This window comes from Glycine max, chromosome 18 (assembly GCF_000004515.6).
Source record: "Glycine max cultivar Williams 82 chromosome 18, Glycine_max_v4.0, whole genome shotgun sequence".
In the NCBI taxonomy this organism is placed as follows: Eukaryota; Viridiplantae; Streptophyta; class Magnoliopsida; order Fabales; family Fabaceae; genus Glycine; species Glycine max.
Genome location: NC_038254.2, coordinates 16,141,930 through 16,214,018, shown reverse-complemented (window position 1 = coordinate 16,214,018; position 72,089 = coordinate 16,141,930). Strand labels below are relative to the sequence as shown.

General features: G+C 33.4%; 4 protein-coding genes across 7 annotated transcripts; 2 read left to right on the top strand and 2 right to left on the bottom strand.

Annotated features, from left to right (window-relative positions):
* Positions 1–14,273: 14,273 nt before the first annotated feature.
* LOC102666229 (WRKY transcription factor 72A) lies at positions 14,274–19,302 on the top strand. The gene is made up of 4 exons (XM_014770787.3): positions 14,274–14,383; positions 16,972–17,412; positions 17,588–17,701; positions 18,144–19,302. The coding sequence occupies exons 1-4, from the start codon at positions 14,303–14,305 to the stop codon at positions 19,095–19,097; spliced, it is 1,590 nt and encodes a 529-aa protein (XP_014626273.2). The 5' UTR covers positions 14,274–14,302; the 3' UTR covers positions 19,098–19,302.
* A 21,443-nt stretch (positions 19,303–40,745) lies between these two features.
* LOC100803594 (ubiquitin-conjugating enzyme E2 2) lies at positions 40,746–46,599 on the top strand. Of its 3 annotated transcripts, none has more exons than XM_006602257.3 (6): positions 40,746–41,009; positions 41,654–41,787; positions 41,917–41,942; positions 42,525–42,614; positions 43,491–43,579; positions 46,309–46,599. In XM_006602257.3, exons 2-6 carry the CDS (start codon positions 41,663–41,665, stop codon positions 46,435–46,437), a joined length of 459 nt encoding a protein of 152 aa, XP_006602320.1. In that variant the 5' UTR covers positions 40,746–41,009; positions 41,654–41,662; the 3' UTR covers positions 46,438–46,599. The 3 variants fall into 3 exon arrangements, with proteins under 3 accessions (XP_006602320.1, XP_006602321.1, XP_040868198.1); XM_006602258.3 differs by having other exon boundaries at positions 41,648–41,787; XM_041012264.1 differs by lacking the exon at positions 42,525–42,614.
* Positions 46,600–47,723: 1,124 nt separating this feature from the next.
* LOC100803061 (probable LRR receptor-like serine/threonine-protein kinase At1g14390) lies at positions 47,724–52,208 on the bottom strand. The gene is made up of 7 exons (XM_014770855.3): positions 50,102–52,208; positions 49,831–49,964; positions 49,481–49,724; positions 49,200–49,393; positions 49,070–49,110; positions 48,874–48,985; positions 47,724–48,142 (listed from the first exon to the last, which is right to left on the bottom strand). The coding sequence occupies exons 1-7, from the start codon at positions 51,354–51,356 to the stop codon at positions 47,909–47,911; spliced, it is 2,214 nt and encodes a 737-aa protein (XP_014626341.1). The 5' UTR covers positions 51,357–52,208; the 3' UTR covers positions 47,724–47,908.
* A 13,747-nt stretch (positions 52,209–65,955) lies between these two features.
* Positions 65,956–67,501, bottom strand: LOC100795301 (uncharacterized). Of its 2 annotated transcripts, XM_041012263.1 has the most exons (4): positions 67,376–67,499; positions 67,111–67,232; positions 66,857–66,984; positions 65,956–66,759 (listed from the first exon to the last, which is right to left on the bottom strand). In XM_041012263.1, exons 1-4 carry the CDS (start codon positions 67,422–67,424, stop codon positions 66,663–66,665), a joined length of 396 nt encoding a protein of 131 aa, XP_040868197.1. In that variant the 5' UTR covers positions 67,425–67,499; the 3' UTR covers positions 65,956–66,662. The 2 variants fall into 2 exon arrangements, 1 of the variants encoding a protein (XP_040868197.1); XR_003265412.2 differs by having other exon boundaries at positions 65,956–66,991; positions 67,111–67,229; positions 67,373–67,501.
* Positions 67,502–72,089: the final 4,588 nt, after the last annotated feature.

The following is a 72,089-nucleotide window of genomic DNA, read 5'->3' as shown; positions in this document are numbered from 1 at the left end:
TCAATCACCTGTAGAAATATAATAACTATAATGGATATTTCTTACTCTAATTAAGTTGTTAGCTAATGGAACCAAATAAAGCATGCATTACAATTATATTATTAATAATTAATAATGATTATTTTTGGTTTTGTTTTCATATTTTAATTAGAAATGTAAATATTTTCATTAATGGTTTTTATCTGTCGGCCACACATTAATTTTATCCATTCTCTCTCTATAAATCTACTTTATAATTCAACTTAAAATTTTGTTCCCAAATATGATTAGCTATTTAGCTAGGGTTAGACATGGTCTTCATAGTTGGATTGAAGCCTATTCTCTATACGTCCTCATTACAAGAAGCCGGATGTTGAGGAAACTAGTTTTTGTTTGTTTTTTTTTTTTTTTTTTACTTCACTGAGGAAACTGTTATTAATCGTGAATTAACACAAGCGAGAACTATATTTAGTGAGGCATTAAGTTAATTTACAATGACCAAATAATGATAAAATATTAAATATTAATTAAGATTTAAATATGATTTTAGTTTCTATAAAACGAATGAGTTTTAGTCTTGGTCATTGTAAATTTTTTGTTTTGATTTTCATCTTAAAAAAATATGAAATAATTATTTTTTATTTCTATTGTCATGTTTCACTTGTTAACTTATGAATTTAACGTATGATCAAACGAGTATCTCAAATAACATCCACTGACATTTGCAATACCATGTTAACATATGATTTCTTTAAATATTTTTTTTATATATAAATCCTTGACATGAATCATATTTATTTACTTTTAAAATAAATATTAGAGAAAAAAAATTGACATTTCAAAATTTGAAAGGATGATATTAAAGGATCAAAACTACGATACATGTAGTTTACAAATATCAGTTGTTATTTCAATTTTTAGAGAGATGAAAAACTAAGAAAATTTGTTATAATGACAAAAATTAAACTCCTCATTTTTTAGAATATATTTAAATCTATTAATTAAGTCTCTGGTCTTCCCAAGAAAAAAAATATTAATTAAAATCACATCTTTTTACAAAATAACTTGATAGTAACTTTTTTCTTATTCTCACATATATAGGGATTTGTTAACATATATACACTTGTTTTTTATAGTACAAGTGCATTAACAAGTTACACATATTGATGTATTTTAAGACAATCTTTAGTTATAGTTTATTGACACATGCTCAAAACTTTTGTCATCATAAAAAAAAGGAAGAGAATGTTGAAACAAAACCTTTTAAGAGATGAATATTTTGATGACAATAAACTTTTAAGATGCATATTTTAAGTTTGTTAGACTTTTAGCCTACGACCTTGGTTTCCCAAATTTAAAGCTTGTCCAACTTCAAAAGCAAGAAACCAGAAGGCAAAAGGACAATCATGAGTTTTATGCCAAAGTACATATATCAAAAAAGAGTTTAAGTAAAGGGGTAGACATCAAAAGTTACACACAACTTAAGGATCACTATAGGATGAATTGCTAAAGACAATAGTGATGATGATAGATGTGTCTACACAATCGAGAAGCACACACCAAAAGTTGTAAAGACAAATGTCATGCAACAATGCATTGTCTCGATGAAGCTCTCTTGATCCAATCGGTCTATTTGAAAGAGAAGAGAAAGCTAAGTTCTACTTTGCAAGACAACCATGAAGAAGAAAAGTAGTCTTTCACAATTTGCAACGATCAAGAAAATATCAATGCCATTATGCGGAAGACTCACTTTTATGAAGAAGTAGCAAGCCTCATGATTAGGTTGGAAAAAAGGAAAAGTCATGAGTTTTGAGCAAACAGGCACCAATAGACAAATTTCAAATTCAAAGTTGGGTGTAAGTTGTTCTAGCTAAGGAAGGAGGAGGAACCAATTGTGTGATGAAGACAACTCAAAATAGATCTCCTTGGCCTTCAAGCCTCTCAAGATAAGGAGTAACAAATATCCTTGGCCTTCAAGACAAGGTGCATTAGTCATCTTGAAGAAAGTATATATAAGGACATTAAAGGGCAACTGAAGTTCTTTGCTAGGAAGGAAAACAATATAGAGAATACATGGGTTAGAAGCCGTATAAATTGTGTGTATATATCATTAGCTTCTGACACTAGACTTCTTTAGCCTAGAGTCTCTTGATTTGTAAGCCAAATCTATCTATCCATTGAGACTCTATAAACATCTTCTCAAGAGGAGCTTATTGATGAGTTTTCCCTTGTAAGGATGTATTAGGTACCTGTCCAAGTAGAACTCTTTTAGGATAGGGAACCTTAAAAGAGTAATCTTGGATTACTGCTTTTGAAGGTTGAGAGTGACCATAACTTGTTGTGTGGATCAAGTAAAGAGACTTATCAAAAGAATACTTGGATAAATAGCCTGCAAAGGCTTAGAGGATAATGGGGTGAAGCTTACATAGACTTTTTAAAAGAATACTTAGGGGATTATATAGATGCTTAGAGAATACTAAGGTGTAGGAGCATGAGGAAGCTTCATGAAATAAAGAATATCACGAGTAGTGCTTGTATTAGTGGAAAGCTTACAAATGTAGGGACTGGACATAGCCCAAGTAGGGTGAACCATGATAATTCCTTAATGTGCTTTGTCCTTTTTAGTGCTTTTAATTTGTGCATTTCTGAATTATTACCTCGAGCATGTTCATTTTAATGTTTATATTTTTTATATAAATTTTTTTTTAAGCTTGCTCAAATTGTTGTACATGATCAAAAGCAAATACCTACTCATTGATTTGAATCGAAAAAAATAGATTCTGCCTACCCTAAATTTGATATTTTATGAGAAGCTTTTGAAGCAATACATGACAGAATCTTTGTAATAGAAAACTATTTCATACAAAGTACTATTAGGATAATGACTACTCCTAGTGCTCCTAGAAAATCTTCTTAAAGTTCTATCTCTAATATATTTGTAGAACTTCAGAAGTTGGGTGCTCTTTTGCAGAGAAAGTCATAGTTGGTTAAGTGTCACTATTCAACTCCCATTTCTAGTGACCTTTTTATCCACTTTAACTTCTTGGCATGGTAGGTGAGGTTGCTGTCAACTTAGAGCTAGTTGCCGATGATGGAGGGAGATGATGTGATCCTTATTAAGAGCGGATCGCTTGATACAAGTTATAAAGTTTTAAATAGAACTTCATTTTGGCAACTCATATCAACTTCTATGATGATTTTTATAAATGTATAAAGGATAAAGATGCATGGACACTCATTCTATTTGATACCTTGAGAGAAAAAGAAATAGAAGTGTAGGTATGACATGTGAAATGATTTATGCTTGATAGGATCAAAGAGAAAAAGAGAAAGAATGAGGGTCAAATAAGTGTTTGTGATATATGGGTGTCCATATATCATTCCTCATATGTGAATTACTTAAACGAGTAATGATACTTGAACACCCTATTATATTAAATACCTCGCCAACACCTCTTATATCTCTTTCTTCCTATCACATTGTATTACTTATCATACTGATAATTTTGGGGTAAATCGTTGTTTTGGTCCTTGAAAGTGTAATTCAATGTCATATAGGTCTTTGAAAGTACTAAAATTTCAAAAAGGCCCTTGCAAATGCAATTTGTTTGTCACTTTAGTTTTTTTGTTAAAAGACTTTGATTAAAGTTAATGTTTGTTCCTATGTGACATGTTATTTTCATGTGGTAGTTGATGTTGCACACAAATGAATAACACTCACAATCAGTTACATACCTAACAATTGATAATGCACACTTGGATTATAAGTGACAGTAGAGTTACGATCATTTTGGTCCCTAATTGGACTGTCATGTGTATGTTCTCAACTATCATGTATGCATTCAACTGTCTAGTATCATTCACATGTATACCATAAATTGCCATGTGTAGGCAGATAGCATGCTACACATGCCCATGTATTAACTTTAACAAAAATCTTTTAACCATATACCTAAAGTGACAAACAAATTAATCTTTTAGGGATCTTTTTAAAATTTTAATACTTTCATGGACATAAGTAAGTAAATTACACTTTTTAAGTACCAAATTAAGTGATAATTCACCTTATTTTGTTCTCTTCGTTCTCTTTCACTAGTTGTTGAATAGCATTGTGGGTGTCTATTTATTATTTCCCTACCTAAATAAAAGAATAAATTACACTCCCTTAGAGATGCTAATATTACATTATCCTATCCTATTATGTTAAAATATATAATTTAGTCAATTAACTTAATATCGTTAAAGTCAATTAGTTTCCTCTTCCCCGAGAGATACAAGTATTAGAGTGTCCTTTCCCTCTTATGTCAAATTATAGAGTATATTATATTTCTCTCCTTCAAGAGATGCGGTATTATAGTCCCCCTTATGTTAAAATACACAATTTAGTCTATTTAACTAAATATCGTAAAAGAATATTTATCATACGATTTTAATTAAAGTATATGGTAACATATTTTTAATTTACTAAATTATCATTCTCTCACTCGATAAATATTTATAAATTATATAATTAAGTTTAAAATAAATTATTAAATTGATAATTAAAAAAAAGTTATGAGATAAATTTTATATATATATATATATATATATATATATATATATATATATATATCAAATTGTACATATTATATGAACTTTTGCAATAATTATACTTTATTTAATAATAAATATTTGATATAAACAGATTCATTTAAAAAAGTTATACGTTTTGATATACATATGTTAGCATTATATTTATCAAATTCAATAAATATATTATATTTTATAAATATAATATACAGTAATATTATTAAAATTAATTATATATTATGTAGTTAATAGATATAATAATTAATACTATGTAATTAAGAAACATACCAATTCATTTAAATGTTTATAAAAATGTATTTTATTTTTTCTTTATTAAATTTATTCATTTTAAAATTTGTTATTAATCAATAAAATAAATTAAATAGTACTTTAATACTTGTGTTTAATTTTATTTTACTTATATATATTGTTTTAAATTTTTTTAAAATATTTTTTGTCAAAAAAAATATTTTTTAAATATATATTTAAATTTAGCTTAACTCATAATAATTTTTTTAAATAATAATTAGAGGTAAAATTAAGAGATAAATTGTAAGTTATAGAGAGGATAGAGAGTCTAATATATTTTTAAAATAATTAATAAGGGATGAAAGTGTTATTTTTCATAAAGAGGGGAGTGTTGTGATATTTGCATCTTTTAGGGGGTGATACTGATAGTATAAAGAATGTTTTAGAAATATATGTTTTTAACGGAAGTTGAACGGAAAGTTTAAAAAATGAGTAAAGTATCACGTATTTGAACTTATCAAGGGAGGACAAGCTTAATTTTTAACTTAAGAGTGGAAGGCAGTGTAATATATTCATATAATGTAATTTACTCTAAATAAAATTCCAATAATTTTTTATTAGAGAAGAATACTAAATCACATTATATTGTGGGCACGTTTTTTCTATTAGAACCATATATGCCTATATTCCTAATCAATAATGACAGGGCTTTGGTACATGAGTATTGGCCTTCATTTAAAATTACATTATAGTTGTCAAGCTAACTATACCGTTGGACTACGTTGAAGGTTCATGGACCTAAAATATTTTCACACACACAGCTTAAGGTTATTAGACACAGGTAATTAACAAAACTGAATACCAATTAGAATCTATCAGATATAGTAGTCAATAATTAATATATTATGCGTGTGAAATTGCCGGCCCTTGAAGTTCTCACAAAACGTGTCTAGTTGGTGAATGAAAGCTGGACTTTTTACTGCATATAGCTGCTGCCTGCAGAAATATTGACTCTTCAAAGGTAGGAATAGCCTTGAAAATGGACTTGTGTTGTGCTTGTAACTAAGGCCTCGATCGTTGAAATAAAGTAATATTAATGTTGCTGCTCATGCCATGTGGAGCTAGATATAATGAAAACGTTGATCATTGTAGTTCAAAGGAGACAAAACAAATAATAAATACGCACAACAGTAACGTGTAGGTTGGATGACTTGGGTCATTAGACCTACACAATGGATGTACAATCTGCAGACAGACTCTTAAATCCTAATCAATCCATTTTCACTCAATCCTAATTTAAGAAACATTTACAACCAAAACAGGAGTAATTTACTAAGGTTAAAAACGGTCTCTGACTGCAATTTTGGTGTGACATCAAGTGTTTTTTTTAGTACAAATTTTGAAATAGATACAACCATGAACACAGATATTCTAACACAATTAATGTTTTTTTTTTTCAAAAACTTAAGAAGAGATTGATGAAGTGAAGAAGAACCTCAACTAGGTTGATGTCCTTCCGTGGACCCCAACAGCAATTACTCTTCCGATATCAGAAATCAGAAAAGAAACCAAGAAAAAGTACAGAATGGGGGGACTAAGCCAAAACCCATGGAAAAGCTAACAGAGTCTATAGGAAGGAAGAGAACTTCTATTCCTAAGAACATCAATCCTAGCAAAAGAGGGATAGAATTACACCAAGTATCGTTAGCTCGGGATAAGGCACCAAAATTAGCCAACTTGTCCCGCGCAAAAATTACCTTCCCTATATATATATATATGTACCGTTTAACCACTTTCTAGGCATGATTTTACAATGCCAAACAAGTTTTAAAAATTTTGATACATGTGACATTTGTATTATATGTTTTTAGACTAGACATGATGTTTGATATAGTTGTAGTTTTTCTTATATTCATGTTTAGTATGATTCAAATATATTAGACATGCAAGTGGATTAATTGATCTCTAAGTTTCTTAAAAGCACTAAGTTTAACATTGTGTAATTGATTACAAATTTTTGTAATCCATTACAAAGTGTTAGAACAAACAACAAAATCATCTTCTACTTGAAATTTGGCTTGAAGCATCAAAATTATCGATTACCAGATTTGTAATCGATTATATGAGTCAGTTTCAGAATAAGAAAGACTCTCTAGCTCAAAATAATTTATTATCATTGTAATCGATTAAATGTGTCTGAAAACTTAAGGAGCCCATTGTGTGGTTGAAATAATTAATTACTACATTGATAATCAATTATTCTAGAAAGCTCATCAGTATGAGAAACTCTTTGTTTGAAACGAGATAATTAATTATCATTTTCTATAATCAATTACTACATTTCAGGAAATTGAAAACAAGAGGATTTTTATGAATTAATCGATTACCCAGTTTAATAATCGATTAAACTAGTTTTGTTTGTTAAATTATAAATACCCTCACTTAGTATTTTCATTAGTGACTCTTGAGAGTCAACTAATGGATTATCATTGAGAAAATACTTCGAGAGGGTCAACTAATGGATTATCATTGCATTTCTTTTGGAGATTCAAGTTGATCAAGATTCATTTATTTTTCATCATGATTTGATCATTCTTTGAAGAAGAGCTTGAAGATGTTGATCTACACATGAAGGTGTACCAACCCAATTCTGATTTTTTTATCTTCATTAGGGTTACCTAGGGTTTGTGTGAGTTGATAAGGTTTCAACTCCTATTCTTTCTCTTGTGGGGTTACATGGAAGAGTGGAATTAGGGAATTGTATGTGCAAAATGTTTGTACTTGATTATCTATTAGTGAAAGTTCTAAGGGGTCTTAGAACAACTAGATGTAAGTCTTTTTCAGGACTAGTGAACCAGTATACATTCTACATGTGATTCTCTCTTTCTCTAACTCTTAGTCTTGCATTTCAATTTTAGTAATGGAATCGATCTTAAAGGGCCATAAACTCTGTATTTCATATGATATTGATTTCATTATTTTCTTGGTTATGATAATATTTTTGTGAGAAGCTTTTGAGAAAACTTTGATTAATCAAAATAGGTCATTTTAATTGAATTAAGAAATTAAGCGATAAAGGAATCTATTCAACCCCTTTTAGATTCCTAGCTAACCCAATACCAGACCCTAAAACCCATCCAGAGTTCTCCAAAACCAGTTGGAAATTCTTCTTGAAGGCTGGCCAAAGAGAAGATTTTTTTATAGATCCCCATTTGAAAAACATTCTGAAGAAGACTCATACGAAGAAATCTAGCCCAAAGATCATCCGAGAAAGTAAAAAGCCAACAAAATTTAAAAGAAACAACACCATTGATCCGAGAAACTGGGAAAAGATCTAAGCCTTCTTCCATAAGAGGTGCACAAAGCTTTTGCCAATTGACAATAACAAACTTCCTAGTGTGAATATCATAGCCCATACGAATTTCCTTATCTAAGTTTCTATCTCCTTCAAGAGAGATCTGGGCCATGAATAAACATGAAAAAAGAACAACACCATATCATTGATAATGGATTTGACCAATTGGACCATTCCTATAATAGATAGGAATGAGCATTTCTAGGAATGCAACTAAACTTTTATCTTATCCACAATTGGCTAAAGACGGGAGGATCTAGGCTTGCCAACAAACAAGGGGATGCCCAGGTAAGTAAAAGAAAGGAAGTCTCTGGAGAATCCAAGCAAAGCTTTAACTTGACCAATCCACTTGTTAGCATAGCACCCGGAATAAACAAACATTTTTCAAGATTAACAATTTGACCCGAAGCTTGACCATATTTGTGAAAAGCTTCATTAGAGCAATGAGATTCTTTTTAGTACCTCTGCAAAAAATTGAAGATATCATCAACATATAAAATGTGGGAGAGGGTGTTAAAATTCCTAGGACAGGCCATAGGAGTTAACAAGTTCGATTCCACCAGCTAACTAATTCCCCTGCTAAGAACTTCTTTAGCCAATCAAAAAAGTAGAGGGGAGAGAGGGTCCCCCTACCTAACCCCTCTCTTACATGAAATGTAGCCATAAAGAGACCCATTAACTAAGAAAGAAAGGCAAGTTGATTTTAAAATGGTCTAAAGCCCCGAGCAAAAAATAGGACAAAATCCAAAACCTTTAAGAACCTGGAGGAGAAAATTCCAGTCCAAGGTGTCAAAGGCTTTTTTGCTATCAAATTTGATAGCCATATTACCACAAAAGATTTTTTTTATCCAGTAAATTAAAAGCTTCTAAGGCAACACAAACACATTCTAGAATGCTTCTCCCTTGGATGAAACCTCGTTGATGAGGGGAGATGATTTTAGGGGCGATTTGATCTAACCTATCAACCAAGAATTTGCTGATAATTTTGTATTGGAAGTTGGCCATAGCTATAGGTTTGAATTGGTCAATAAAGTTCTTAGAGAGCTTCTTTGGGATGAGGGCAACAATGCTATAGAACACAATTAATGTTGAAATTATAGAATACTGAGGCAGTACATAATAGAGAAATACAACAATAAAGTTTTATCCTATTAAGTGAGATCAACTACATGGATCACTTGCATGATGTTACTTGATATAGTTAAAAATCTAAAGTTTAAAAAATATTATTTAGCTTGAGATTTTTCTTAACTATTTCATCTAATGTTTTTTCTTGGGTATTCTGCTTTCTTTTTTACAGGACTATAAATTATGCAATTTACTTTTTTAATTGACAACTCTTATGACCCTTTTTATACATGTTCAAACTATCTTAACTGATTTTTAGTCATCTTTTTTGTACATGTTCAAACTACCTTAACTAATTTGTAGTCATATTTTTTTAATTTCACACCAATTTTTATTTGTATATTGTTATTCCATATTTTGTTCTTTCATGTATGATCACACATTCATCTTAATATTTTCATTTCTACTACTTCTACTTTTCTCCCATGTTGTCTGTTTAAAGCCCAACATTCATTACCATATAGTATAGTTGGTTGTATAGTTATGCAATAAAACTTAGTTTTGAGTTTGGTAGGTAGGTTACGATCACAAATAACACTCGGTGTTTTACTCCATTTAAGTCATCCCGCTAGTATCCTATGTGTTACATCCTTATTAATTTCTCAATCTATTATTTTGTTACTCTTTTCCGGAGTTTCTCTCTCACTATGTCTCTTTATATCTACACAATAAAGAGATAGTGAGAGATCTCTAATAAAAAGAGAGTAACATATTAAAAGATTTAAGACTTAAATTCACATCTGATTCTATAGTTTTATTATTGTGCAGTTTTAGTTTCTCAAAAAATGATTATTGTACATTTAATCCTCTATATTATTAAAAGTTAACAATTTTAGTCTAGTATTAGTTTGCTATCAATTTTTCTTTAAAAAAATATTGATGTGACTCCTAAGTAATGATGTGAGACACTGACATACTTATATAATAAATTATGTGACAATCTAACATGCATGTTGACATGACATTAGTAGTTCAAATTTTGGTTCTTACTGCCACATTAACACATAACATAATATGTAGAAATCATACATAAGTCACAAATCTTGGATTTTACATAACAAAACATATCATAACAATCATTTCACAATAATCGCTAGTTCATCAACCATCACATCAAGATTCAATCATCATACACCATGATCATCATTATCAATCAATGGTCATCACCATGATTCATCCATCAAACATCATCATCAATCCATCAATCATCGACAACAAAGATAGACTCAACTCTATAGAGATTTACTCTACATGAGCGATTATCTTGAGTACATCCTTTACTCTGTGATCTGAACATTCAGGGAGACCCAGATTAATCCTTCGAAAAAAGTGTGATTTTATCGAAAATGGATGAGTATGGGTAGTGGCTTACTTCAATAAGGCTTGCAAAGACCTTAACCTATTTAGGGATTTGTCTACCCATCCATTTTATAGGTATTCATGTTAGGCACCACCGACAACCTCCAACACTAAGTTAAGGGCCTTCTTAGCACCCATAACTTACATGCCTACTCATAACACCAATAACTAAACTCAGCCTTAAGATTTAAGATACGACGCCTTTGTATCCACCATCTCACTCTTGGTCAGTCTCAAGGATCTATGTTTCACCATCAACCACAATCTATCCCATATACACTAAAAAGTCACTAAACCTCTTGGGAAGTAGTTCTCACCACTTTGACAGGCTATTTGAAGTCAAAACCTAGGGGTGGTACTTGGGAAGATACCTCTTAATAAGACCCCCGGATCGCTTTACTGAGGCAGAGTTCTGGCGTTGAACTCACCCTCCTATGTATACCATTTTCATTTCAACAAAACCTTTCCCAAAGGCCATAACTAACTCTTACAACACATATGGGTGGCTTGACAAGATTTTATCAATTATCATCAATTTTATCAAGATCACCACATTCACCTCATCAAATGATGTTCGCATCATCATCAAGAAATCAACCAATACAACTTAAGACATTATCATTCAATATAATTATCTCATCATCAATATAATTCATTTCATCAACAATAAGAGCATAGATCAATCAAATCATATAATTATGCATCATTATAACATTATAATAACTTTATACTTCATGTTTAAGGTTATCAAAACATCTCATAAGTTTTGGGTTACTATCTCCTTCATTTTCTATTATGCACTTATGACCTTCATATATTGAAAACATGATAAATAAATATATACTAACTCAATCAAGTTGGCTCTTGTCTCATTTGAAAGATAAGAAGATTATCTTCAACTTTTATGCTTACCGAAAGACCTAGTTTGGAAGCATAGTATGCCTAAAATTACTATCTATATGAAACTTTTACTTATTATCGATAACTTGACCTTTGTCTACTAATTTAATCTTTTATAGAGCTATACACAATATTTTTAAGTGAAATAAAAGCCATTAGTTATCTAACATCTAGGTTTACAACTTTCTTGAAGACTACTTTTCCAAATTAAGTCTCTATAACTCCGTTTTGGACTCTTCAAGGCTGCACTTAAGAGAAGGGCAATGCATACTTAAGCACCAATCCCTTTCTGACTACCTGCGCTTAAGTGAGGCCAAGTGCGTGCTTAAGCAAGATCCTTTTTCTACCTTTCTTTCAACTTGTGCTTAAACACGACCAAGAATGCACTTAATGACTAGTTACAGTGACCAACTCTCTGGTCACACTTAAGCACAACTCTAGGTGCGCTTAAGCGCAACTGACCTACAAATTCATGTTTTTACTATCAAATCTCCTCCAATGGATCCCAATATGAATTTCAACTCAAATATTTCAATGTTTAATAATAAACACCGAAGAAAACACACTTTAATGGCTCAAAACAACAATGATGAAACAAAGATTTTGAAGATGGGTTAAGCCTCACTTACCCATTAAATTCAAGGATCTAACTTTGAGAAGGAGAAATGAAGAAAGGAGGAGACTTTAGGTCTAAGATGAAAACTTTATCCCACTCACACAACAGCTCCACACCACCCAAACTTCAAAAACCAACAAAAACCACATCAAAACCATGGAAATGAATACTTTTATGAACAATCAATAATTCTCATGGAGAGAAAATAAAAATGGAAGATGAAAGGGGGAGAATGAGTGTTCCTTACCACTAAACTAGCCCTCAAACTTGACTAAAGCACAGGTCTCTCAAGTAAAGGAATTAAAGATGTCAAACTCTCCAATGTAGGGTTGTCTTGCAGAGGAAAGAAGGAGTGAAATGAGAGTGTTTTGAGTGTTGTGATTCAACTTTGAATCAATAGTACTAAGTTTATGACTCTCTCTCTTATTTCTATTTTCACCCGCACCACTTCTTAAGCCCACCAAGTTCTCATCACTCAAGGTCCACTCATCTCAGTTCAAACACTCTAAAACTTACTATCCCCACCTAAAGCAAGGTTTTTGCATTTGTAATTTTATATATATATATATATATATATATATATATATATATATATATATATATATATATATATATATATCACAAACCATCACCTGGTAATTAATTTAATTAATTAATTACAAACACTTTAATTAAATTTAATTGTTCTTACAATTTAATTACAATCACTAAATCAGGCATTATGAAATCACAATATTACATTATCTATCATGCTAGCATGTCAATGTCATATCATGACATAGATGTCATGTCTATAATTTTCATTTAAAAGTTGACAATAGACTAGCTGAACTAAAGTTACTAAAACTTAAAAATATAAAAACTAAATGTACTATAAAAAATTTTTGTGGACCAAAATCCACAATCATAAAACTATAAGAGACAAAAGTGGATTTAAGTTGTGATTTAAATTGATGCTTATAAAAGAATAAAAATTTAAATTAATAATCAAGATTTACATATTTACCTTTTTCTCTTTTCTTTTATTGATCAGATATAATCATTTTTTTTCTTATGAGGAGTTTCATAAAAGAATATTATGAGATACTATTTTAATTTTTACAAAAGAAAAAACTTATTCTCTTCATAGACTTCACAAGAAAAAGAGGAAAATAGATTATTTTTATAATATATATTTGGTAATTTTCTAAAAAATAAAAGTATTTTTAAAATTATATATTAGTATGTATCCATCCTTATGGACGTGTGAGCTCAAGTAATTGAATTTACAGAAGTGTTGACTTAAGTGTCTAGGCCGACAGATAACAAAATTCTTTAAATAAGTGGGAAAAAACTATGAAAATCAATGGGAAAATGAATAAAAAAAGATAATACAAATGGATGGGAAAAAAGGAACAAGAATAATAATTCCAACTAGAGAAGAAAAAAAAAACTATGCAAATAGGAAAACATGAAAATGGGTTGGGAAACGTCAGTTAACTTGGCAGAAAAATATATATGTTAGGAAAAAAAACTATGCAAAGGGCCAGGTAAAAGAATTATGGGAAAATAACAGGTGGTAAGATAATGCCTCACTTATTATATACTAGCATATATAATAACGAAAAAAGTTTCTTTCGTGCCTTTTCTTTATTAAAAATTATAAATAAATAAATACACCCTTGCGATGGGGAATTTGTCGGAAATTTATTGCCTTACAGTGATAAAAGGAAGGGAGTTCTAAATATAAAAACAAAAATGGCACCGAAATTGAGGACCCACATACATATATTCACCATAATCAAGGTTAATGAGAAACACGGCAGGTGAACTTTGACTGAAGTCGGCATTTTTGCGACGTTTAACACATAAATCTTCAACTCGATCTACTGTTATTTGAGGTCTAAAATAATTACATAGCCATTAGCCAATGTGTGTAGAGTTGAAATGCTGAATTATATATTGCTCATAATTTTAATTTGATTATATAATAAATCAACTAATACACATATAAAAATAATCACTGTGCCTTCTTGGAGTTTATACACGCTCTTGACGTGAGGCTGACAACACCTCTGAATTTTAGCTTATATTATTGAAGTCAAAACTGTTGGTTTCAGTATATAAAGAAGCCAGACTCATATGATGATGATAAGAAGAAAACATTGATGCCAAAAAGAAATTGTATCTATTTTTGGAAAGAATACTCTATGGAAGCTAAGCAGAGTGAAGAAATTAATGGCAACAAGGTGATTTTCTTTATTTTGTGCCTTTTTGAGTGCTTCAGTTTCTTTTTTGAAGAGATCTTTAGCATTTTAGAAATTTACCTATCCCTTGGGTATTCATTTTGGTCTTCTTGATGTGTATAATTAGCAGTTTGAAGCTAAGCCTAGGAATTGTTACTATTGCAATTTTACTCCATTAAGCGTTAGAAGTCAATGAAAATACATATCGAATTATAGGGATACGGTGCATGCATGCTAGCTTTAGTTCATAAAAGTTGATGTCTATGAATGTTAAGTTTAATAATCAAAAGAGAAAAGTTAATTGAGAGATACTTCACTTTTTTTTTTTTCATTTGAAAAAGAATGGTCTTATTTCCCATGTTTGAGTCAATTATCTCATGCTCCTTAAGATGTAGTATTAATGAAAGGCCAGGTCATGTGATAAGTATCAAGCCAGTACTCAAGAAGATTATTGAACATAAACATGAATGATAGTATAGAACTAGTTTGAGTCGTAAAGTAGCGTGATTTGGGCGAGGAAATATATTCAGTTATCTCCAGTCGTCTAGTGCTTCTTACAAATAATCTTCCAGATTTTGCAAGAATATGTTGATATATTAGCCCTTTGATGAGCGAGTCACTATTAAGAAAAAAATAATACAAACTTATCATACGTCACAGTATCTAATTGAATGAGTTATACAGTATAAGTTAATATATATTTGAAAATAAGAACTTAAGGTTAAGGAAGAAAAGAAAGAAAAAAAGATTATTAGTTCAAATTTTCTCTTGATATTTTAACAAAAACTAATAATTAATATTAATAGAAAAAAATAGTCTGATGTTGAATAATAGGACATATATAACAGTTATATATATATATATATATATATATATATATATATATATATATATATATATATTTTATATTGTAAAATAATTTTATATTATCGTCTAATTATAAATTATTATATATGATTTTAATATCTTAAAAACATTAAACTGTGCGGATGGATAAACAGATATAGGAAAAAAAATTCCAAGACAAAGCAATATGTTGTATTGTCTTGCTTTGTATGTGTCTGCTTTTGCTTTCCTTAAATTGAGGGAGGCGAAGAAATATTTTGATTACCTATTAAATCTCGGATGAAGCTCCAATTATCCAAATGTTGTGTTTGTGAGTGCCTGTGACTAACCTCATTAGAACGAAGGGAAATTTAAATGTTGCTCAACCAAAAATGTTAGTGGCACTCATGATCTATTTTGAGAGGGAATAATGATGACGTCGGAAGTTTCTTTAGTTTAAAGATATATTGCATTTTGCCCTTTTATAGTTTCATAAATTATTTTATACTTAGCTTCAAAAAGAAAAAAATTATTTTATACTTTTGATCATTAAACTCCTTAAATTTGTTTGGTGTAGTAAACCCTTAAATTTATTTCTTCTGTACGAGTAAATTACTAAATTATCTGTCGTTTATTTTTGTTTAAAATAGCTACTATATTATATATTTATTTGTCAACATTTTAACCATCCTTATAACATTTTTTTATTTCAATATAAATTTCAAATTCAGAAATAAAAAAATATAAAAAAGTTATGTTCAAAAAGTATAAAATTAAAAAAAAAATAATTAATTTAAGCACGGCTTTAAATAGAAATTCAGGTACACAGAATTTGCAACCATATAGTGACTAGCTATAGGGGTTTCTTGAGTGACTTATTGCTATGGTGCGTGAATATCAACCCATAGTATCTAAGTTTGAAACTTTGCACGTACATCTTACATCAAAACCATATAAGGACTATAATTATAAAATTTTTACTTTTAATTTCTTTCTAATTTTTTAATATTTTAAAATTTACAAAGCAACTCTGATTGCAGTCATAGTTTCAAATCTTTAGATTATGTATTATTGTATAATGTTTTTTTATATATGCGAATTAATCATGATTCAGTACCATGAATTTCAAGCTGAGAGGTCAGAGTCAATGTACTAACATTCCTACGCAATCCCACGTGAAAAACAATAATACCATAGCCTTTTCAAGTTCAATGGTTTTCTTACGCCCTAATCATCTGCCATTGGTGAATTTCAGCTCTTTCTTCTTTTCTCCTACATGTGTCCACAAAAGAACTAGTACTTGAGTAGATAAAGAAAAACTGCATTGGAAAAATAGAATATGTTATAGAACTTTGTCAAGCCTAAAAACTGTTGTTTTATGCTTCTATGGCACTTAGCCTATTTTTTTCGACATATATTATTTGGCTTTGTATGGTTTGCGATGCATTAACCGTGGAAAAAAGATTGATATATTTACGTTGACTAACATAGCATATTAATTATGACAAATCCTGACACGTAAAGTAAACAGTTACACAAGAATGAACATTGCCACGAACGAGAGTGGATCGACAATAATAACTTCTTCCATAATTTTCAACATTCAAGAATATTATATTACGTAATCCATTGCATCATTAACTTCCATCATTTGTATTTAAGTTTCAATATGCCTAGCTAGTTCTCCTATATCAATAACCATACTCAGAAATTTTCATTATACTAGATAACTTTGCCTTCTGTTTTTTATGTGTTACAATATTTAGGATCATAATAAGCTTAAAAGGGAAATGGGAGAGGTTGGAGAAGGAAACGATAACTTGAAACTTTCATTGGCAAAGCTTGTAAAGGATTCAACTAGCGATGAAGAAAGTGAACTTGTTTCCCTTTCTCTTGGAATTTCATCCACAGGCCAACATGAGATGAAGAAAAAGAAGAATAGAAATGAAAAGATGAGAGAAAATGAGGATTTGAAAGATATACTTGCACTTGGATTAGATATCAGATTTGACTCTTCAGCTATAAAAAATCTAAGCACTGAAAGTAGTTGTGATGGGGAAAGGAAGGATGAGGAACTTTCAGAGACATGGCCACCAAGTAAAGTTGTCAAGACAATTATGAGAACTAGAGATAAAAGTGAAGTTTCTCAACATGCTGAACTCAAGAAGGCCAGGGTTTGTATCAGAGCGAGATGTGATACCCTAACGGTTAGTATAAACTTACTACACTGAACATAATACTTGAAATGAACTACATCTAAATTTTGTTCTATTATATAAATATAAATTTCAATATTGATGTTTTTCCTTTTTTTCAAATTCTTTCATAGCTGAACTTAGAGCTTAATTGAGTTTTTATATATATGTATATATATATATATAGATGAATGATGGGTGCCAATGGAGAAAATATGGACAGAAAATGGCAAAAGGGAATCCGTGCCCTCGAGCATACTATCGATGCACTGTTTCTCCATCTTGTCCTGTGAGAAAACAGGTATACATATAGAATTTTCCAGTGCATTCTCTAAGGTAACACAAGAGATTATAGGTCACATATATAAAAGGAGAGGATGAAATGTTTGCATACATACATATATATATATATGCATTACCAAATTTCATTTCTTTCATTTTCATTACCTCCACTTTTAATGTTTCTAAAACAAATACTGAATATATATTTGCTTTGCCAACATGTGTTGAATTTCCTGTTTTCAAAAGTTTTCGAATTTTTATTTTAACAAATAGGGATTAACCCGTGATTGGGTGAAGAAATTAGCTTAGGTAGAGTTATGTAGCTGGGTTGAATTAATAAATTATTTGTATAAACAACTTTTCCCTTTTTTATTGATTTAATGATTAAACAATTGAAATTGGACAGCGGAAAAGATTACAGCTAATACCAATTATTAATCTTTTTGTTTCAAAATTTTCAGGTTCAAAGATGTGCTGAAGACATGTCAATCTTGATTACCACCTATGAAGGAACTCACAACCACCCACTTCCTACTTCAGCCACTACCATAGCCTACACAACTTCTGCAGCAGCTTCCATGCTTCAGTCTCCTTCATTGAGCTCACAACTAGGACCAGCCAATTCAGATACGGTCCCTCTCATCAATTCTAGCGTTGCTTATAACCTTAATGCCCTAAACTTCACATCATCAAGCTATGATCAGCAGTTTTCAAAATCATCACAACACTTGTACTTCCACAACTCATCTATTTCAACCTCTAATTCTCACCCCACAATCACTCTTGACCTCACCTCACCTCAAACTTCACCTCATGTTGGAAAGTTCACCCCAGGCTTGTCTTTCATACCAAAACATTCATCAACAAATCTTCATTTTTCCTCAAGTACTTTCTCTCCTTTGCAATCAAGCATGCTACAGTCACCTTGGAGTCCTTATGGTGATTGCTTCAACTATGAGGGATTGATCACCCAAAATAGTAACCAAAATGGTTTCCTTACTAAGACTGGAAAACAACCATTTCAGGGGCATCTTTATCAACCCAATTACATTAGCAACCGTGTCATTTCTCAACAACCTTTACCTGATTCTGTTGTAGCTGCAACCAAGGCAATCACGGCTACCCCAAAATTTCAATCTGCAATAGCAGCTGCACTCACAGCATATGTTGGTAATGGGGTTAGAGAAAATCATGTTGGGGCTGAAAGTGCAGGTTTGGACTTAAATCTAGGTGGAGATATGCCATACACAACGAAGAAGGCAGATTACACTTCTAATGCATCAAGGTACAAGAGAATGTCATCTTCTGCTCCTACTGCTCCAAAAAGAAATTTGGTCATATCTCAACCATTACAAGCATCTAAAAGCTCCTTTGGATCGTCGTCTCTTAAAAGTAACCAATTCATAGACCAATAGAAGTGAAACAAAGCGTTAATAATACATTATTCCATACACACTCTCTTATTGGTTAAAATGTATTGAAAATAACAAACTCAAGCGAGTTATTAAATAAGATGTGAGATTCACCAAATTTTGTAATTTCTAAAAAATTTCAACCAATAAAAAATATATTAATTCTAAAGAGTGTGTTGCTAACTTTTACATCTCAAATTAGAGCTTCAATATAGCTCATGAAAGTTACATAAATTTTTTTCATGTTGTTTTTTAAGGAATAGCAAGGGTGATTGTTGTTTGCTTTGCAAAATTTCATAAAGAATGTTTCTGTTTGGTAGTTAATTAATTATAATTAGATTACATATATTTATTTACTAACAAGTCATTGATTTGAGCGGTATTGAATTCAGTTCTTTTAAACAAGATCTCGGGTTTGACCCTTGTAGATAAAAATGTGATTGAGAAGAAAAATTCCACTAAAGGTAGTTAGCAAGGTTCTTCGATGGAGATTAATCATTAGATAAAATTGGTGAATATATCCTACCAACATCATGATGGTGACAAAAAAAATTACATATTTTCATTCACCAAATTTGCCAAGTTTTACTTGTGTTTTCTCCTCTAATGGTTTCAACTGAGTGGGTGTGGAAGCAATGTTTTCCAAGTTTATTTTGATGATGCCAAAGACTCAAGTCAAGAATCAAGAGTCAAACAAATTTCAAGAATCAAAGATTCGTTCAATCAAAGCAAGTTTCAAGAATCAAAGAGTCATTCAATCAAAACAAATTTCAAGAATCAAGATTAAAGTGAAGATTCAAGAGAAGACTCAATTAAGATAAGTATTAAAAGAGTTTTTCAAAATATTGAATAGCACAATTTTGATCAAGAGAATTTTTCAAAAAGAAAAATCTTTTACCAAAGATTTTTACTCTCTAGTAATCGATTACCATAAGGCAGTAATCGATTACCAGTAGTCAACATTATTTTCAAACTGATTTACAAAGCTATAATCGATTACCATAATCATGTAATTGATTACCAATGTTTTAAAACGTTAGATTTCAAATTTCAAGAGTCACAACTTGTGATAAAACATTTTCAAATCATTTCAAACTTGTGTAATCGATTATACAATACTTGTAATTCATTACCAGTATTTCTAAATGTTTTGATTTTCAAATTTAAACATGAAGAGACACATTTGTTGATGTGTAATAGATTACACTATGATGGTAATCGATTACCAGTGACTTATTTTGAAAAATAAATTACCAAAAGTCACAATTCTTAAAGTGACTTGTTTCTGAAGATTTTTTTCAAAAGTCACAACCTTTAAGTGGCTAGTTTTCAAAAGAGTCACAACTTTTAAAAAGTTACTAGTTTTGAAGAAATTGCCAAGAGTCGCAATTTTTAACTTGTTTTTTCAAGAGCCATCAAATGACTATAAATATGTGACCATGGCATGAATTTTAAAGAGAGAATTTTCAGATTTCTGTCATTCATTCAAAGCATTATTCTAAGAGTTTTTGTTCAATACATTCTTTATTCAAGAAAAGTTCATTGGCCAAAAACTTGTGGTATTCTTTTTCTTCATTCCTTCTCCCTCTTGCCAAAAGATTCAAAGGACTAACCGCCTAAGAATTCTTTTGATTCTTCTCCTTCCCTTTAAACAAAAGATTTCAAAGGACTAACCGCCTGAGATATCTTTTGTTTTCCCTTACAAAGATTCAAGGGACTAACCGCCTAAGAATTCTTTGTCTTAACACATTGGAGGGTACATCCTTTGTGGTACAAGTAGAGCGTACATCTACTTGGGTTGTAATACTGAGAACAAAAGAGGGTACATCTCTTGTGGATCAATTCAAGTTAAGGGTACATTCACTTGGTTGTTCAAAGAGAACAAGGGAGGGTACATCCCTTGTGGATCTTTGCTTGTAAAGGATTTTACAAGGTTATTAGAAATCTCAAGAACCGGTGGTTGCTTGGGGACTGAATGTAGGCACGGGTTGTTGCCGAACCAGTATAAAATCTTGTGTTTGTTTTCTTCTTCCCTACACTCGTTACTTTTCCGTTGTGTACTTTTTATTTCCGCTTTACTTTTGGCTAAGTTATTGTTTCTGTTCTTTACTTTCTCATAACTTAGTAGTATAGCCTAATTGAATTTAGTAACATTAAGAAGGATAAATTTTTTAATTAGTCAAGACATGTTCATAATTAATTCAACCCCCCTCCCCTTCTTAATTATTCCGAGGCCACTTGATCCAACAAGTGGTATCAGAGCAGGTTTCTTGAGAGAAGTTTGACAACTTCAAGATAAATGGCCTCCTCAAATTCTCTATTTCCCGAAGGAAACTCCATCCCTAGGCCACCTATCTTTAATGGTGAGGGTTACCACTACTGGAAAACCCGAATGCAAATCTTTATTGAAGTCATAGACTATAACATTTGGGAAGCTATAGAAATAAGACCTTACGTGATGGAAGCTTGCTTGTGCAGCTTCTATGGAGGCTGGATCTTTGAGCTTCAATGAGGTCCTTTAATGGTGATTTTCCACCATGCAGATGAAGTGGAAGACAAAGGAGAAGAGGTAAGAGGCGGCGCCATCCACTAGAGAATAAGCCATGGAAGAAGGAGCTTCACCACCAAGATGAGCCTTAGATAAGAAGCTTGGAGAGGATGCTTCAATGGAGGAAAAGAAAGAGGGAGAGAAAGAGAGAGGGTGAGCACGAAATTGAAGGAATAAAAAGGGAGAGAAGTTGAACTTTGAGTTGTGTCTCACAAGACTCTCATTCATCAAAGTTACAACAAGTGTTACACATGTTTCTATTTATAGACTAGGTAGCTTCCTTGAGAAGCTTTCTTGAGAAAACTTCCTTGAGAAGCTTCTTTGAGAAAACTTCCTTGAGAAGCTAGAGCTTAGCTACACACACCCCTCTAATAACAAAGCTCACCTCCTTGAGAAGCTTCCTTGAAAAGATTCCTAAAGAAGCTAGAGCTTAGCTACACACACCTCTCTAATAGCTAAGCTCACCTCCTTGAGATGAGAAGCTAAAACTTAGCTACACACCCCTTATAATAGCTAAGCTCACCCCCATGACAAAATACATGAAAATACAAAAAAAAAGTCCCTACTACAAATACTACTCAAAATGCCTCGAAATACAAGGCTAAAACCCTATACTACTAGAATGGCCAAAATACAAGGCCTAAACGAAGGAAAAAACCTATTCTAATATTTACAAAGATAAGTGGGCTCATACTTAGCCCATGGGCTCAAAATCTACCCTAAGGCTCATGAGAACCCTAGGACCTTCCCTTGGATCTCTAGCCCAATCTACTTGGAGTCTTCTATCCAATGCCCTTGCGGGGTAGGATTGCATCATTCCCTCCACCTTGGAAAGGATTTGACCTCAAATCCCGAGGTTCTTCATACTCTGGGCTCCTTCCCTCGACACCTGTAAAAAGAACAAAAACATATGTATTAGTGGTGTTTGGTATGTTGAAGTAAGGTAAGGTTTGAAAACCCATTTCCTGGGCATCTTCGCATGAAGGAACATGGTTCTTCACCAACTCAATGAGTGGTGCTACAAGTATAGAAAAATATGGGACAAACCTTTAGTAAAAGTTTGTTAAGTCATGGAAGCCCCAAATTTTTCTTATACTTGGTGGAGTGGGCCACTCAGGAATGACCTTTATTCTCTAAGGGTTCATGGGAACCCCTTGATCACTATTTGAAAAATTAAGAAAAGTAACGCAATAAAACATACCTTTTTCTGTATTTTCATATTGATTATTCCTACCAAAAAGTATGACAAACCTAAGGTGTCCCATATGAGTACCTAAGTTTGTATTGAAACTAAAAATAAGAACAAACCTACCTAATGGGTCACTATGTACACACACCATGAAGATGTTAGATGTACGAATGATTTTACAAAAGAAGGTTGCACCACTCAAAACATTCATCATACCACCTATTTTAGGGACTTGGTGTCTAATAGTACTTATTTTGGGCACCAACAAAGCACAAGGATTTAAGCTCTTGCGAACCAAACCCTCATCCAACAACTTCTTTACTTGAGGAATAAACTCAAGCCCAAGAGGTGTGGCAATGCTAGCAAGTGTCTTTTTACAAAAGAGAAAATGTGGAGGTTGTCTAAGAGGGAAAGCTTCTTTAATGTTTGTCTTTATTGTAAAATGAGTTTCCTTCTTAGCTAAACTCTTGGAGGAGACACTTACCTCCTTACACTTCTCTTTAACCACTAATGGTTGTCCTTCTTCTTGGGGGTAGATTCTTCCCCTTTTGCTTCTTCACTTTCACTAGAGGAAGGTGAAGTAGTAGCCTCATCTTGGCTACTATAAATGTCTTGGCCCCTCATAATCATGGTTTTTGTGGTGGGGCATTGAGAAGTAATGTGTCCTCTTCCAAGACATTTAAAGCACTTTATAGAGCTAGTTTTCTCTTGCATACTAGCCTTAGGGGTTTGCTTTTCTATTGTCTTCCCCTTATCATCTTTGGGCTTAGAAGGTGTCACCCCTAAGATGCCTTGACCTTGGTCTTTCTTTGGATAAGAGTGAGAGCCATAAGATTTTGAAGTAGATTTCTTTTTAAGTTCTTGCTCTACCCTTATTTCCCAATCTAAGTTAGCCTTTACATTGTCCTTCCCATGGAAGTATGAGAGGTTAATGTTAGCCTCTTAAAGCTTTCTTTCCTTTTCTCTTCTATGGGAGTGAGGTCTAAGATGTGACCTATGCCTTCCTTCGTAATAGTCACAAAGTTCTTCACTTAGGCTCTTGCAAGAGTTATGACTACTATAGAAGGCATGTTTTTCTTTTTTCATTTCTTTCATTATTTTTCTTCTTTCTTCCTCTCTTATTTTTTTCTTTCATCTTGACTTATTTCTTCCATTCTCTTTTTTCCTTTTTCTTTTCTCTCTTGTTTTTCTTTCCATAACTTGAGGGAACTCAGCTCATCTAAGATTCTAGATAAAGGGTCTTTATGACTAGTACACTCGCCATTAACACTAGATGAATGATGACTCATGTTAGTTCCTAAGTTGTGGTTCTTTCTTGTTGGAGGTTTGAAAACAAAAGGTAAAAGAAACTATGGTTGAAACTAGCCAAAATAAACACTAAAAGAGGTGTGAAATATAAGGTAAAAAAACTAATTGGTAAAAGGAAAGCTATCTAGGCTGTTTAACAATGGAAGGTAAAGGAAATAAGCTATGAAAGTAAGCAAGAAATGTAAACTAGGCGAATCCTAAGAGTGTTTGGATGACCACATTCAAGGTTCCCAACAAAACACTCACTATCCTTAAGGAAAAAATGCCTAAAATTATTACACATAAATGGAAGTTTGGTAACCTATTGGAGGCTCCCAACACACTTCCAATGAAAGGCCTTTTTGTTACAAAACTTGAAAGCAATGAAGGTAAGTAAATTGCAAATTACAAAATTACAAAATGGTCCTCAATTTTGGTGGTTGTTCTCTCTTTAGTGATTCACTCAATTTGGAGTGCTTCTTAGTCCAATAGCTCTTAAGGTTGTTGGCCCCTTTCTTCTTGACTCAAATTCTTCAAGGGATGGCACCAATCCTCCTTCCAATTCCCTATATGGCAACCCCCAAACAAGGAAACAAAGAGACAAGCAATAATCAAAGACAAAGAAAAATGAAATGAAAGCTAAACCAATGGAGTTTTAACAAGAAAATTTTTCAAGGATTACTCAATAATTAAAGCAATGAAAAGGACATAGAAGCAAGCTAGGACTCAAAGAGAAACTTAGAATGGCTATAGAATAGAGTAAAAAAAACTATAAAAAAAATACTCAACAAACCTCTAGCTTTCGCACTTGTTTTCACAGTAATTTTCAATTGAAATTTCGGAACTAAGATTGGTATAACATAGGAACCAATTATAGAATAAATTTTGAGCCAAAACAACAAGCACACTTCCCTTTCACTTTTTTTCTGGATACTGATTTTTCTGTCAAATTCTGTGATTTTTCTTATTTTTTCATTTTATCCAAATCACTTGGTTCTTTTTGTATAACTTTTTTTAAGATGTCTAGAAAATTCAGTAAAACTTTCAGCTCAAAATTCGAAGTAACCAATTCTCAATAATTTTTACAAGTTTGTATGTCCAAGCTGCCAGCACCAGCGATTTTTTTTTAAGCATGGTATATTGATTGCCTTGGGCTTACTTTCAACCTTCCTATGTATGTTGAACTCACTAGTATTGTTTACCACAGTTTTAGGAGTTCAATATTCACTTAGGATCAACATTTCAGCCAGCAATTCAATCACCAAAACTCAAATTCACAATAGACACAATCATAAGGAAACCTAAAAGTTCAAGAAAAGGTTCACAATTAAAGACTCTCTAAGAATTTTGCATGAACATGTTAAGGACTGATTAACATGAAAGATTTGACTCAAATCAAATAATAGGCTAAAAGAATTTCATACACTCATGAACAAATGATTAGACAAAGAAACAAGAAAATAAAATTCAGCACAACATAAGAAATCTTATGTGACAAGTTTCATGACTAGACATGACTTCTATGACAAAACTACAATACGTGAACAAGTCACTCTAGATTTTTGAGGTTTTCTTCTACTTTAATATTTTTGTAAGAATTTTATGGTTTAGGTTTCAGCCACAAAAATAACAAGACAAAACTCAAAGGAACCTAAACTCAACACAATTCATGGTTCAAGAACAAGAACAAGAAATTTGAACCATAGAAAATCAAATCTAGCTTCTATAGCAAGTTTAATTGGTGGAAACTCTAAAGAATCATGTTAACAACATTTAGCACAAGACATGTGAGGAGATACATGGAGAAAAATGAAGAAACAACAATAGAAGAGAAGGTAAAGCAAAAAATTAATGGAGGTTTAAGGAGCACTTACTTGAAGCTCTGGTGCTCTGATTACCACTTGATGGAAGCTTGCTTGTGGAGCTTCTATGGAGGCTGGATCTTTGAGCTTCAATGAGGTCCTTTAATGGTGATTTTCCACCATGGAGATGCAGCGAAAGACAAAGGAGAAGAGGTAAGAGGCGGCGCCATCCACTAAGGAATAAGCCATGGAAGAAGGAGCTTCACCACCAAGATGAGCCTTAGATAAGAAGCTTGGAGAGGATGCTTCAATGGAGGAAAAGAAAGAGGGAGAGAAAGAGAGAGGGGGAGCACGAAATTGAAGGAATAAAAAGGGAGAGAAGTTGAACTTTGAGTTGTGTCTCACAAGACTCTCATTCATCAAAGTTACAACAAGTGTTACACATGTTTCTATTTATAGACTAGGTAGCTTCCTTGAGAAGCTTTCTTGAGAAAACTTCTTTGAGAAGCTTCTTTGAGAAAAATTCCTTGAGAAGCTAGAGCTTAGCTACACACACCCCTCTAATAACTAAGTTCACCTCCTTGAAAAGCTTCCTTGAAAAGATTCCTAAAAAAGTTAGAGCTTAGCTACACACACCTCTCTAATAGCTAAGCTCACCTCCTTGAGATGAGAAGCTAGAACTTAGCTACACACCCCCTATAATAGCTAAGCTCACCCCCATGACAAAATACATGAAAATACAAAAAAAAAGTCCCTACTACAAATACTACTCAAAATGCCTCGAAATACAAGGCTAAAACCCTATACTACTAGAATGGCCAAAATACAAGGCCTAAACGAAGGAAAAAACCTATTCTAATATTTACAAAGATAAGCGGGTTCATACTTAGCCCATGGGCTCAAAATCTACCCTAAGGCTCATGAGAACCCTAGTGCCTTCCCTTCGATCTCTGGCCCAATCTACTTGGAGTCTTCTATCCAATGTCCTTGCGGGGTAGGATTGCATCATTACGTTCCCTCTATAGTAGATGGAAGCATATCAACAGACACAACAATAGAAAAACCTAGAGATAAATGGTCTGAAGAAGACAGAAGAAGAGTTCAATACAATCTTAAAGCCAAAAATATTATTACCTCAGCCCTAGGAATAGATGAATATTTTAGAATCTCAAACTGCACAAGTGCCAAGGAGATGTGGGACACTCTTCAACTCACACATGAAGGCACAACTGATGTTAAGAGATCTAGGATTAATACATTGACCCATGAATATGAACTCTTTAGGATGATCACAAATGAGAACATCCAAAGCATACAGAAAAGATTCACACACATAGTTAGTCACCTTGCCTCCTTAGGAAAAACCTTTCCTAATGAAGATTTAATTAATAAAGTTTTGAGATGCTTAAGTAGGGAATGACAGTCCAAGGTAATTGCCATTTCTGAAAGTAAAGATCTTTCTTCTATGTCTCTTGCCACTCTTTTTGGCAAACTGTAGGAACATGAAATGGAACTTCAACGTCTCAACCAAAATGAAGATACCAACAAAAGGAAAAGAAGCATAGCACTCAAAGCCTCCTCCTCAATACAAGAAGAAGAAGAAGAAGAAGAAGAAGAAGAAGAAGAAGAAGAATCTGATGATGAAGAGGACTTCTCACTCTTTGTGAAGAAGTTTCATAAATTCGTCAAAAATAGAAGAATGGAGAGACGCCATAACTTCAACAATGGGAAGAGATCTCAAGAAGGTTCCCCAACACTTAAATTCCATAAGTGTAATCAACCCGGTCACATAAAGGCACACTGCCCCATAAATGAGTCATGACTCGAGAAGAATGAGAAGAAAAGTCATGAAGAAAGAAGATCCAAGAAGCCATATATTGCATGGGATGACAATGACTCATCCGATGGTTCAAAGAAGGAGATCAACCTTCTATCCAAGGACTATGAGAGAGATGAGAACATCTCTCAAGAAGATTAAGCAAAAAGCAAAAGTCTGACTTCCATCTTTGAAGATCTAGGCACTTAAATCATGAAAAAGATAACATCAAAACCATTCTCTTTTAAATTAAGATGGTTGAAACTTTCCTTTCAATTAACTTGTTATATGATGACTAACAAAATTTTATTTGTTTGTCTTGGTTAATTGCTATTGTGAGTATGTGCTTATATGTTTGATTGAGTTATTTTTCCTTTCTCAAAGCATGAAGTTTATTCTTAAAACAAATATTTGATGATGCCTATGATTCTTGCATAATTTTTAATATGATATGTGAATTACTTGCTTAAGGTTCATTCATAAAGTTTTTCAAAAATCCATTATGTTATATATATTTATTTTTATATAAGAGTTTTCAGATATAAAGTATTTTTTGGTTCTGAAAAATGTGTTATCAAGCATCAGCATGATAAAGATATTGAGCATATAGGTTTGAGAGAAAATAATGTTTACATGATTGATTGAGTTCTTTGAACTTTCCAAGTTTTTAAATTACCTTTAACAAATTTGAATGTTTGATGATGCTTGTGATCTATATCCTTCAATCCTTGTGTGATACTTGTTTGATGTGTTTGAATTACTTGATTGATTGCTTCGACCTTCCACCACCATCTTCATAGATTTTGATTATTATTATTATATTTTATTTTAAGTCGTGTATTTGGCTATATTTTATGACATTATTCTTTGAACATTGGTTATGTTTACATATTTGGCACTTAGTTAACTATGACTGAACTTGGTGATTTTATTTACTTATTTGCATTTAGTTGTTTATGTTATGTGTTTAAACTTGGTTATTTTGATGATATATGACTAATGTTATGTGTTTAAACTTTGTGTTATTCAAAGTTATGCTTTATGTATGTTTTAAAATTGTTTATGTATGATTTTATTTTACGCACTTTGGCTTTTCAATGTTGCCAAAGGGGGGAGAGAAAATGGGTATTTTAGAAATCAAGATATTATGTTTTCAAAGTTTTAAAATTAAGAATGAATTCAAAAAGAAATGGGGAGAAAGAGATGAGTGAACGATAGAACAAAACTTGCATGTATTCTCTTGATTTCAGGATTGTCATCATCAAAACGGGGGAGATTATGGAAGTAATGCTTTCCAAGTGTATTTTGATGATGTCAAAGACTCAAGTCAAGAATCAATAGTTAAACAAATTTCAAGAATCAAAGATTCGTTCAATCAAAGCAAGTTTCAAGAATCAAAGAGTCGTTCAATCAAAGCAAGTTTCAAGAATCAAGATTAAAGAGAAGATTCAAGAGAAGACTCAATTAAGATAAGTATTAAAAGAGTTTTTCAAAATATTGAATATCACAATTTTGATCAAGAGAATTTTTCAAAAAGAAAAATCTTTTACCAAAGAGTTTTACTCTCTAGTAATCGATTACCAGTAGTAGAGCATACATCTACTTGGGTTGTAATACTGAGAACAAGAGAGAGTACATCTCTTGTGGATCAGTTCAAGTGAAGGGTACATCCACTTGGTTGTTCAAAGAGAACAAGGGAGGGTACATCCCTTTTGGATCTTTGCTTGTAAAGGATTTTACAAGGTTATTGGAAATCTCATGAACCAGTGGTTGCTTGGGGACTGGATGTAGGCACGGGTTGTTGCCGAACCAGTATAAAATCTTGTGTTTGTTTTCTTCTTTCCTACACTCTTTACTTTTCCGCTGTGTACTTTTTATTTCCGCTTTACTTTTGTCTAAGTTATGGTTTCTATTCTTTACTTTCTCATAACTTAGTAGTAAAGCCTAATTGAATCTAGTAACATTAAGAAGGATAAATTTTTTAATTAGTCAAGACACGTTCATAATTAATTCAACCCCCTCCCCCTTCTTAATTATTTCGAGGCCACTTGATCCAACAATGGGTTGTGTGAATTGAATTGCCTTACATGAAAAATCACATAACTAAGTATATTAGTTGACATAATTAAATAAAAAAGAAAGAAAGAAAGAAAGAAAGATGATGATGATGATGATGATGACACAAGAATTACATAAGAAGACGAACAATATTCCACCTAGTTCCCCATGAAACTTCAACAAATTAGCTAGTACTTTGAGCAGAGTTTGAGAGAGGTCACATCATATCCTTTCTTTTCTTAATATGAAAAAAACCGATGCTTTCACTTCAATTTGAACTATTGGCTTTCACATTTAGTAGTGCAAACAAAACCTAACCTCCCCAAGGAATATTCCACAAACTAGTTAGGGCAAGAGGATCGACCTTAACTAAAAAATATGTCCTTTAAATTTTTATAACTAATTGAAAAGGCGTGCAAAATAGTATGTTGCAACCAAATTACTAACCATGATACCAAACTCACTTTCTTCATATACTTCATCATGGAAAAGAAAAAAGTGATCTGACTATGGGTTCCATTTTAGTATAATGGTTGGCTGTGATCTCATTGGTGTTGGGTTTCAAGGTTACCCCTTCACCTAGAAAAGAGGGACCTTTGAACATAGGCTAGATAAGATCAGTGGAGATTGATGTTCCAAGAGGCTTATGTTCTTCATTTTCCTTACTACAAGTTTGATCATAGGCCTTTCTTGTTGAATGTTAAGGCTACGGTATCTCAGAACCTTTATAGAAGGTTGCTTTGCTTCATGCCCTCTTGGATAACTCATGCGAATTTCCATAACTTTGTGACCAGACATTGGAACCATTTGGTATTTTGGAATGTTCATTTGCATAATTTTCATTGAGTTGCGAAGATGGAATAAGGTTTTTATTAGTAACATTTTTGCCAAAAGGAAAAGGTTGATTATGAGGCTTGATAGATCAAATAAGCATATGAAGTTTAGGAGTTCATCATCCTTAATTAGATGATGATATTTTATCTACTTGGAAAGAATATGAAGAAGTTCTTACTCAATAGGAGATTTATGGTTTCAAAAGTCTTAATCTAAATGACTTGCCTTTGGGGGTCATGATACAAAATCCTTCCATGGCACCACTATTGTTAGGAAGAGAAAGAACAAAGTAGAAATTATTTAGGTAGATGATGGGAATTAGGTTTCTAATCCTGATGATTTGAAATGCATGGTCATTGATTTCTACATATAAGAAGTTGTTTGTAGATTATAGTAATTATGATCAGTACAACATTACAGGTATATTCCCTACCATTGATATTTCTATGTTGAGTTATCTTGGTGTTGTTGTTTCTCCTCAGGAGATATATAGAGCTATTAAGTATATGGGTTCCTTCAAAGCAATAGGCCTTGACAATTTTCAAATAGTTTTTTACCAGTCTCAATGGTGTTATCCAAGTGGCCTCAATGAACTCAAAAGGGAGGAGGGTGAATTGAGTTTATAAACTTTTTCTTTGTTAATACATCTAATTCCTTTTTATATGATAACTATGATAATGTATCAAAACCTTGATTAAAAAGAGAAAAAACAAGTAATTAAGATATCTACCAAAATAAATGAATATAATAAATTTACGTAAAAAGATATAGGAAGAGAGAAATGCAAACTTTATTTATACTGGTTCGATCACTTCTTGTGTCTATGTTCAATTCTCAAGCAGCCCACTTGAGAATTTCACTATCTTTCAAATCCTTTACAATAACAGACACTCTTACACATTGGGATCACTCACCCTTTGTGTTTGAGTCTCTCAAGAATCAAGAGATACCACACTCTTGTTCTTACAAGGGATGTCTCACCCTTTTCAAAAGTTTAGACAAAGAATATAAGAATTCATTCTCTAATTTAGAGGAAATGTTACAAATTGAAGCGCTAAAAGATTTCTCAATAATAAGTGTATTTAGCCAAGTTTTTTTTATCAATAACTTGTTAATTGAGAATGATTGTTAAAAATATCTTTTCAAAAGTTTCTCATTTTTATATAAATGTGTTAAAATGATGAATATTTATAGGCAAAATTCATTTAAACCATTAGGGGTCATTCCCGAAAAATGTAACTTTTCAAAACATGCTTTTTGGTGCAATATCAAATTTAAAATTTAAAAAAAAAACTATTATACTGTTACTTCTAGTAATCGATTACATGATGTGGTAACTGATTACATTGATTCCAGAACTTGAAGACATGATTTAAATTAATCAAATGACCAAATATGTTTTTTGGAAAAACCTTTTAACAATTTGACCTAAGTCTTGAATCTTCTAATTGCTTGACTTGTTCAGGTTCAAGATTCTTCATGTTATTTTGCTTTCACCTTTCTGTCATTTACTTTTTGGCATCATCAAAACCTACAACATTACATAGCCACAAATGAGGTGTTGTGGGAGAGGCTCTATGTGATCTTATCCAAAAGGTGTTTCACAATCCTTAATTTGTGAAAGAAATTAATGAGACCATGATCACTCTTATCCCTAAAGTGGAGAATTTTACAACATTGAAAGACTTTAGGTCGATAAGTCTTATTAAACCATTGCAAAGATTTTGGCCTATAAGCTAATGCCTTTGATGAAGTCCCATCTGAGCCTTTTCAGTGTAGCTTTATCCTTAACCATTATAGTAGAAATAAGATTATTATAGTTTAGGAGGTCTTTCATTCGATGAAAAGAAAGAAAGGTGGACAAGGTTGGATGGCAATAAAAATTGATTTAGAGAGAGCTAATCATTGCCTTGATTGGAGTTTTATCAGGGACACTCTCTTAGGTATTGGATGCCCAAGTAATTTTGTTGATATCATCTGGCATTGCATTTTGCTTGTCTCTTTGTGTGTGCTATGCAATTGTGGAATAGGGAAGTTCTTGATGAATTTTACCCTCAACGTGGTGTTAGACAAGGAGATCATATTTCTCCCTATTTGTTTGTGTTGTGCATTTAAAGATTATTTCATCTAATTTACATTGTTGTTGATAACAAGTATTGGAAGCCTATCCAAATTGCTTGGGAAGCTCCTAAGTTGTCTCGTTTAGTATTTGCAGATGGTCTTCTTATTTTTGCAGAAGCTAATGAAGATCAAGTGGAGGTGATCAGTAATGTTCTTAATATGTTCTATAGAAGTTTAGGCCAAAAAGTGAATAAAGACAAAACTCGCATTTTCTTCTCGAAGAATATGGGTTGGTAGAGGAGACAACAATTGAGTACCCCTTTTCGGTTTTACTTGCACTGATGATTTGAGAAAGTACCTTGGTGTCACAATTTTGCATGAAAAAATGTCTAGGAATTTTTTCCAATTTATTTGGATAAAGTGAATCAAAGGCTTTCCTTTTATAAAGCTAACTAGATATCCTTTGTAGGTAGGGTCACTTTAGTGAAATCTGTTGTTCAGGCTCTACCTCATGCTATGCAATTTGCTCACCTTCCAAGATGCTTATATGATAAGGTGGATAAGAAGCACATAAGCTTCATTTGGGGAGACATGGTTAATCATAGGCACATTCATACAACGGCTTCGAATAACTTGTGTAAACCCAAAAGTGTTGGTGGTCTTGGCCTTAGGAAGTCTAGAGATACAAATTTAACCTTTATGATGAAAGTTGGATAGGATATGTGTACTAGGAGGAAGGAACTTTGGGTTTTAGATTATGAAGGCCAAATATAAATGTGGTGAGTCTATCATTCCATTTATAGACACCAACAGAAATGGATCAAATTTTTGGAAAGGAACTTTTAGTAGTTAGGCCTCTGTTCAAAAAAATCTTGGCTGGAACATTTACAATGGAGCTCAAGTTAACTTTCGGACTGATATATGGGTTCATTCACAGGGAAGGTTGGTTGAAAAATATGCTGGCAACATACCAATAGATCATATTTATAATAAAGTCTGTCAATATGCTAGTTCAGATGGTTCTTGGAATTTGCAGTTGTTATCTTCTCTTCTTCCAATTCAAACTATTGATTGCATTAGAGCTATCCTTCCACCAAAGATAACTAAAGGAGATGACATTCTTACTTGGCTAGGGTCTCACAATGGTGGTTTTAAAATGTCAATATTGTATGGCAGTATTAAGGAGTATGATATGCTTCCCCACAATCCTATGCATAAGGCCATTTGGAATTGGAGAGGATCTGAGAGGATTTGATATTTGTTGTGGAAAATATCAATTAATGCACTTCTGACTAATGATTAAGGCCATATAAGGCCTTTATCTAATGGTGCAACTTGTTATGATTATGGTGCTGACATGGAGAATGTTGATCATATGTCTTTCGCCAATGTCTTTTTGTTATGGCAGTGTGGTATCTGTTGTTGCCATCAGCTTTGCATGCTATTTTTTCAATCAGAACATCCATGACTGGATGCTATCAAATTTGAATTTGGTTACATGTGCTAATGGTAGGAATTGGAGTATTATCTTTATAGTAGCCTTGGATAACCTTTGGAGGTGTATGAATGATTTCATTTCTGAGAATATGAGAAAGGTTCCTTACATGGTTATCAAACATTCAAGTTAACTCGCTAACTCTTACGAGTTTACGAGTTTACGAGTTTACTTACCCTCTGTGAGTTGACTCGTGCGTAAATTCTCTTTTTAGTAGACTATGAGTAGACTCGATAAACTCTAAGTAAACTCGGTAGACTCTCAAGTTTACCACCAAGTCAACAAGTCAGTAAATTAAAAAAATTAGACAAAAACGCAAGTCATTTTGAGTTATTTTCTGTTTGCTTAGTGTTCAACATAGTTCCCGAGTAAAAAAATTCTCACCTTCAATAACATCAAACCCTTGTGTTCTAATAACATCAAATACTTGATGGGAATATTCTACCACTACTATAACATCTACAAGTAATTATCTAGTAGTGATGCATTATTAGACTTGGTTATTTAAGTATTGTGAAATTTATAATTTACTATTTTGCTTTATTATTGTATTGTTTAGGGTCCACAAAATACACGTGGCACCCTACATGGCACTCCAAGACACGTGACAATCCTCCACATCAGCCCTGGAATAGGAGCTAGCACAAACACTCGACCCTTAGCAGCCGGACTCCTTAACTGACAGGTTATCTCTAACCTATTAATATTTGAATATATTTGAATCCCTTTATCTCTTGGAAGATAATTAATTATCTACAAGGTACAATTATCTACTAGCTTTTATATCTAAGCTATAGTTTATCTCTAACATTATCTACAAGCTACTGGCTATTATCTATAAGCCGAGAATTATCTGCAAACGCTATAACAATCCCTACAAACAAGGATTTGCAACTATGCTTCACTCTTATAAATATCAGGTTCCGTCGAACCCTCAACATAATCCCCCACACACCAACACACAAGTAAACACGTCTGTGCACATCTCTCTATATCACTCACTGAAGCTTACATTTAAGCATATATCTGCTTTATCTCCTAACTCATACACTTACTTGAGCATCAAAGTCTTTTGTTTTGCAGATCCCCCCTCCTGTCCTCTTAACAAAGGTGCCTTTCGAAACTGATGTGTGAAGTCCGAGAGTCCACCTTAGCCACGTCCACCCCGACATGTGTCAGCTCCGGATTTTGATAAGTATAATTATATTGTTGAAATATTTAATTCGCATGTTATTTATAGATATTATGTTATTATTTTTATATGAAGTGGACTCGTACGAGTCTACAAGTTGAGTTTACTAGTCGAGTTTATAGAATTTTCACGAGTCTACGTAAACTTTCGAGTTTGATAACCTTGACTCTTTATGAGATTGTCACTATTATTCAAAGGCAAGTTGATGTTATTGTTGGTGGGTTTTTTTTTTTTTTTTTTGGCATTGTTAGTGCTAATGTCAATAATCAGCTGTGTTCAGTTTCTGTCAAAGATAAGCCTGAACCCCGTGATGTGTTGGAAACACACTCCTTTTGGAACCTTCAAGTTAAATTGCAATGGGTTAGTACATAATGGTTTGAAGAAAGCTGCTGCAGCCTTGCAGGGGAGTTTTTCGTGACTATTGTAGGAAAACAATATTTGTCTATGCTACAAATGTCGGATTATGCTCTGTGATCTATGCTGAGAATTAGGCAATTTATCTTGGCATTCTTAATGCTTGGGATAAAGGTTACAGACAATTTATTGTAGAGTTTGATTCCTTGAATGATGCGAATCTAATCTCTAAGGGTTGTGATCCACATCATCCTGGTGCAAGCATTATTAAAAGCATTAGCGAGATAATTTCAGATGGAGGCTCTTTGAGTTGGTCGCATACTTTAAGGGAGGCAAATCAGGCAGATAGATGAGCAAATTTTGTTTTGTCTTTAGATGTCCAGATGAGAATTTTCGAATTTGTTCCATCTTTTGTTTCGGATGTTGTTAAAACTGATGTAATGTCAACCGTAGTACGCGTGTTTCCTTGCAATTTTTAAGGGTCTCTTCCTCTTTATTTCACTAAATAAAAGAAGATAGTAAATATATAGAAAGATTAATTTGGAAAATAATTGAATAGATACAGGAGTAGGAGAGGAAATGGGTGCGGCTAGGGTGATTAGTGGCAAATCTAGGTCTGAGAGTTAGGGGACAATCTATTTAAAAAATCAAATCTAACATTCAAGTACATAAAAATAAAAAGGTATAACATGTAAAATTTTAAGATAACATGAGAATAGGTTAGGAGTTTAAACACATAAAAGGGGACAATCTAATTTTAGGCCCAGCGTGACATTTATATAAGTCTAGCATGCCTTGTTAGTCTATTTCAATTTTTTTTCTTCAGAAATTCTATTTCATATTGAGAAGGGTAAAAAAAACTGTATAATAGTAAAATTATTAAGGGCTAAAAAAATAAGACAATTTTAAGAATAGAAAATATAAGAAAAACTTACCTACAAACATTATATTGACATATTACCAAAGTCTTTAAGTTTCACTAAAAGAAAAAAACTTGTGTTTCTCCTCTTCTATGCATATTAGAATTAACTTGTTATTCCAAACCTTAACTATTCAAATTGTAAAAAAACTAAAATAAGTTTGCAATTTTATTAAAATAATTATAAAATTATATATAATAATAATAATATTTTTATTAAAATTAATATTATTACTAAACATATCAGTCTGACAGGTTTAAAATGAGTTTTTTTTTTAAACATATAACTTGACTTATTTAACTAAAATAACTTTTTAAAAGACTTGACTCAGATCAGGCTAAACCTTAGATGAGCGCCATCGGCCTTCGACAGGCAAATTTCCCCATCTGGGGTAGTTTTAGAAACTATTTCTCCAGATGGGGTCGTTTCCAAATTATTTCCAACATGGGGCAGTTATTTACGTGAAAACCATGCATGCAGGACCCAAACCGCCAGAATCAGTGGCAAGTTTGGTGTCCTTGAGCAAATCGCCAGCACCAATGGCGATACGTGCATGCAGAGAGGAAATCGCCAGTCCAAATGGCGATATGCTTAGCGCTTTGGGAACCGCCAGTCAAACTGGCAAGTTCCATGGACGTGTAGCTGCAGGCTACGTCCTGCCATGGCAGTGTAGCTGGGTCAGTGCAGGCGAAACCGCTATTACCATTGGCGGTTTGCCTTGCACAGGGATTGCCAAAAAACCGCTATTACCATTGGCGGGTTGCTTGGCTTGAATTTTTTTTGGCCCTCTTCCATTATAAAAGCAGAAGCTTCGTGAGTGCACTGCGCGCTACCTTCCTTTGCTTCCATTGCTTTGCTATTCTTCTTCCTTATTTCCTCCATTAGACTGACTGCGTTTTTCTTATTTGGTTGTTGTTGCCTTCTTCTTATTTGGTTGCTGTCTTTTGTTTTTGGTAAGTATTTTTGAATGATAAATATTTATTGTGTGTGTGTATATATATATGAATGGTAAATAATTTGTTAATGTTTGTAGGGGTGTGCTGTGTTTCACTGTTGGTACGCGATTTCTCTCCTCTTCATATTACGTGAGTTCTCTGTGCTTGGTATGTGATTATTAACTTGGTAACTTTAATTGATAGGTTAATGTTAGGTTTTAAAAATTATATGTTATTAGTTGTGTTATATATATAGATATATGTTAGGTTAGTTATAGTTAAATTGATATATATTTATATTAAAATAAATTTCGACACTCAAAATACTTACTTCAAATAATTATGATGTTACAAATTTTTTTACTTTTGACAATACATGCTTCATTAATTTTTAACACACTAACAAACTATCAAAACCAACATAATCTAATTAAAAATATACTCAAAATTCCATATTTACCAAATTTTTTCGGGACTCAAATATTTTCTTTAAATAAATATCATCACATATTTCTTTTATTTTATACACACAAACAAGCATGTAAAATATAAAACTAATTTAATTAAAAAATTATTTAAAAACTATAAATTCAAACTGATCTCAAAAATTACTTCAAAAATATTTTATAATATAATTTATTTTACTGAAATTTACGAACCTTATTCACAAAATTAATCTTCAAGAACCAAATTTCAAACCAATTAAAAATTTGATGACAAATTTCTTCTATTTTTTACACACAAACAATCATATAAAATATAAAAGTAATTTAATTAAAAATTTCATAAAAACTATACAAAATATTTTACTGGAATTAAGAAATAAAAATATAAAACTAATTTAATTAAAAAATTAATCAAAACTATACCTTCTAAATGCTATTACAAATTAGTTAAAAAAAATTTATAACACAAATTATTAATTTCAAAACTACAAACATCAAATATGTAAGCTCAAGAAACAAATTTAAAATCTTAAGCGGATATCCCTAAACACTCACAAAAAATAAAGGTACTTCAAGAAACTTAAAGCTACTTCAGAAAACTCAAAGCTTCAGAAACAGAAAACTCAAAGCTTTAGAAACAGAAAACTCAAAGCTTCAGAAAACTCAAAGCTGTGATTGTGAGACTGAAATTTTTTTTCGTATTTATAGGCCTTAAATCGCCAATTGGGTTGGCTATTTTCTCAGTCCTAAATCACCAAGAGGAGTGGCAACTTGAACTCAAATCGCCAGGAGGAGTTGCAACTCCCCTTTCTCTGAAAAAGACTGTCCATCAACGTGCCTATGACTGACTGCACCACCTGCAAAGCAAAACCGCCAGTCAAACTGGCGATTTAGGAAAGCATCACCAGAATCGCCAACAGAGGTGGCGAGTTCCACCTGCCATCAACCCGCCAACACCAGTGGCGGTTTCCATGCCACGTGGGCCAAACGCAGCGAACTCGCCAATGGCAATGGCGGTTTGCCTGCATGACCATGCATTTCACGTTAAAAACTGCCCCCTGCCGGAAATAATAACGAAAGAATCCCATCTGGGAAAATAGTTTTTAAAAGAACCCCAGATGGAGAAATTTACCCCTTCGACAAACAACAAGCGTGCATTCACTCCTATGTAGGAGGATAACAAAAGAGTTTTCAAAAAATACTAGTACAAATTGTATGAGTCATTGAGTCATTTTCATTTTGACGTGTGTGTATATATATATATATATATATACTAAGACAAACATAATTACTTAATTATGTTCTTCAAAATAGAAATCAGAAGAGAATATTTAAGCAGAAAAATATATTTATTTATAGTTTCACATGTATTTCTAATTTTATTTAAAATTCTATGAGAAATTAATTATATATAAAAATTTCAAATGATTTAAATATTTTTATATTTTAAATGAAAATAATTTTATAAAATTATGGTTTTATAAACAATATTTTGAATAATTAAAATATTAAAATAGATTAAATTAGATTCAAACTATTGATATCAATATTACTTAAATTAATTCATAAAAAATACTTAAAGTAAATTATTATTTTAATCTCAAATATTCATTATTGAATAATTAAAATATTTATGTTTTTGTCGCTAACTATTTAAATTTACGTTACTAAATTTAAATTTTTGCAACTTTATTATTGTTTCTTAATTGTTCAATTTAATTTTCTAACCAATATTAACTATTTACTTATTTTATTTATTTATTTAAAATTTTCTGTTATTTATTTAGATAACTGTTTTTAAATTTATTTAATTTCTGAAATTTACTTCTGTAATTTATTTGTTTTTAAAACTTTTATTTTCAGTCCGTAAATTATATATTCATACCTATTTTAATTTTTATATTAATTTTATTTATGTAATGATTTTTTTAAATTAATATATTAATTTTTATATATGACTGTTGAAACAAAGTGTTGCTCTCACAATTGCTCGTCTAGATAAAAGGATTTGTCTTTCTGTATGGAGTAGAATGTGGTTATGAACCTCATGTATCTAGAAATTATATACCAGTATGAATTGCATACAGTCCAGCATAATCTTTTCTACACTATAATTCAAACTTTATGTGAATTATATTTTTGACACAATTTAAATTATATTTGGTATTTTTTATATTATACTCTTGAATTTATAAATATTATATAAGAAAAAATTATGCATGTGTGCTAAAGATTCCAACCATAATTTGGGATTAAATAATGTAAAATTATTTTATATTATATATGAACATTAAACTCATTATATTTTTAACATTTTTCTATTCTTACACAATAAATATTTCTTACTTCTTGATTATTTTGTGTTTTTGATTTATTTTAAAAGTTTTGTTAACCAGTGTAAAAAAAAAATATTTATTGTGTAAATTATAAAAAAAAGATAAAAAAAATTACAAGATAACATAATTTTTCACCTAAAAAAATATTTTCTCTTAAGTTTCTGGTATCCCTAGTACACTAATAACATTTGTCTTATTTTAATTTCGCATCCAAGGATGAACCAAGTTTACATTTCCTCCTTTGTTTACTATGGATTTTCTTAGTCGAGATTTGGTGTTACCATGATATATTTTGCCGATGACTAATAATAAACAATAGTGTATGTTAGTGAGTGTGTATCCATAATAAAGTCTCATGGGTTGTTGGGAGTTCGTAGCAAGTTGCCAAGAAAAGCAGACATCATCACAGAGAGAGAGAGAGTATTTAGGATTGGGACGACTCAGCTGACTCGACCATTCTATAAAATCAAAATAATTGAAACCAAAGATTCTCTCTCTCTCTCTCATGATCCCTACGCCATGGAACCATTTCCCTCATAAAATTCTCTCTTCCTTTTTGGGTTCTCCTCAATCCATTCCAAGCTTCAATCTTTTCTCTCTTCTGCCCTCTGCACCTCCCCTCACACCCTTCCTCATTCGCAGGTCAGAACCCTCTCTCTTTCTCTTTCTCTCTTCCGATTTCGCTTAAAAATCCGCTTTTTATTTTCTGTGCATGGCTTTTTCTGAAATTAACTTATACGCAGATGAATAATTGATTTGGAATTTGTTTTTAAGAATCCCTTGTTTTGTGGGTGGCTTCCTACTTTGTGGTGGAATTGGAGAAATCGATCTGGGGTATCTGCTAAAAATCCCAACTTTGTGATTGTGTGAAGAATGTTTTAATGGGTGTTTGGAAACTCTTGATCTTCTGTTTTCTTGTTCTGGGCTTTTAAAAAGCTTGAATTAGCATGTCCCCACTTTGTTGTTTTAGTTTGTGGATGAAATGAATCCTTTTTTAACTCACTGATGCTTATAAGGTTGTTCAGTTTTGATTTTATGGAAAATTCTGGAGTTTTCTCATATAGTGGCGTGATAATTGTTAAGCTTTGAGAATGCAAATTTAGCTCTATTGTCTCTTTGTTTGCATTCGCTGAACCTTTGATGTATTATCTGATATGTTATCGAAGATTTTCTTGTTTACTAACTTACTCTCCCTTTATATCTCAATTTTTTATGTGTGCACGTGAGCTGATGAGCATGCCAATGACTGATTACTATTGTTTGAATTTTACTTGATTGAGATATAGGAGGTGAAGATGTCGACCCCGGCAAGGAAGAGACTGATGAGGGATTTTAAAAGATTGCAACAAGATCCTCCTGCTGGCATCAGTGGGGCTCCCCAAGACAATAATATTATGCTTTGGAATGCTGTTATCTTTGGGTGTGTAGGAGTATATAAATCATGAAATTTTTGTTTTCTTAAGTGTGTGTTTCTCTTTACTTTGTGGTTTTGGATGATTTAAGGTATGATAACAATCTAATTGTGCTTTTCTTGGTTCTTTTTTTCCAGACCAGATGACACCCCTTGGGATGGAGGTACAATTATATCTATCTTCTACCTTATAGATAACTGAGACTTTGTATCTTATTTCAATGTTTCCAAATGTTATGATAGTATTTGAGTTTCTAGTATTCTTTAACTACGTGGAGATAACATCTGTCCCATTAAGCACTTTATGAATTATGATCCACATGGATATGTAGAGGATCAAGATCAACTGATTTTTGTTCAAAAGTAAATTTTTATAGAGATAAAAGTTGAGGTGGTGAACTGCACATCCATTTGTCTATTATGTATATGTATATTTGTTATGCTGTAATATTAATAAGCTTTTTCTTATCGATTTAAAAGTGTTTTCTTGTGTTCAAATTTATTCTAGAAAGTAGGACAATTCAAGGTGTCTATTGGAAGTGTCTAATATGGTGTTATTCTTATTTGATTGATACAAACATGAGTTCACCTTGTGGGTGTGTCACACAAGGTTTAGTATTTGATGTATTTTAGGTGCTTAAAGGTAAAGGTTTAAATTCACCCGTTTGATGGTAATTTAGTTGTGCCTAGGTACAGTGTTTTCTAATTTATGAATTTTTATATGAACAATATCCTTGTCTTTTCAGGTACGTTTAAGTTGACACTTCAGTTTACAGAGGATTATCCTAATAAACCACCTACTGTGCGTTTTGTTTCTCGAATGTTTCATCCTAACAGTGAGTACAAAACTACCCTGCAATTCCACTTTGGAGTTAGAATGACAATCACGTGAAATTTTTGTACAATCAATACCTGAGGGTTATCCTTACTTTTAAACCAAAACTTCAAACAGAAGGGGAAAGTTGTTTTTTAAATCCACAACATTCATTTAGCTTTTGGAAGTTATTCTCGAAACGGCTTCTGTGGTGATTTTGTCTTCCTGGAAGCTTTCTTCAAGAATAATATATCTAAAAATTAAAATATGCATAATGCATTATTTTATACTTCAGTTCAGGTTTGGCACTTTGGTTCTGTAGAATGTAGACAGTGTGCATATGTTGTTTGCCCTTAATATTTAGTCCTTTTGTAATGTTGTTCTAAATTTATTATATTTGGTTGGAAAAAAAAACATATATATTTTGGATATTTAAATGCATGCTAAACTTTTGTAAGTAAAAGAATATAAAAATTCATGCATAGAGGGTGAATGCTGCTTTCTCATATAGCTATTTATGTCCTGCAGAAACTGGTTTTGGGTATTGATTTGATTAAAATAGTAATTTTGAAAATTCTTGCATAAATATTAATTTGTCAGGATATTTTAAAACCGCTCTGTAAGGATCTTCTATCATGTAATAACTTAATGTAGAAAATTATTTTAAGCGATCTGACCATTGAATTGTACATAGTTAACAATTTAATGTGTTGATCTTACCCCAAACTTTTGAAAATTTCAACAATTACAGGAATGTGATCAAGTGGTGAATATTTTCATTTGTTTCGAAAGCATTTCCTATGTTAATTTAAATTGTGGTACAAAACAATTTTGTATATGTTTGCATGCTAATACCTTTGAATCTGGTTCTAAGCCCCTCTTTACTTGGAAATTTTAGTTTATGCGGATGGCAGTATATGCTTGGACATTTTACAGAATCAGTGGAGCCCTATTTATGACGTAGCTGCAATTCTTACCTCAATCCAGGTAATTGTGATTCACTTAATATTTCAGAATTGCATTAAGACCATACTTATGCTAAAAATGATTTGATTGTATCCTGTACATAATTTATTTAAAATACTATTGAAATCAGTGTTTAGGTTAGAGGAGAAAGGTTGTGTTATGTCCTTGATATCCAACATAAAACATGTTGAAACCCCAAACATGGATCATTGATGACAGATTATATGTGCCAATGGTTGGTCATTATTTGGAAGTAATGTGTTGTATGACTAAGGTACAGTGTTAAATGAGCTAGAGCCACTGATTCTAGAAGACGCCAGCCCAGAAGTGCCTATGATTGGGTTTGGTATTTGAAATATTTGTACTATGACATTAGGTTTTGTGTTTGAAATATCAGTACTTTGACATTAAGTATTTGGAGGTAGCGGACACCATGATTCCAAAAGAATTATCATCATTTGTCTTTAAGAAACTAAATGGTTTTTTTTTAAAGCTAAGGGACTAGAGGGTAAGTTAGAGGAAATAACTCAGTGGGTGTTATTGTACGAAAGAATTGGAAAAGGAATCTAGTGGGTGTAAAAAGGTTTGTGAAGAAAATCTAATCTTTAAAATTAATGGTTGCACAGGGAAGCTATCAATATCATTAATGTTTATTCACCACAAGTAGGATCAGAAGTACTTTCGTAAGAAAAGTTTTGAAAAGATTGGATGGGTAGGTTCAAGGCTTTCCACTAGAAGAAAAGATTCTTATAGGTGGGGGATCTAAATGGACATGTTGAGCCTTAGAGATAAACCTTGAAATCAAAGGTTTTTCGCTTGAGTTGGAGCAATACATTGCAATTTTAACAAGAAACAAGAAAAATCTTTTGGAGGAAAAAATAAGAGATGTACCACAAGTTTCTAAATTTAAGTATCTAGAATCAATAGTACAAATTGATGGAAAAATTAATAAAGATGTTACACTCAGGATACAAGCTGAGTGGTTAAAATGAAAAAAAGGTGTCAAAGGGAGATTTGTGATCGTAAGGTACCTACCGAGTTCAAAGGAGAGTTTTATCATGCTGTTATACTATCAACTATACTCTGTGGTAGTGAATGTTTGAATTTAAATGGACAAAATCATAAAAAAGTGGAAGTAAAAAAGACATGATACAAAATGATAATATACAAGGGTTTGATATCTATTTATTGAGAAAAAGATGACTAGAAGTTGGTGAAGGTGGTTTAGACATCTGTATAGAAGGCCACTAGAGGCATTGGCGAGGAGACTAGATGGCATGGTTTCTAACCATGTGAAAAGGGGTAGAGGGAGGACATTAGAGGAAGTTATTAAAAGGGATCTAATGATGAATATCCTTGAAAATTTAGTGTATCAACTATTGTTGTTGTACGATTGATATCAATGTTGGAAATAGTACACTTAACCAAGTACAATAGAGAGAGAAAAAAATCAGCCATGCAAATAATTTCTCTTGCATATTACTTTAATTACTTGAGTTTACTATGTTGTTTAAGATTCTGCTTTTGCTAGCAATATTACCAAAGTATTCCTTATGAGACTTGGACAGTCATCCCCTCTTAAGATAGTTTTTGGGGTTAAGTCAAGCCTAATCCATTTCTGTAATATGGTAATTTAGAGCTTATCCTCCAATCTTTATGTTGGGCGACTTAACAATTGTACCAAGCTCTAGATGTTCAATCCTTAGTGTGAGCAGGGGTATTAAGATATTACATTGACTAGGAATATGATCAAAGAACAGTATAGACTTGAGCAATCCTTGTCTCTTGAGTCACCTTCTGAGGATGAGTTAACCCAATTCATTATAATAGATTTGCGTGTTCCTTTTCCTGCATTGAATTCCAAAATTATGATAAAGAAACACTACCTTCCTTTCAGTTAGTATCATGTACTCCCTGTTGGTGTCATTTGTAGATTATTGTACAAGTGGTCCATTCTCTATATAATTCTCTATAATTTTTGGTTTTGCAGTCATTTGAATTCAGTCTATGCTATGAATCAGGGAAACCTAAACTTTGATGTGAATTTCACAAGTTACTACTAGTTCTGTATGTCACCTATTTACCGTTCTCTTCCATGTAGGCTAGCATTGAAGCATCCATTGTACCTATGGATGTGTTTATCTCTGACCTCTTCATTATTGCTACTGGTAACGTCACCCATTGTGACCAATTACCCACTTGTGATCTGTTTTGCAAGTGGTATAAGGTTTATATAACTATCACTTGCATCGTAGGTTCAAACTCTGATAGGTTAGGGGCATGACATATGCCTTAGTGAGGAGGCATACAGTGGTGTTTGTACTTACAAATAGCTTACAATTAAACTGAACTGATGAGAATCAAACCTAAGGCCACTTTACTGATACTATATGGTCCTACAAATTGAGCCAACCCTCATTCGCCTTATTAACTCTTTAATGTTGAGTAATTCACATCACTCCTAAAAGAACAAAATAGATAGCTGAACACATCAAAGAATTTGTTTAATATGTATCTTATTAAGAGAGATATGTTAGTTATATATACACTTTTTAGCACTCTCTTTTATTGGGTCAAATTCATGTCACTGAATGTGAGTCCCAGTTGAGATATATATGAATTTCAACCAATTAGAGTGTGTTGGAAAGAGAGTGTGTTCTTTTACTCTTCCTCAACAGGAATATAGTGTTGACTTGTACATTGCTCTGGATTCTTGCTATTTTTTCATTAAATTGGCTTTCTTGTTGCAGTCATTGCTGTGTGATCCAAACCCAAATTCACCAGCAAATTCTGAAGCTGCTCGGATGTTCAGTGAAAACAAGCGTGAATACAACAGAAGAGTACGTGAGATTGTTGAGCAGAGTTGGACTGCTGACTAATCATCATAGATAAGATAGGGCTTCTGTGACAATCAAAAGGTTGTCAAAAGGATATATGATTGAATAACCAGCAGACTTCAAAAAGAACCATTATGATTTTCTAGTCCTTGACACTGTGCTTGCTCAAACTCTATGAGTTAATGTTCCACCTTATTTTCTCCATGTTGTGTGGTTCATTTTGTGTCTTTGGTGACAACTTTATCATTATAACATAGGATGGCGTAGCTAACCGGCGATATTTTTAGCAATAAACAAAATGGTCCTTACCCTTGGAAAGGCACAATGGGACTCAAGGGAGCATGTGTACGTGGCACTAAAAGTAGGATGCCAACTTGATTGAATAGAGTGAGGTATTATTTGAGGACCACTATTTTATAAGGATGAATTTCTATCATCATTAGTTAAGTGTATTTAATTTTATTAGAAAATAGTTAATAATAAAGCATTAAAAGACAATTATTTTATTTGGCTTAGAAAATTTATAATATGAACAAAACACATGGGACAAATGACAATTATTTAAATGGATCAATATTATCAGAATTCTTTTTTAATCAAATATTGTTTGACAAGACTAGCAAATGAGTGTGTGGAAGTTTAAAGCGTTAGTTGAAAGTTGAAAATTAACAAGTTAGCTAATGAGTGGAAAAGGGCATAAAAGAATGAATTATTATCAGATGGTATAGATAAAAAACTGGAAAAAAGTTATAAATGTTGCAAAATACTAAATATATGTTCTTTTACAACATTTGGTTAAGCAAATAAGTCAGTCATTTGCTTGAGGTTTAGTTAAACACACTTAAAGTTGAGGTTCTAACTTAATTATATAGTAGTGATAAAGTTTTTCTTATTGTTTTAAAGTTTCCTTTTTTTATCAATTTCAAAATTTTGTAAATACGAATCGATTGACGCAAAATTATTTTAGTTTAATTAGTAGTTTCAAATTTGAATTTTAAGTATATAATTGTGTTGACTGCCTAGAGGATAACTATGATGTTTTGATTTTATTTTAAAAAAAGGATAACTATGGTCTTTATCAAAAAAAGAGTCTTGCCTATTAGAATTTACAGTTAAAGACTAAAAGAAAAGATCAATTCTAAGGTTAATGGGTAGAATAGTATAATAAAAATATATGCAAGAATCTCGTTTCGATCATAGTTCTACTAATGATGTTAATGCTAACTTGTTAGTTTTCAGCTTCCATCTAACGCTTTAAATTTGTATGGCCTATTGGAATAACATGATTTATTGCAACCATCGAAATCAAATGGAGCAAGGGATTGATATTTTGATAGGAACCTAATTCAAAGTATTATAAAACCTTAGTAACAACAATAATATGGAAAAATGCAGGCCAAATTGCATTTTGGGGCCTTATGAAAGAAATTACATATGTACATCAACATTTTATTCATTATGATAATGAACATATGGAAATGTAAGCAAGCATTTTTTTATTGACAAGTGTGGTTTACAATTTTGTGCTGAGGTTTCCACTGCTGGTCCAGGACTCTTGAACTTGCATTGCGTACTGCAAATTCCAAAGAACATCCTCTATTGAAGGGCGCTGACTAGAAACCTTGGAGAGACAGTTGATGGTGATCTGAACTGCAGTTTTCATTGATTCATATGCATAAGTTCCCCTCAGTGAAGGATCAATTGCGCTTCTAATTACTGATGTTGCTTCTGATGAACCATTCTCCAGCTGAGCATGACGTAGAGAGAATTAAAGATATGAAAAATATACTTGATTTGTTTAATTACCATAATTTTTTGGTACTTAGAGTAAGCACTTGTAATTTTCCGGTGGGGTTTTGAACATTTACTGTGTAAGATTAGGAAACTTTGTAAGTTGTTACTTGCTAAAGATTATATGATATTTGAGGTTTTGGCACTAACATTAAAGAAAGTAATTAATTTGTTGAATTTCATAGAAAATATTAGGTAACTTCCTAATATATCCTTTATGTCTTTAATTAATGACTCATTTATTTTTCTTATATACTATTTTCACTAAATATTAATTAATGGTAGTTTTGGAAAAAAATTATTCAATGCAACATTGGTTTTGTAAAATGACATTTATTTTGTAACAATTTTTTTTTTCTAAAACGTCATTTAATCTGGAGCAGAGGGAGTTATTTGCTTCATTGGACTCATTTTACTTGTCATTGAAGATAATGTGCTTATCTTAAGACAACAATTCAATTTTTATGACTATAACTTTATCTGACTAAAATGCTCTTATTTTTATATAGTTTCAGCTATACATCTACTAGGTTATTTATTTCTTGAAGAAAATGTTGAAAATAAATAATTAATGCATTCTTGATATTCTAAAATGACAAATAACTTGAGAGAAAAAATTATTTCAAAAGTGACGAACAAAATGAGACGGAGAGTATCTGAATAAGAACAAAAAGTTTTAACAGATACCTCTTCCTTCAGCTCCTCTATTTCACTCGAGGATGTAATTTGTTTGCCAGTGATAACTTCAAGTAGAATAATACCCAACTGATAGATATCTTCCTTTTCTGCATCGTTTGTGCTGCATATAGGTTTAACGATAAATTATACTTAGGATACAGCAGTGGAATAGAAGAGAAGAAAAAGGTAGTAAGAAGAGAAATACCTGCCAATATGATTGGTGGCATTTTGTTCAATATGTGCAATCTGAAAATTGATCAATGCAAGTTAGAATTATGGATGCAATTGTGCAAATACTAATGAGAGAATGATCAACTTATGTAGTCTGTCCAAACCTTGGATGGCAATGGAATGTTGTATCTACTGACTTTTGCATTGAGACTATCATCCAACAGAATGTTCTCAATCTTTAAATTGTTGCCATATATGCCAGGAGCAACTCCTGTGTGTAAGAATTGAACTCCTCTTGCAATGCCTATGCTCATTGCCATTCTTTGTGGCCATTTCAGCATTTCCCTCTTTCTCCCATCTTTTGAATGAAGAATAATGTCATGTTACATTTTTGGGGGGCATTCGTATTTTTTGCTATAGCATTTTATTTTATATGATTGTTTACCTGAAAGTTGATCCCTCAATGACACATTTGAGATGTACTCAAACACAATGAAGACTGTGCTTGTTGTTTGGGGATGCTCCTGTTCAGTAATGATGCAGTGTCCTAGAACACTCACCATATGCCTGTGCCTCAAATTGTGTAATACCTCTACTTGCTGCATGATGCTGTGGGGCAAACCTTTCTGCTTTATTTTTACACAATTAACAAGGACCACTGAACCATCTCTGAGCCAACCTTTATATAGCTGTATTAATATGATAGTAAATGCCATTAATACTTGAACTTGTGGGTTCCATCTCATTACAAAGCACTAGTTATGAATCCATTAACATCATAAAAAAATCTTTTACCTGTCCCAGTGATCCCTCTTCTATTAAATTTGATGGGTCAAAGTTATTTGTTGCATCTTCAATTTCCTCTGATGTGAAGATACGGTATGGTGGCAGTCCAACTGCAGCTTGCTTCATTGCCTGTGGAATATGTCCTACTCCCACAGAAGAAACCAGATTAATGCATCACTTAAATGCAGGAACATGAATTTTAAAGATGATCTAAGATGTGTATGATTTATCATATAGCATCAATTAATAATGATAGAAAATAACAAAATAGTGGCCTTACTTGTACCAATTGGTCTGGGGGATACACTGATAGAATATTTATTAGCAACAGATTTGTCCATTTTAGGATGTGATCTTTCTGCTTTGGACTTCCTAAAGATGCACACAACAAGTAGTACCAGAAGTCCTCCAATTAGTACAATTCCTACAATTATTCCAAGCATTAGGCCTAGTTTTGCACCCGAACCCGATTCCTTCTTCAGATTTTTAGCTGGAGGCTTAACAGCCAAAGCCCCCTCTCTCTTGCAAAAAGAAAATGGATGCTGTTGATCATTTAACCTTTTTTCGGTTGACAAACAGTTCCCAGAATATAGCACTTTGGCCTTTGAAGACACTGAACCAAAGCAGGATGGCAATTTTCCAACCAGAAGGTTGTGTGAGATATCCACAAATGTTAGTGAAGAACTACATGCCATATTCACTGAGAGGTTACCACTTAGATGGTTTGAAGCCAAGTTTAGGTACTGAAGGGAAGGCAAAGAGATCAAAAAGGATGGGATGTTTCCAAAAAAATTATTGGAAGACACATCAAATACCTGAAGTTTATCAAAGTGCACAAGTTGTGGAGGGATATGAGATCTCAGTGAATTATTTCTCAACATAATAGTGACAAGATTCTTTCCCACTGAAGGGAATTGAGCACCCAAATTATTGCCTCCCAAGTTGAGCTCTTCTAGAGAAGTTAGCCTTTGGAGGTCAGGAACACTTCCATTGAAGAGATTATCAACCAAAACAAGACTCCTTAGATTCCTCATAGAGGATAGAGATTGTGGAATTCCCCCATAAATGAAATTTGAGCTAATGTTAAGCACTTCCAAGGACCAAAACCTGTTGATCTTGGCTGGTAAAGGACCCCACAAACCCAAAGACACCAAGGACAACACCTTCAAATTTGAAAGCTTTGTCATGACAGTGAAGAAAGAGTCAATGGAGAATCTTTCAGACAGTGTCTGAAGGGAAGTCCAAGCACCTGCTTTGGGGTTGTGTGAAGATGGAGAGGTCTTGTTTCCAATGATTGTAAGTTCTGTGACATGACCATTGGAGCAAACAATCTTGAGGGAAGGTGAGGGAGGGAGGAAGCACAAGTTGGTCCATCTTGTCCACCCTTGAAGAGCTTGAGGATACTCAAGAAGCTTCTGAACTTGGAATAGAATTCTACCCTCACTTGGTGATAGCTGTGCAACTGAGGAAGGAGTAAGCAGAACAAGAATGATTGCAGGAAACAAGTAACTGAAACAAAGCCACAAGATCTTCATGTTATGAAGCTAAAATACTTTTACTAAGATAGAGATTGGTTTGGTTAGTCACACACAACACAGCATACTCTACTGCAGGGTTCGGAGCTGAAACAAATGAAATGACAAACAAACAACAGTTAAATTGCTCAAAAGATGGTATTGGTATGGTATGAGTTTCACTGAGTAGAGCTATACAAAACAGAATAATCCATGGTCTTTATTTGCTTTGTTTTTTTTCTTAATTTTTTTTTATTTCCAGTTGTACAGAATCTAATAATTTGCAAAGAAAAGCTTTTAAACAAAAAAGCTATTTGTCATGGCATAATGATTGCAAAAAAAGATTTTTTGATGGGAATTATGAGAATAAAGAATTTCAGTACTGAGGAGCAGGTGTGGTAGGACAATGGGGGGAGAGGACCCAAGTTTGTAAAATAAAATGGATCTGAGATGAGATCTCAATAGAAAAGAATGAGAATTCAAAATTCTCAGTGAAGCCACCAAGAAAGTAGTTTGAGTTTTAGTAGTAAAGGAACTTTTGTTAGAGATGTCACATGGAAGAGTGCAAAGACATTATTAAAACGGGAATTCTGATCAGAGGGTATTGAAGGCATCGTATTAAATAGCCACTTGGTTTGCTAGCTAGCTAGCAGCTACATTGCCCGAGAAATCCAAGCCTCCAAAGTCAACATAATGCTGAAATCAAAGTTGCAAAGTGCAGGAACTTTGGTGGTGACCATTTTATTTTTATTTTGGACCTGCATGTATGTTAACACGATATTTCCTAAAGAATTGTTCATGTAACCCACACGCCATGGCACGTGATTGCAGGGAATGGCAGGCTCTTTTATTATCCAAACTTAACTAAAATGTGCTGGTATCATCCAATTATGAATGGTATATATAGGAAAATTGTTAACTTTTGTAATACAATTTAATAAGATTTTATTAATAATGTCAAAATTCATTTAATTATGTCATGATAAATTTGTTGATATTTATGATAATTATTTTAAAAATACATCAAAATTAAAATCTATAATAATTATTTTAAAAAGACTATTGAGTACCGTTAACAATAATTTTATCTGACTTTGAACATCACATAAATAATATTTATATGATATACTTAAAAATCTTTTATACAAAGTACTGAAAAAAAAGTCATATCATTACAAATTTACAATTCATAATGTAAGTTTTTTTTTTTTTAATAATGCATCATAATTATGCTCTTTTTATCCACAATAATTCAGCTTTCATTGTCAATAATAATGCCATAACTGCCCAATGGTTGGGGTGAAGTTAGCTTGGATTTTGGAGCTTTATGCTGGTGGGGGTTGGTGTCGGTGAGGTGTTCCCTCTAAAGTGAGGGCAAAGTGAAGACTGAAGACCGAGGTTATTGGCACACACATTTTTGGTAAAAATGCGTGACACTGACACATATTTTAATGTACAGTGAATTATTTTCCGCCTAGCTAATCCTTTTCTTTGTTTATTATCCTTGCATTATGGAATAGTGTTGGACAACCTGTCATGAAGATTAAAATGGAATAAAGGACAAGATCTGAAGAAGCGTTTTAGCATTTGGTTTCCCTTGTGTACATTGCTGGTACTGGTCCATTGTTTTTGAAAAAAGTATTATAGAGCATCTGTATTGTCGTATTGTCACAACTTGATCACTATAATAATTTTGGTATAATCAAAAGTCTAATCAGTAATCACTTTATTTTTTTTAGTGTGTGATGATGGAGAAGTCAATTTGGCTAACTCCTAGGTGAAGAGAAGAATTTTGACTTTGAAGTATTGAGTTGATATTTTATTGAAACTGAGAATAGAAGAGTCTGTGGAGAAAGATTTTGCTGAATAGATAATGCATGTGTTCAGATTTTGCAGAATCTTCCTACGCAGTTTTATGATGTTTGATTTTGATTTTGATTTTAAAAAAAATTGAAATAGCGATGGAAGTGTTCAGATTTTACTGATCAATCTTATTGACAAAATATATAAATGTATTAAATGAAAATTGAATTTGGCGGGAACTTTTGATATTAGCTAGTACACATACTCTTCTAAAGAGCTTAGTAAACATTATAAACAAAATATTCATAGTTTATATAAAATTAGTGAACATTATAAATTATAATATATTTTAATTCAAATTAATATAGTATATAGCTACTATATACATCTTTATTTATTGATTCCTTACACTACACATGGAATTAATTCAGACTCTCGACATACATAAAAAAGAGGTAAATTACATTTTACTCTGATATTTGAAAAATTATGCTTGTACATGTTTTACAAATAAGATAGCTAGGTAGTTAAAGTCAAGGGGAAAACATGAAATAAAATTAGTGATGCGGTGAAATACATATAATAAAAAAGTAAATTATAAAAAATATTATAAGAATTAAATATCTTTGTAAAATTTGTTGAGTAAACTTACAATTTTATCTATATATATGCAATGTGCAAGAAAAGTATACACCTACCACCAACCACTCTGGATCGATGACAGGTACGATTGTTTACTAGTGTTCTCCTTAAACCTTTACAGCAAATAAAATGAATAATTATAATTAGAAATTTCATTTCATCCTTTATAAGAATCAATTCAAAATATTTATTGTAATAATTTTTTTTCATGAAAACTCTCTTAATTATGAGTTATTTTACTATGTTTAATAAACAATTAGTAAAATATATTAATGTTTTAAATTTTTTGACAGTCTAACTTCATCCTATAAAAAGAATATTTTAAAATTTTTACTTTGATTATTCACATGCATAAATAGAAATAAACAAGTTGTCATCAACTTCTGAACTCAATCAACCCAACTCAACCCAATTCAACTACATTATATAGTGGATTGAGTTGGATCATTTTGATTAACCTAATTATAGTTGAGTTGGATATTGAGTTAATGAGTTCTAAAAACTTGATAAATTCAAACCAACACAATATAATATACACATAATATTAATAATAAAATAATAAATTTTCAAATTCTATCAGTATGATATATGTGTGTCGTAACCCTAAGAAAGAGCATAGACAAAATAAAATTGTAGTCATGCCCTCACATGATTCTTGAACAGTTGCACCTAGAAGGAATGGCCGAATGCATACATTAATGTAAGTGACCGATAGTTTATTAATGCTATCAAAATACTAAATATAGAGGTAGAATTAATCTCTATAATAACAATTGTCAATTGATGTTGAATTGTTTATTCATATTCATTCGACATCACGCATGCAAGCAATGCAGTGTTCATTATAGAGTGCTACGACAGTTTTAGCATGAATAAGATTAAGGGGTTCCTTACTTACCACACTTTATTACGAAGCACGTACCTTTAGTTGAGGAATGTGATGCAAAGTTTATTCAATATCTCGTTCTCATCCTTGATTATGAAACCAAAGGAGTGCCTATGCTTAAGGTTTGTCCATCGATGTGCATGCTTGAATACCTTGGTTCCATACATTTCTCATACAAACATTAGGCGCCTAGTAGATTATATATGGACAACCTCTGAGAGGCTCCTCGAGAGTACTTGTGCAATAGCTCCTTGGATGTAGTAAGCTAGAGTTTAATTTTTTATTTATTTGTAAGAATTAAAAATTGTGTCGGGAGATTTACAATAACTTATACATCTTTACGTAACCAATTGAGTTTACATAACCAATTGAGTTAGACCCTTGACAAGAGTAGCTAGAGTCCAATTTAAGTCAATATCATGATTTTCCTATAAGTGTAAATATCATCCTTATGTATTAAATGACAATCAAACCTTCATATTTGTTTTTGTAGGCTTTATTTGAGATGGTTGATCAAGAAGTCTAGGATATGCTTGATCTAAGAATGATTCCCCTTAGCACTAATGTTTATACCTCCAAACCCTGCATATTAACACTCGCTCGCAAAATTAGGCGTTGCACTAGGATGTACATTGGGAGGATGACCCACCAATGATGTTTTGCTGTTACTATTTTGATTTCTTTTGTACTACTGGTTTGAATATGACGATCACTTATTTTGGTTTTAATATTTCTTCCTATGTTGACTTATTTTTTACGAGTATATTGACTTATTTTGATTTCGTATTTCCTCCTTATTTTTATTTTTCAAGTTATTCAATTATTAAGATAATTTAAAACTAATAAAAATTATGTGTCAAAATATAGGGAAACAAGACAACACAGATATACATATCATATAAATGAGATACAACCTATTTAAATATAGCTCACGTCATTTCACCACTTTCTCGCGTAATATCACATCACAACATAACATGTCTCATTTGTTTTCACATCATTCATGCACTCAAGGATCAAAACACAATATCACTAAATCAATCAATATCATTCAATACACAATCATTATGCAACAGATACACTAAGACTCAATCCTATATGCAATGTGGCACCATGTCAACAAAAAACCTTGTCGAGTGCTTAGGAATACATGACAAGACAAACCACACACTAGTAAGTCAGGTCACTCTCACTAAGTAAAATCATAGGGAGACCAGTCAGGGTCACGCTGTTTTGCGATCCATGTGGGATTGACACAGGCTTAAAGGAACACTCAAACCAGGTGTATTTACCCCCAAGGCCTACACTTCGAAGAGTCCGTCAGGGCCTCTCCCTCCTGATTCTGGTCCAATCAAGAAAATATTTTAGCACATAGACTCTATCAATGAACTGTACAAAACACATGACTCCTCAATTGTTCTCAAAATAATTTTATCTCGTCGCACTGGTGATTAAACTCGTCAGGTCCCCTCAGAGGTTTCCATCACAATCCTCGTCGCGCATTAACTCGTTGCCCTTAAAGGGTCTTATAGTCGTGTGATTGTCCAATCCATAGCTCACAACTCAATGCACACATATATTATAAGTCAATACACACTCAATTTATCTCATACAATCGCTCTCAATCACAATGGTACAATTTCAATTTAACTTGTTATCACACCTCATAAATCCACTACTAAAAAAAAGGCTTTCTACATCGCCCTATTAACATCGGTTATTGCTAAAACTGATGTTAACGAAAGCGCGGTGGAATTTTTGTAATTAAATGGAGTTACTTAACATCGGTTTTAGCAAAACCGATGTTAACTACTTCATGTTAACATCGGTTTAAAAAAACCGATGTTAACATGATGTTAACTTCATAGAGTTAACATCGGTTTTCAGAAAGCCGATGTTAAGGAGTTGATTTTAACATCAGTTTGTTAAAACCGATGTAATGTATTTGATGTTAACATCGGTTTTGTAAAAACCGATGTTAACCATATTCAGTTAACATCGGCTATCCATAAAAAAATCGATGTTGTTATGTTTATAAGTTAATCAAAATTGAGATTTCACAAGCTGCGCGCGCTCGAAAACCTTTCCCTCCCTCTTCTCTTTGTCATCCTCCTGTCTAAAATCGCTCTTCTCTTTCTCCTCCCGCCTGAAATCTGCCGAAAACCACTCTCTCGACACCTACATTGTCCTCGCTCGAACCCACAGAAACCCCTACACTACCGAAAAACCCACATTGTCCTCGCTGGAACCCACAGAACCCCCTACACTGCCGGAAAACCCACATTGTCTTCGCTCGAACCCCACAGAACCCACATTGTCCTCGCTCGAAGAAAACCCTACATACACTGTTGCTACTAGGGTGCTGAAACACTCGTAGGTGCTCAAAGCTCAAAGCTTTCTCCGCGAGGTACGTAGGTCAACTTCTTGTATGCTAAGTTTCCTTGGGTGTTCATGTTTTATTGATGATAATAATAATAATAATAATAATAATAATAATACGTCTTCAATTGCAGTATTGCTGATTGAGGTACGAGGAAAGCTTAAATTTCGTGCCATTTTGTTAGATCTCACTGCCATTGTCACTGTTTGGGTTCGAGGTAAGCTTGGTCTCTTTTTCATTTGTAGTTTACTTAGGAAACATGTTGAAGTTTGTCTTTGTTAAATCTATAGACTGCTTGGAGTACCAGTAGAGATAACTAGTGGTAAGGATCCTATTATTGTGAGTAATTTAGCTCACTATCTCATTATTTTGCATTAAGCAGGTTCATAACAAGTTACTGACACTTCTTGCAATTATTTTGGAGTTTGGGGCACTTGTTTGGTATGTCACAAATTTTCCAAATGCCTTCCATATAAATTTGTTTGATACATAACTTGTTTGGCATGTGTTTTATCTTCTATTAAAAATATGAAATACGAATGGTGATTATGCCTACTGCATGGTGAGCCTCTAGCTAGTGATGTTCATAGCAGTATTATTTGCATACTTCTTTGGAATGTTTAATGACTAAGGTCTACGTTTAGTTGCGCTGGTAAGAGTTGCTAGATTTTTTGGTGGTTTTGCTTATTTTTATCATTAGCAAACTTTCCTTCTGCGAGTTGAATGGTTATGTATGTTAGATCAATTACTTGCTTGTTTAGCTTCTGGTTTATGTAAGGCTTCACACGTAGGAACACCTAGTGTTTGGCCTTGTTTTGTTCTGATCGATCCTTGCAGCTCTAAGGTTTCATAGCGTTCCATTAGTGTTCTGATTGGATTAAAAATATGTCATGTGTTGGCCTTGTTCGGTTCTGATCAATCCTTGTAGGTAGCTGCCGGGAATTTTGTCGTTTGTGCCATGCCAGAGTTTGTTTGCTTCATGGCTAAGTTATTGCATAGATTGATGTTGTGTAGTAGTTTTTTTTTTTATCAGCAAAATTAAATATATTATATATATATGATCAAAAAGTACCAGAGTAGTACATAGGGATATACATCCTCATATCTAGACACCAAAATGAGGTACAGGCCATATTAGGAGAACATGTATTTTGTTTTAATTGTAACACCCATTACATAAGAAAACCCTGGCTAATATTGCTTGACCATTGATTTAGATGGATTGAGAAATGTTTCTCAAAATGTCTAAGCCAAGTCCAGGTCAAGAAAACAGCTTCATCAAACAATCTGTTAGCATCAAATTCTACATTTGAGAACAAAATTATGTTTCTTAATTTCCAAATAGCCCAAGTTACCGCCAACCACTAATATCTCCATCTCTTAACCCTTAACCCTTCTGCCTGGATGAAAATATGCTGGAGAAAATTTTGTTTAGGCCCGAGAGGAAAGGCACTTTTTAAATTCAACCAAGACATCGATTCCCACCAAATTGGTTGGATGACGATGCAATGGAAGAATAGATAAGATGCCTCCTCTTCAGCATCTCTGCAAAAAGGACAGTACAAATCCTGAAGCTATACTTGTATCTCCATATATCCTCAATGAGTAGTCCTTTAATGCAATTTCTGTTTCTATTTGCATTCGTCATGATATGGAAATATCTAGTGTTACAATTTCCCTCCTTTAGCCATCTTGATCTAGATTTCTGCCTTAGCAATGATTCATAGGCTTGGGCTGCCACCCACAAATCTTCCTGCAACTGCTTTCTTCTAGAAATTTCCAAATCAGTCATCTATCTATGCAATGTGTCCTCCTCTAACTTATTTAGCTCCTCTTCCAAGTTCTAGACTTTTTTAAATCTATCCCCATATTCTTCCTTGTTCCATATCTTTAATCTGCACTTCAGCCTTTTGATTTTTTCTTTTAATACATATGTTCCCCATCCTAAAACTTGGACAGAATTCCAGCATTGATTTACTACTTCTCTGAAGGACTTATCTGTTAACCAGCAGTTTAATATCCTAAAAGGTTTAGGACCCCAATCAACATTGTTAGATCTAAGTAGAAATGCTACTTTGGAGGCCCCTCTTCTAATACTCTCCAACCCCTATACTTGGAAGTCAGAATTCTGCTCCAAAATTGGTCTGGTTGCTGAAACATCAACCATTTCCATTTAATTAGAAGATCTTTGTTGAGAGCCTTGATGTCTTTGATTCCCAATCCTCCCCTTTCTCTAGAGGCACACACTTGACTCCAAGCCACCCAGGCTATCTTCTTCCCTTCTAGATTACCACCCCAAAGAAAGTTTCTTTCAATGGCAGTAAGTCTATTAATTACTATTGTAGGGGCTCTGAAAAAAGACATAAAAAACAAAGGCAATGTTGTTAAGACAACATTAATTAAAGTGATTCTGCCAGCCATTCATATACTTCTCTGGTTCCATTTATTCAGCCTAGATAACCATTCATCTGAGACTACCACTCTATCCAATTTGCTTTTGCATGATCCATTTGGCCTAACCCAAGTAAAGGGCTTACCCACACAAGGAATGTCATCTACCTCCATAACAGCAAGCCAATCATTGAATTCAGCTATAAGATTAGTATCTGGATTACTGTGATTGCTTCCCATTCTTTCAAAGGGATGTCTAACACAATTAAAATCCCCTACAAGACACCAGCAATTAACTTGGAACTGAATCTTTGATGGAAGCTTGCTTGTGGGGCTTTTATGGAGGCTGGATCTTTGAGCTTCAATGAGGTCCTTTAATGGTGATTTTCCACCATGGAGATGCAGCGGAAGACAAAGGAGAAGAGGTGAGAGGAGGCGTCATCCACTAAGGAATAAGCCATGGAAGAAGGAGCTTCACCACCAAGATGAGCCTTGGATAAGAAGCTTGGAGAGGATGCTTCAATGGAGGAAAAGAAAGAGGGAGAGAAAGAGAGAGGGGGGAGCACGAAATTGAAGGAAGAAAAAGGGAGAGAATTTGAACTTTGAGTTGTGTCTCACAAGACTCTCATTCATCAAACTTACAATAAGTGTTACACATGTTTCTATTTATAGACTAGGTAGCTTCCTTGAGAAGCCTTCTTGAGAAAAATTCCTTGAGAAGCTTCTTTGAGAAAGCTTCCTTGAGAAGCTAGAGCTTAGCTACACACACCCCTCTAATAACTAACCTCACCTCCTTGAGAAGCTTCCTTGAAAAGATTCCTAAAGAAGCTAGAACTTAGCTACACACACCTTTCTAATAGCTAAGCTCACCTCCTTGAGATGAGAAGCTAGAACTTAGCTACACACCCCCTATAATAGCTAAGCTCACCCCCATGACAAAATACATGAAAATACAAAAAAAGTCCCTACTACAAAGACTACTCAAAATGCCTCGAAATACAAGGCTAAAACCCTATACTACTAGAATGACCAAAATACAAGGCCTAAACGAAGGAAAAAACCTATTCTAATATTTACAAAGATAAGCGGGCTCATACTTAGTCCATGGGCTCAAAATCTACCCTAAGGCTCATGAGAACCCTAGGGCCTTCCCTTGGATCTCTGGCCCAATCTACATGGAGTCTTCTATCCAATGCCCTTGCGGGGTAGGATTGCATCATTCCCTCCACCTTGGAAAGGATTTGACCTCAAATCCCGAGGTTCTTCATACTCTGGGCTCCTTCCCTCGACACCTGTAAAAAGAACAAAAACATATGTATTAGTGGTGTTTGGTAAGTTGAAGTAAGGCAAGGTCTGAAAACCCATTTCCTGGGCATCTTCCCATGAAGGAACATGGTGTTTCACCAACTCAATGAGTGGTGCTACAAGTATAGAAAAATATGGGACAAACCTTTTGTAAAAGTTTGTTAAGTCATGGAAGCCCCAAATTTTTCTTATACTTGGTGGAGTGGGCCACTCAGGAATGACCTTTATTCTCTTAGGGTTCATGGGAACCCCTTGATCACTATTTGAAAAATTAAGAAAAGTAACGCAATAAAACATACCTTTTTCTGTATTTTCATATTGATTATTCCTACCAAAAAGTATGACAAAACTAAGGTGTCCCATATGAGTACATAAGTTTGTATTGAAACTAAAAATAAGAACAAACCTACCTAATGGGTCCCTATGTACACACACCATGAAGATGTTAGGTGTACGAGTGATTTTACAAAAGAGGGTTGCACCACTCAAAACATTCATTATACCACCTATTTTAGGGACTTGGTGCCTAATAATACCTATTTTGGGCACCAACAAAGCACAAGGATTTAAGCTCTTGCGAACCAAACCCTCATCCAACAATTTCTTTACTTGAGGAATAAACTCAAGCCCAAGAGGTGTGGCAATGCTAGCAAGTGTCTTTTTACAAAAGAGAAAATGTGGAGGTTGTCTAAGAGGGAAAGTTTCTTTAATGTTTGTCTTTATTGCAAAATGTGTTTCCTTATTAGCCAACCTCTTGGAGGAGACACTTACCTCCTTACACTTCTCTTTAACCACTAATGGTTGTCCTTCTTCTTGGGGGTAGATTTCTTCACTAGATTCTTCCCCTTTTGCTTCTTCACTTTCGCTAGAGGAAGGTGAAGTAGTAGCCTTATCTTGGCTACTATAAATGTCTTGGCCCCTCATAATCATGGTTTTTGTGGTGGGGCATTGAGAAGTAATATGTCCTTTTCCAAGACATTTAAAGCACTTTATAGAGCTAGTTTTCTCTTTCATACTAGCCTTAGGGGCTTGTTTTTCTATTGTCTTCCCCTTATCATCTTTGGGCTTAGAAGGTGTCACCCCTAAGATGCCTTGACCTTGGTCTTTCTTTGGATAAGAGTGAGAGCCATAAGATTTTGACGTAGACTTCTTTTTAAGTTGTTGCTCTACCCTTATTTCCCAAACTAAGTTAGCCTCTACATTGTCCTTCCCATGGAAGTATGGGAGGTTAATGTTAGTCTCTTGAGGCTTTCTTTCCTTTTCTCTTCTAAGGGAGTGAGGTCTAAGATGTGGCCTATGCCTTCCTTCGTAATAGTCACGAAGTTCTTCACATAGGCTCTTGCAAGAGTTATGACTACTATAGGAGGCATGTTTTTCTCTTTTCATTTCTTTCATTATTTTTCTTCTTTCTTCCTCTCTTATTTTCTTTCTTTCATCTTGACTTATTTCTTTCACTCTTTTTTTTCCTTTTTCTTTTCTCTCTTGTTTTTCTTTCCATAACTTGAGGGAACTCAACTCATCTAACATTCTAGATAAAGGGTCTTTATGACTAGTACCCTCACCATTAACACTAGATGAATGATGACTCATGTTGGTTCCTAAGTTGTGGTTCTTTCTTGTTGGAGGTTTGAAAATAAAAGGTAAAAGAAACTATGTTTGAAACTAGCCAAAATAAACACTAAAAGAGGTGTGAAAGATAAGGTAAAAAACTAATTGGTAAAAGGAAAGCTGTCTAGGCGGTTTGACAATGGAAGGTAAAGGAAATAAGCTATGAAAGTAAGCAAGAAATGTAAACTAGGCGAATCCTAAGAGTGTTTGGATGACCACATTCAAGGTTCCCAACAAAACCCTCACTATCCTAAGGAAAAATTGCCTAAAATTATTACACACAAATGGAAGTTTGGTAACCTATTGGAGGCTCCCAACACACTTCCAATGAAAGGCCTTTTAGTTACAAAACTTGAAAGCAATGAAGGTAAGTAAATTGCAAATTACAAAATTACAAAACGGTCCTCAATTTTGGTGGTTGTTCTCTCTTTGGTGATTCACTCAATTTGGAGTGCTTCTTAGTCCAATAGCTCTTAAGGTGGTTGGCCCCTTTCTTCTTGACTCAAATTCTTCAAGGGATGGCACCGATCCTCCTTCCAATTCCCTATATGGCAACCCACAAACAAGGAAACAAAGAGACAAGCAATAACCAAAGACCAAAAAAAATGAAACGAAAGCTAAACCAATGAATTTTTAACAAGACAATTTTTCAAGGATTATTCAACAATTAAAGCAATGAAAAGGACATAGAAGCAAGCTAGGACTCAAAGAGAAACTTAGAATGGCTCTAGAGTAGAGTAAAAAAAAAACTATAAAAAAAAAGAGACTCAACAAACCTCTAGCTTTGGCACTTGTTTTCACAGTAATTTTAAATTTAAATTTAGGAACTAAGATTGGTATAAGATAGGAACCAATTATAGAATAAATTTTGAGCCAAAACAACAAGCACACTTCCCTTTCACTTTTTTTTTCTGGATACTGATTTTTTTGCCAAATTGTGTGATTTTTATTATTTTTTCCTTTAATCCAAACCACATGGTTCTTTTTTATAACTTTTTTTCAGATGTCTAGAAAATTCAGTAAAATTTTCAGCTCAAAATTCAAAGTAACCAATTCTCAGTAATTTTTACAAGTTTGTATGTCCAAGCTGCTAGCACCAACGATTTTTTTTAAGCATGGTATATTGATTGCCTTGGGCTTACTTTCAACCTTCCTATGTATGTTGAACTCACTAGGATTGTTTACCACAGTTTTAGGAGTTCAATATTCACTTAGGATCAACATTTCAGCCAGCAATTCAATCACCAAAAATCAAATTCACAATAGACACAATCAAAAGGAAACCTAAAAGTTCAAGAAAAGGTTCACAATCAAAGACTCTCTAAGAATTTTGCATGAACATGTTAAGGAATAATTAACATGAAAGATTTGACTCAAATCAAATAATAGGCTAAGAGAATTTCATACACTCATGAACAAATGAGTTAGACAAAGAAACAAGAAAAATAAAATTCAGCACAACATAAGAAATCTTATGTGACAAGTTTCATGACTAGACATGACTTCTATGACAAAACTACAATAGGTGAACAAGTCACTCTAGATTTTTGAGTTTTTCTTCTACTTTAATATTTTTGTAAGAATTTTATGGTTTAGGTTTCAGCCACAAAAAATAACAAGACAAAACTCAAAGGAACCTAAACTCAACACAATTCATGGTTCAAGAACAAGAACAAGAAATTTGAACCATAGAAAATCAAATCTAGCTTCTATAGCAAGTTTAATCGGTGGAAACTCTAAAGAATCATGTTAACAACATTTAGCACAAGACATTTGAGGAGATACATGGAGAAAAATGAAGAAACAACAATGGAAGAGAAGGTAAAGCAAAAAAATTAATGGAGGTTTAAGGAGCACCTACTTGAAGCTCTTGTGCTCTAATTACCACTTGATGGAAGCTTGCTTGTGGGGCTTCTATGGAGGCTGGATCTTTGAGCTTCAATGAGGTCCTTTAATGGTGATTTTCCACCATGGAAATGCAGCGGAAGACAAAGGAGAAGAGGTGAGAGGAGGCACCATCCACTAAGGAATAAGCCATGAAAGAAGGAGCTTCACCACCAAGATGAGCCTTGGATAAGAAGCTTGGAGAGGATGCTTCAATGGAGGAAAAGAAAGAGGGAGAGAAAGAGAGAGGGGGGAGCACGAAATTGAAGGAAGAAAAAGGGAGAGAATTTGAACTTTGAGTTGTGTCTCACAAGACTCTCATTCATCAAACTTACAACAAGTGTTACACATGTTTCTATTTATAGACTAGGTAGCTTCCTTGAGAAGCCTTCTTGAGAAAACTTCCTTGAGAAGCTTCTTTGAGAAAGCTTCCTTGAGAAGCTAGAGCTTAGCTACACACACCCCTCTAATAACTAAGCTCACCTCCTTGAGAAGTTTCCTTGAAAAGATTCCTAAAGAAGCTAGAGCTTAGCTACACACACCTTTCTAATAGCTAAGCTCACCTCCTTGAGATGAGAAGCTAGAACTCAGCTACACACCCCCTATAATAGCTAAGCTCACCCCCATGACAAAATACATGAAAATACAAAAAAAGTCCCTACTACAAAGACTACTCAAAATGCCTCAAAATACAAGGCTAAAACCCTATACTACTAGAATGGCCAAAATACAAGGCCTAAACAAAGGAAAAAACCTATTCTAATATTTACAAAGATAAGCGGGCTCATACTTAGCCCATGGGCTCAAAATCTACCCTAAGGCTCATGAGAACCCTAGGGCCTTCCCTTGGATCTCTGGCCCAATCTACTTGGAGTCTTCTATCCAATTCCCTTGCGGGGGTAGGATTGCATCAATCTTCCTTCTACTCAAACTCTGCCACAACTGTCTTTTACCTTCTATATCACAAGGAGCATAAATATTGGTCACAACAACTCTCTGCATGTCAGCCAACCAAACCCCTTCCAACATAATGAACCCCTTTTCAGAAATTCTGATATCAACCTGGATGTTTTTGCTATTCCAAACACACAACATCCCCGCAGCAGTGTTCACAGCTGGGTGCCATTCCCAAGCAATATCTGGGTGCCTTGACAAGGCCTGGCAAGCTGCCTTATCAAAAGAGTCCCTCTTTGTTTCTTGCAAACAGAGAAGGTCCACCTTCAGCTTCCCAACCAAGTTCCTGATAGAGGCCCATTTAATACCTCTACCCAGCCCTCTAATGTTATAGGATAAAATATTCATCTATGGGCTTTCCTATTACCCAACTCCATAGCTTCTTTTTTGTCTCTGGATTCCATATTGGCATAGTTTTGGATAAAGTCAAAATGGTCTGTATCTGCCTCCATGCCTATGCTTTTTCCCAAATTCCATAGTTGTTGAGCCTCTTCCAACACCTCTGTATTGCACTCAATTTTACTTTTTAACCTTCTTTCTGCTTCAAAATTACTCTGGTTTTGGGCCTTGTCCTTGGTACTTATAATATGACTAGACACAAAATTTGTGAGTACTTTAGTACCTCTGCACATAAGTGTATGCTTGCATGTGTCTCCAACGTAAGTGTATCAATGCTACATAGCAAATTAAATAATAGCCATTTAATTAGGATTACAAGGCAGACAAATAAAAGGTATTGCACGTTTTCCTTAACCACAAAGTCAAACCAGTTCAATATTGTCTCTTTAAAATCTGTTGGGATTTTTGCATCCCTTTTCAAACAAACCAGAAATACAGAGTTGTTATGCAGAATTGTAAGTGACAAAATAGAAGCCATTACACATATAGATACCAAACTATAGTCGTGGATATAATATATAACGTGAAAAAAAAACTCATTGAGAGAAGTATTTCTTGAAAAAAAACTAAAGTCAGACCACCATTGAGAGAAGTATTTCTTTGATGGCCTCTGGTCCAAACCTCTCTATCCCTTGTACTTAGAAATTAGGATCCTACTCCAAAGCTGGTCTGATTGGTGAAACATCAGCCATTTCCATTTAATTAGGAGAGCATTGTTAAGTGCCTTAATGTCTTTAATTCCCAAGCCTCTCATAGCTCTAGAGGCACACACTTTACTCCAAGCTACCGAAGCTATCTTGTTCCCTTCACAACTGCCACCCTAGAGAAATTTCCTTTGAATTGCAGTTAGCCTATTAATCACTGCTGTAGGGGCCCTGAAATAAGACAAATAAAACATAGGCAGTGCTGTTAGGACAACATTAATTAGGGTAATTCTGCCAGCCATAGAAATGCTTCTCTGGTTCCATTTGTTGAGCCTAGCCTCGAATTTTCTGATAATGGGTTCCCACACCATCGTTCTTCTCGGATTAACTCCAATTGGAATCCCTAGGTAGCAGAATGGGAAGTTGAGAGGCTAGCCTTGAATTTTCTGAAACTCTGATGCATACTTATTGGAAGCAGCTTCTATCACTGGCGGTTCATTCAGAAATGCCCAACTGCTTTTGGTCCACTTGCATTAACCCCAATCATTTTCTAAAATATTAATCATTTAAAGGGATTCATAATAATACACCAAATTGTGCAATTACTATCTGTGATTTAATTTACCAGCCATTTTTCTTGATAAGTTGCTCTAAACTTTTCTGGTCAACGTCCATGCCTAAGGACTCCTTTATGCTAGCCAAGGTCACGGTACTTGACTTATGAGAATTCTCTGAATCCTCAATTTTTTGGGCCTGTCCACTATCCATCATAAACATCAAAATATATTACTAGCTTTTATATATGTGTGTGTGTGTGAATTTGTGACACATAGAAGGGGAAAAAATGTAGAGATGTAGTTAATTTCAAAGTCAAAAAACCTGAATAGTCTCAGACAGTTTGGACATAGCTCTGAGGTGTTCTAACTCTGACTCCTTCTTTACTCTCCAGTAAGCATTAATTTCTTCTTTGGTGAGTGATCGATTCCTCTCTATTGTAGCTGCAACAATAACAAATTTTTCCTCCATCAGAAATCACAAGTGACTTATGATCTAGACTCGACCAAGAGGTGAATCATAAGTGCATAACATAAGACGAGAATGAAACAACACTAGTACTAATTAATTAATTAATTATTTGTACCTCATTCAGGATCCAAGATCAGAGAGTCCCATCCTGCCATAAGAGAACCCATTGTATTTGTTGCTGAATTAATTTCTTTATCGTAACAAACTTAGCGACTAAGCCACACTAGCTCCTCCAATGCCTTTTCTAAATCGATGACCTCTATATATATATATATATATATATATATATATATATATATATATATATATATATATATATATATATATATATATATATATATATATATATATATATATAAGTGTTGGTCAGATTAGTGATGAAGCTCCGGATTGTTTCTTTATTTTGTTCTTATCTCTTGGCAAGGTTTTTAGATTGTGATGACTGGACAAAAGTGTGACATCCATAGGTTTTGGATGTTAAGGGATAATGATGATGATAATGATCCTACTGTGAGTCAATTATCTCAAAGCAAAGCAAGGCAGTATTTCCATTTGGTTCTAAAGTAGCATAAACCATTATGCAACAAGTAGAGAATTAAATGGGAAACTTCATCAGTTTTTTATCCCGTAGTTGCTTGAACTGGCTTTTCCTTATAATGAACATGATTCTTTTCACTCTCTGCTAGTTCAGACCCAAAGGAAAAATTAATTTCACAATGGATGCAAAACAACAGCCACAGAAAATGAGACCTATGTTATTTAGGACTAACCTCTAACCCTATCAAACAACATTTTGAAAATTAGAATTCTTGTAATTCAGAAACTGTACAAATCCAGAGTACAATTGTGTAAATAAATTCTTGCAATTTAGTAATTTTGGTAGTTAAGACTTGTATAATTGAATTGGAACTCCACCAATTGGAATTCTGCAGTTCCTCTTCCAATGGTATTAGTTGGAAAAAGGTTGGTTTTTCTTTTTACCATATTAGCTCCCCTAGCATCCCTCTTGGTTAATAACAAAGAAAACTGGTAGATAGTAAGAGACAGAGTTCAATAAAATTTGTACTTCATCTTTTGCCGAAGGCTGTACTCAGTTCAATAAAATTTGTGTATCAACTACCTAAAGCTGCCCTAAAGTAACTTGGGGGACATAGATGGAAACAAGCCCATGTTATTTGCACATATAGCTAACTTCTTAGGAAATATGTAGAGCATGCATTTAGCTTCAATGAATTATATTGTACTCAGTTCAGAAACAATTTTAGATTGGAATTAAACATTGTTTCGTCCATCCTAATCATTGAACCATAAATTCGATTTAATAACCCACAAAATAGTAGCTGTTGAATTTAATTTTGTACCATGAAAATGTCACAATGACAACAAGCAAAGAAAATTGAATATTTTAAGGCTTTAGTCACAGGCAGCACACAGACTTTAGAAAACAAGGCGGCCACATCACCACAGTTTTTATTTTAAGAACTTTAGCAATTACTTTTAAATGTACCAATATTTTCCCTCTATCCGTTGAACAAGTAAGTGTATGTTTATGTTGAATAAAGTTGATTTAGATTATTGTAGAATTGATTTTGACACAAATTTTGCAGAGCAAAAAAAAATAATTTGAGTCTTGATTCTGATGTAATCTACAACTCAATTATTCAAACCAAATCCAGCCTAAAACTATGCTCTTGGCAAGTCTGACTTCTTTGAAGGTTAGTGGCACGACATCGTTAGTTCAGAGACAATATCTTACGGCACCAACATTTGGGATATTCTACTTCTAGAAGGTTAGTGGCACGACATCCTTAGTTCAGAGTGTTTTTGCTTGCTTATTCTGCCTTTTTCATTCTGCCTTGATTGGATATTCTGCATGCTGTGTTTTTGCTGTTTCCAAAATGGTTTGTTGCTGCATATTGTTGCTGTCTATTATTGTTGAAAGAAGATAAATATAATCGAAATATACCTCAAAATAGCATACAAACAGATCAGCCTTGCTTAAAGTAATATGATGCGGCTGAGACAATTGCACCCCTCCCAAGGGGATAAAGAAAACTAGTCAAGATGGTTTTCCAATTAGTTCCAACTAGTTCCAATTAGTGTTGGTTTGAGGCTTAGTGTTGTTCCTATTAGTTCCAATTAGTGTCGTTCAAATTAGTTCCTCCTCCACTTCAGATCCCAGCTCCATATATTCTGAGAAAAATTTCCCATCTTAGAAATGGGAAAATTGTGTTGTCTACTAATAAAAAAAAGCTGATGATACTTCTGTTGAAGGCTGCAATCCTCTCCCAACCAGTTATCTTTGCAGAAATTTATTTTATCCCCACATCCAACCTTCCAAGCCATATTTTGATGGATAATGTTGAAGTCAAACTGCTGATTTAGCTTTCTAAGATCCTTCCACCATTGGGAATGCCATCCTTTGTCTCTGTCATTCTGTAAATTTGACCACCCTCCATATGTGGAGTTTAACACTGTGACCCATAACTGATGTTGATTGGAGGATAAGTCCCAAATCCATGTACCCCTCAAAGCTGCATTGAATTTAGAGAGATCCTTGATCCCCAGGCCCCCATCATTCTTGGGAAGACAGATAACATCCCACTTCACCGAAGGGATTTTCTTATGATCTTGATTTCCTCCCCACATAAAATTCCTTTGGAGAGATAGCAACTTGTCAACTATTCTTTGAGGTATCTTGAAAAAAGATAATAGGTAAATTGGTAGGGCATTCAGAACAGACTTTATCAAAGTCACCTTGCCACCCATGGATAAGTTTTTGTGGTTTCATTTGGATAGCTTAGCTTCAAATTTTCTTATCAGAGGCTCCCATACCACCCGACTTGAAGGCTTGACCCCAATAGGCATACCCAGGTAGTGAAAAGGGGTATCCATGTGTGTACAATTCAAAAATTGGGCAGCATCATGAACCCAATTGGCTTGAACCTTAAAGATCCCAAAGTGGCTTTTGGCAAAGTTGATCTTTAGACTAGAAGCCATTTCATAACCTTTAAGCATGGCTTTCAAGACAATGACTTTTTCCCAAGAAGCTTCCCCAACAAAGATTGTTTCATAAGCATATTGCAAGATATTTATAGGCTGATTTTGCTTCCCAACCAGATAGCTTCTATACAGGTTTTTGTTAAGAACCCCCCCCCCCCCCCACACACACACACATCTGAATTACACCAAGCCATCATTTAGGATATGTACCATAAGCATAAGCCATCATTTAGGATACGTAACAACTTATGCTAGTTAAAGTCACATATGAATTACACCAAGCCAAATCGAAGACATCATTGGAATGAACAAAGAATTGTTGCAGTGGTGATTCCTCAATTTGAAAAACACTATTTCGAAGGAAAATGAAGGGTTGGCTTAACTGTTTCTTCCGAGGATAAGAGTTGTCGCATTCCACTTTGCTTTTAGAAGTACTGTCTTGTGGGGTGAAACAAATACTGCATTTATCCAGTGATGTAACACACCAAATGTGAACAACACCATCTTCAACTCCACTCGCTAAATATTGACCAGATGGACTAAATTTCATGGTCCAGACTACACCTTTGTGTTCTCTAACCTCTTGTCCAAGGTATAGGCCATTGAACTCCAGGCACGTCTTTTTATTCTGCTTCACCTTTATTCTTCGAGTTTTATTTGTCCCTACATTCAATTTGGACCTTACATTTCCTTGACCACTTTTCCTGATGTTGACAAAGCGTTTCCACCAATATTTCCTCTTTCTTTTACTCATATAAAAAACCTGAAATTCTTCTTGTGAAAGACCTTCTCTAGGTCTGTGGTCCTCAGGTGTATAAGACAACTCATGCTCTTTTCCTTGAATGTTTGCTTCTGCTTCATGTTGGGGACCCCCTTTGAATTCATCCAAAGAGATTTTTTGTGTAGAACCTACTTTGCTTGCAGAGAGAATCAACTTTTCAGATACTACTTGATCAGTATGCAAAATGCAAGCATTTGAGATTGGCCCACTGCACTCCATTATCCTCTCCAATCCCAAGCTGATAGATGAGTCATCTAACCTCATTTTCTCTTGTCAACAAACCTTGGAAGAAGAATCAGCTAAGCCCAAACCCTGCAGAAAACGTTCCCTCCTCTCCTTCACACTAACAGGCTCCTTCACACTTAAAGCAATAGTGGATAGATTTCCATAATCTGTAATGACACAAAATCAAACCCTGATCACTAGTTTGCCCTTAAATTTTACTTGCATCACAACTACACACATCCTCATGATACACACACACCCTCATGATACACACACATAGACACACCCTCATGACACACAGACACACACACAAAGACACACACACACACACACACACACACACACACACACACACACACACACACACACATATACCCAACTACAATAATAAAGCATAACCACCCTCCAAAGCCAGAATTTGAAATTAGTTACATAAAAAACTGGTGATGTTGATATTTGTCTGTAATTGAAACTTACCTTTTGTATGTTCTTGTATGTCATCAATGCAATTTGCTATATAAACAACTGTTGTTCATGCTGAGTGAACCTTAGATTCCCGTTTGAGACTGAATGCAATGATTCTTGCGGACAGTTTGCATTAGTCATTGTATTTAGTCTTGAATTGTCCGTTTAGACAGTTTGGGGAGACTGGTATTTTTATGTTAGATTCATTCGTCAAGGTTATTATTATTTTCATTAATTTGATGAAATTTCGGTTCAATGCATTTCAAGTTATTCTCTGAGTGCATACTTGATTATCGGGAAATTCATTTCACCGATGTCATGTCGTGTACTTCGAGACCAATGCGAAATGCTGCCGAAA

Bases quoted from the DNA above. Each gene is read 5' to 3' on its own strand.
- LOC100803061 (XM_014770855.3), bottom strand. From the start codon at position 51,356: ATGAAGATCTTGTGGCTTTGTTTCAGTTACTTGTTTCCTGCAATCATT. The intron at 49,725-49,830 runs GTAAAAGATTTT...ATATTAATACAG, and splicing joins AAGAGGGATCACTGGGACAG to CTATATAAAGGTTGGCTCAG. The intron at 48,143-48,873 runs GTATCTGTTAAA...CGTCATGCTCAG, and splicing joins TAGAGGAGCTGAAGGAAGAG to CTGGAGAATGGTTCATCAGA.
- LOC100803594 (XM_006602257.3), top strand. From the start codon at position 41,663: ATGTCGACCCCGGCAAGGAAGAGACTGATGAGGGATTTTAAAAGATTG. The intron at 41,788-41,916 runs GTGTGTAGGAGT...CTTTTTTTCCAG, and splicing joins TGGAATGCTGTTATCTTTGG to ACCAGATGACACCCCTTGGG. The intron at 41,943-42,524 runs GTACAATTATAT...TTGTCTTTTCAG, and splicing joins TGACACCCCTTGGGATGGAG to GTACGTTTAAGTTGACACTT.
- LOC102666229 (XM_014770787.3), top strand. From the start codon at position 14,303: ATGCCAAAAAGAAATTGTATCTATTTTTGGAAAGAATACTCTATGGAA. The intron at 14,384-16,971 runs GTGATTTTCTTT...TACAATATTTAG, and splicing joins AAGAAATTAATGGCAACAAG to GATCATAATAAGCTTAAAAG. The intron at 17,702-18,143 runs GTATACATATAG...CAAAATTTTCAG, and splicing joins CTTGTCCTGTGAGAAAACAG to GTTCAAAGATGTGCTGAAGA.
- LOC100795301 (XM_041012263.1), bottom strand. From the start codon at position 67,424: ATGGGTTCTCTTATGGCAGGATGGGACTCTCTGATCTTGGATCCTGAA. The intron at 67,233-67,375 runs GAGGTACAAATA...TTGTTATTGTTG, and splicing joins TCTGATCTTGGATCCTGAAT to CAGCTACAATAGAGAGGAAT. The intron at 66,760-66,856 runs GTAAATTAAATC...GGGTTAATGCAA, and splicing joins CTTATCAAGAAAAATGGCTG to GTGGACCAAAAGCAGTTGGG.